Here is a 72,089-nt window from a genome sequence, read left to right as displayed (position 1 = left end):
ATCTATGGGCGATTTACTACCTGGTGAGTTGCCCCGGAAGTGTATCCGTGTGTACCCAACAGTCTGAGTGCGCGTATGTAGTGCTGTGTTTGATTTTTCTTAGTGCTGCCATCTATATTTCAGAAGTGAAGTGATGTGTTATGATTGAATTACATTTGTGCCGTTTGTGGGTCTGTTGCTCTCTGTGGCGAGACTTCTTTTAAAGGGGAGACCGGCTCACAAGTTGGGAAATCACTGAAAACCAATTTCAGCCGACCACCACTGCGGCGACGGTGGGGTTCGAACCAGGGACCTCGCGACGCGAGTCCGTCACTATGGCCACTCAACCCCCACAGTGGTAGCAGGCGGGTCTGGTGCTCCGGACCAGAGGGGCGCACACATTTCACTCCTTAACCACTCCTTCCACATTACACGGGGTAGCCAAAATGCGTGCTTACCCATCACCTCCTAGAGATAGAAGGCCTCTGCAGTGTCTGCCATAAACGTCATTCAGACTACCTAGCAAGTTCGTTTCTTCTTATTTTGGCGTCGAATCTTCCTGATTGCCTCACAAAAGCCGCATAGTGATTGGATGTGGGGCATAGAAATCGCCAATTCTGAGCTCGATCATTTCTTTTCCCTCACAACATTGATACTGGCGCGGGCAGGGAATTTTTTTCCCCTGAATATTCTGAGGGAAAATAGACTACTTACTGACGTCACAGGCGGAGTGCGGAGGCCTTCTATCTCTAGGAGGTGATGGCTTAGCCCGGCTGACCAAGCATCTAGTTGCGGCCCTGTTAAAAAAATTTCTATTTTTTACATTTTTTTTTTGAGATTTTGGAAAAGAAGATTCATTGAACAGTTCTTTATTTCTTGATTCCAGCCGCAACAACTACACTGAAGACCCAAAAAAACTGCTAAACCTGCCTAATATCGTGTAGGGCCCCACACCCCATACCATCACAGAGCCTCCACCAGCTTGAACAGTCCCCTGTTGACATGTAGGGTCCATGGATTCATGAGATTGTCTCCATACCCGTACACGTCCATCAGCTCGAAGCAATTGGAACCGAGACTCGTCAGACCAGGCAACGTGTTTCCAGTCCTCAACAGTCCAATGTCGGTGTTGTCGGGCCCAGGCGAGGCGTAAAGCTTTGTGTCGTGCAGTCATCAAGGGTACACGAGTGGGCCTTCGTCTCCGAAAGCCCATATCGATGATGTTTCGTTGAATGGTTCGCACGCTGACACTTGTTGATGGCCCAGCATTGAAATCTGCAGCAATTTGCGGAAGGGTTATGCCAGACACTTTTTGTGTTATATAGGCGTTGCCGACCGCAGCGCCGTACTCTGATCGGTTCCATATCTCTTTATTTGCATACGCATGCCTGTACCAGTTTTGTTTTGGCTCTTCAGTTTATAAATTAATGCTTCTTCGATACTTGACTGAATTTTCTGACGTTTTTCCCCGAGTCGTGTGTTCGTGTGTTCACGACAGTATCAAATCTAACAACACGAGGTACCAATGTAAGCAAACCACGAAACAGTTCAAGTAAATAATGGTATCTTTCCTCGGCCAAAATGGGAAACAGGTGCGATCGCTAATCGAAAAAGAAACTTTTACGACGCAAAATTCGCGTTTCTGCGAGCAGAAGTCACAAGATGAGGAGGCGTCAAAAAGATTGGTGTGATTCATATTTTTTTTCAGGAATTGGAAAATTACATTTTTCCTGAATAATCAGTCGACATTTTGTAATTTTTTTTTCCATCTCGGACCCCCCTCCAAGAATGCTCTCCCGCGCACCCCCGGCTGGGAACCACTGATTTAAACTATCAATTGAAAACAAAACTAATTGCTATAACAATGACGAACAAATGACCAATAGCTGTTCTTAAAGCTGGGCATAAGCTTAAAATTACCATCCAGGATAATTTCACACCCCCCCTGTTTTTCGATTAGTGGGTTATTTTCTAGAAACGTCAAATTCCTTGTCCAGGTATCCAGCACAACATTTGTTCTATACAATAAATACACTGTGATAGATACCTCGACTTCCGTCACCCTGCATTTATGTCATCTCGCCCATATTCTAGTGTCCGTGAATAAACGAACTGAAGAGTTGTAATGTATCTAGTTTTCCTTATTTTGACCTCTAAATATACCAGAATACATACTCTCTAGTTATATACCAGAAAGGGCTCCGCGAGTGAGTCAAAAAAGGTTGAGAACCGCTGCGATATACAGTCGACGCTCTCTCGTTATAATGACCGTTGCGTTATTGCGACCGTTCTATTATAACAAGAGGTATGTAATGCTCCCGAATTTTCTCCAATTCAGCCCTTGTTATGTTCCATCAAATATAACAGCCCGCTAAGACCATTCAATCCAATATAACGTCCGAACTAAGCTCTGCTCTACCTATTTTTTTGCAAAGGGATGCACAAAATCCGTGCTCTTTTTTACTTGCCAAAATTGGGTTTTACTTTGACCCTTGATATTAGAAAATTCGATACGTAAGTGTTTGCACGCATTAGTTATTACAATTTTATTATTATCACACCTAATCCCAGGGCTTGACAAGTTAAAAAAATATTTAGGCGCCAGCCCAAATTAGGAGCCAAGCATGGTATTTTGCTCGAGAAAAACGGTTCTATAAACAATGTTTTCTTTAACTTTTCCCATGCTAAAAGACCTAGCATAATGAAATCAGGAAATTCTTTGTCTCCCTTAGACTCCAATTTAGCAACCACATTTAGGATACTTAAGGTGCCAATGTGCCGATTTTCTATTCTACTTGCCATGACGACCTGGCGCCTGGGATTTGTCCCGCCCTGCCTACAGCATTTTCATCGTGCAACTGCTTATTATTATTATTTTTTTAATATACAGTAAAACCTCTCCTTTGCGGACTCCGGCGGAACAAAAAAAAATTCGTCCGTAAAAGAAGGGCGACCGTTAATTAGGGGTTTGAAATGCATAATTTTACTAAGAAAGAGGAAATTATTATTTGTCAGTAGAAGAGGGGGTAAAAGCTTAATTAATCAATATATTGATTGCTGAGTTTTAATTGATCAGCGAACCCCTGATGGAAAGCAATGTGGTTTTGAAAGGGGCTCTATATATTCTATTTACTAGGCTTTAAAAAATAACTAAATTATCATATTACCGCCTTTAGGAAAGCGATGTAAATTGTACGCACTGTAATAACTACGCTTATAACGTTCCCGCTTAGTACGACTAATTTTCATCAATTTTACTTTATATCCTATATTGATAATGTTAACACTTCTCCCGGATACAACGTTTAAATGTTTTGCTATTCCCGCTTACAAAGTTCGGAAAATTCACATCGGAATTCTTCTTCCCTTAAAATCAGCATTCATTTTTTGCCTTTTTTCGTGTAAAGAAACGAAAATGGTGATTATGTGTGTGTGTGTGTGTGTGTGTGTGTGTGTGCTAGCATTGAACATTTTTTTTTTCCTTGTTGTCTCACTTTGTCCAATAACAGTGTGCAGAGCATAATTACCCTTACCGCTGTTCAAATACACACAAGGCTGATCGATAGTTATGTCTCTGAAGAGGGAGACCAACAGATTCGATCTAGAAAAAGTTCTCAGAAAGAGGTTACTGTTACGAACTTTCGACGATAGATGGCGCGATTTGTTCGATAGAAATATCGATTCAGTAATATCGATGATACCGGTTTCGGTCTAAGCGCAGAGACATGCGATTGGCGGAGAATTGGCAGGGCGTGACGAGAAAAATCTAGAAAGTCCCGCCCCTCCATACCCCTCCAGCGCCGCCGACTAGGAAACTGTGAAATAGAATTTTGTGGAATGTTCTTTTTCTCGAAGTTTCTATCCGGGTTATAAATATCGTGGCGCTCACAAGATGGCAGACTCAGAGAGGCTAGACAGGCTAAAAGAGACGCGAATAGACAGACTCTATTGCTGAAGTCAGTTCCGTTTCAACTTTGTCAGAAAGTTGTTAGCTGCCTGATTAGCTTGTAAATACGTGTGAATTGCTGTTCTGTAAATAAATCTGTGTTTGTCCGTCGAACCGCTTCTTGTTTTGCAACATCGAAGTCTTGCGGAAAATTATCCGGAACAATTTGGTGTCAGAAATGGGATAATTCAAGACTTGCATGAAAACGAGGAGAATGGGCATGAATGAAATGCGAGAACAGCTGAACCAACTGATGGCTGTGATGGGCCAGATGAAAGCAGGCATGGAAGAGAAGTTCCAGTCAACGAGCTCAGCCATGAAAGATGTCTCCGTCTCCATTGCTGCCGTGAATGACAGGATAGAAGCTACGAGCGCTGCCGTCAAGGAAGATGTCACCGCCTCCATTTGCTGCCGTCAAAGACGATGTCACAAACTCCATTGCCGCTGTCAATGCCTCCATCGCTGACGTAAAAGAGGATGTCACCGCCGTGAAGCAAGATATCACCACCACCATCGCCGGTGTGAAGAGAGACATCGCTGTCGTTGAAAACAGAGTGGACGGAATAGTCGACACCGTGAAAGAGCTCTCCCACGAAGTGAATGCAGTTGACGAGAAGCTCTCAAAAAGGATATTGGAGCTCGAGAAGAAAATTCAAGCCCTACGCTTTTCCCGGACGCTCACCAGGTCCTGCCAGCCATAGCTGACGTCAATCGGCCTAACATCAAGCCCTGCACGCATGACGGGAGAACATCTTGGTCAATCTTCAGGACCCAGTTCGAGATGATCGCCTCAGCGAACGGATGGGACTGTGTACTCAAGGCATTCCACCTAGCTGCCGCTCTCCGAGGCGAAGCTGCCGAGGTGCTTCAGACGCTCGCCGCCGAGGGCCGATCCAGCTATGAAGCCCTGACAAGCGCACTCGAGCTGAGGTTTGGAGAAAATTACCTCAAGGACTTCCACCGACTTCAGCTCAAGACCAGGCAACAGAAGACTGGCGAAACGTTGCAACAATTGGCCATGGACATTGAAAGGCTCTCACAGTTGGCTTACCCGGACTGCCTGTCGGACATCAGGGACGGATTGGCCCTACAAGCCTTCGTCGACTCCGTCATGGACCCCGACATCCAGCAGGCGCTGCGTCTGGGCGAGTACAAGGACGTGAAAAGTGCTCTTGTCTACGCCATGAAGTACGAGGCAGCCCGTCAAGCTTCGAGGGGAGAGCACCGAGTGGCCCGAGGCTCTGTTGCGGAGGATACCAGGGCGGACATCATCGGAGAGCTGAAAGATCTCCTGAAGAGTGCCAAGAACGATCGTGGGACCCAGAAAGAGAAGTCGTTGGGAACCTGGAAACGCCACGGAAAAGGCCACCTACGGAGCGCATGCTCAGCCGCAGCACCGGTACGGAAGATGCGCCATGCCGAGTGTACCACGTCTCACAGCTGCACGGAGGAGACCACGGACTCCACGTAAGAGGCGAGATTGATGGACTGCCGTGCAGGATGGTCATCGACACCGGAGCCAACGTGAGCATCGTCAGGACGGACCTGGCACGGAAATTCCAGCAACGACTTCTCTATGTACCATCATCGTTGACGCTGCAGACAGTCACAGGACAGAAAATGACTGTGCGAGGAAAATTGAGAGTCTCACTGAGGTTCGCCACGGTCACCTACCGACACACCGTCTTCGTGGCAGACATAAGGGATCCGTGCGTCATCGGAGTGGACTTTTTGAGGAGATACGGATTTTCCTTGGACATGAGGAACGACCAGTTGCACACGCCGAAGGAACGAATCGCCTTGCTCGGATGTGTTCGTAATGAAGTACCTCCAAGGAAAGTGATGGACATTCCCGGGGCAGGAAAAGAGTGCATCGTTGATGCAAAGAAGACCAATGGCAGGACCGGAACTGTTCTTTTACGAGGGTCAGATGGCATGATGACGATCCAGCTTCGTAGAGAAAAAGCGCATGGAGATGCCGACGCCCTGACGAGAGGAAGAACCGTTGTCGTTGCCCCAAGGCAGAAGAGAAGTTCGGACCGGTGAGCTCTATAGTGAGACAGATAACATCTCAAGTGACGATCCTTGGAGCGACGAGAATACCAGGAAGGCCCAGCTAGACGATCCCGACATACCCCCGATCATGGAGTGGAAGGAATCCACCGGGCGTAAACCGACATGGCAAGACGTCGTCTCTTCCAGTCCGACGACCAAGAGATGCTAGGCGCTATGGGACTCTCTGGCGATGAGAGATGGCGTGCTGTACCGCAGATGGGAGTCGGAGGATGGAAAGACGTTCCGGTGGCAACTCGTCCTGCCAAGGAGCCGTGTGAAAGAAGTGCTGAAAGAATTGCACGAAAGCCCGACCGGTGGACATTTCGGCGTGATTAAGACTCTCCAGAAGATCCGCGAACGATTCTGTTGGGACAAATCCAGAATGGTTTTGTTGGATTCTGTAAGTGTATAGTCACTAATATAAAAGCATTATTTCTTCACACCTTAATTTTTCTTCTCAGCTCTCTGCAGTCCTCCAAACCACCTGTCATGGCCCCTTTCTAAATTTTCTTCCGTGGCCCTCTTGAAGTAACCCAGTACCACCACCGGGGGGGGGGGGCATTTGAGAACCACTGTTATAGACGACTGCATATACATAACAAGGGAATGAACAGCGGTCTTTCGCATCCACTTCTGAATTTATTGATGCAAAATCAAGCCGCAAAAGAGTGACATCGACACAAAATATAAACAACTTCACAAATTATCAGACGCCGCAACATCAAGTTGCATTTGAAAGCGGCTTCTTCAGATAAGAAAAATCGGATTTTTTTTCCCCTGCTTTGCTTCTTCGAAATTAATTCTTCACGGAACTGCCAATACGATGCTTTCATGCCCTTTGAAATGTTGGAAAATGAAGCAAGTAAAAGCGTTACGTTTTGGCAAATTCAGTACATGATAATCACCTCCAGTTGCAACGTTTGCAAAAGCAATTAAAGGACTAGAAACTTTTCGATAATTTGTGGAATGGCAAGAAAATGGTCCACGTGTGTGTGATGATAAAAAATCAAGATTTTATCCAGATTTTCACCCAGATTTTACGGAAACTTGACTGTTATAGTTTGTTATAACAAATACAGTGGATGCCGCTTATAACGTTTTCCATAAAATCGCCATGAGGGAGCGTTATAAGCGGGAAAACGCTTTAAATGGGAAATCTTAAGAATTACTTCGAGTTGAGCGGGCACGGCTCACCGGGCACACGCGGAACCCCCAACGAATCGGTACATGCGGGAATGTGCGTGTACGTGTAGTGAAACCTGACGTGAAGTTTTTTTGTTTCCCTGTAATGCTTGTTATGTGTAGTGCTGCCATCTGCCACCAGTTTTTCAAACTATGAATGATTTTTCGTTGTAGGACTGTTGCTCTCTGTGGCGAGACTTTTTAACGGGGAGATCGGCTCGCATTTGCGCCTTGAAGTTGGGAACCACAGAAAACCAACTTCAGCCGACCACCACTGTGGGGTTCGAACCCGGATCCTCGCATCGCGAGTCCGTCACTATAACCACTCGCCCACCACAGCGGCATCATCTTGTGCTAATTTGTATGAACATGCTGTAGGTGAATCAACAGTTTCGTGGATTTGCGAAATCCAGTAGTTTCAGTCTATATTAGTGGGCTTTCAAAAACGTTGTTCGCGAGGAGTTATTAAGGAGCCCGTGTTATGTATATCAGAACAGAAATCCGAGTGAAAATAAAGTTAGTAGTTATGACATAGATAAGGGTCCGTGGTCGAAAAGGGATCCCCGGATAAGTGCTAATTGACAAACACTGTTCTCAGATAAGAACCACACACACAGCACACACACCAGTGCCGTCTTAAGGCATGGGCCCACCCGGGCACGGCCCGGGGGCCTCAAGAGAAGAGGGGCCTCACAAAAATGAGAACCAGTTGAAATTTTCGAAAATTGGCCAGGCAGGGCCTCAGAAAAATCACTTGGCCCGGGGGCCCCATGATGTCCTTAAGACGGCCCTGGGAAAAGCTTAAAAAAAATATAAAGACTTTCCATTCATTTTTTCCAATAAAAAAGTGAAATTTCTTTATAAACTGTATATAAGTTATAATTGAATTAAAATCGCTACCCACAATATCATTCATTAAAATTTTCATGAAAATCTTTCAACTATACCTCGAAATATTCACGTTTGCTTTCCTTTCCTTCTTTTTCGTATTTTGTATATGAAAATTCACAACTAATTGAAGAAAAAAAATCGACGAAAATTCATTACTAAAATTGAAGAAATAATTTAAGAATTATAGAAAGCCTCCAAAATAATTTATCGTGAGTGTGGGGGGGGGGGGGGGCGGTACGATCGCACCTGTCTGTCGCGCACCCGTAAGGGCGGCTCTGAGGGATATTTTTTACAAGATAGAGCTGTTTTCGTGTTTCATACTACAGTAAAACCTCGTTAGGTCGTTACTCTAACAAGTCGTCACTACGGTTAAGTCGTCGTTTTTCTTCAGGCCTGTCCAGCTTTCATTGACAACAGTGTTATTAAACCCTCGTTTACTCTTCGCTGATTTCGGTTAACTCGAAAAAGTTTGACATAGAGGAACAGATCATTTCTATGGCTTCCTTTAAAAAAAATAGCTTGTTAACAACATTTCCATATGCTTGCAAAAGCCACCATAAAAGCCTTATGTTCCAAAACGGAACAGTTCGAGTAACAAAAGTTACGCAGGGGAAGTTCATTTGCCGACTAAAGTTTTTGAAACATTAGGGACTGTGCAAGCTAGACCTGATTTTGGCATGGGCTTCACTAATTTGTACAAATTTCAAATTTAAACAAATTATATTTGTTGAAAAACCAGACATTTTTTTGCAAAGTTGAGGTCTTCTAATGTGTGTTTTTCCCTACCCCGGGCTCTCCACACGTCCCTCAAAGTGTGAACCCTGTGTTCGAGATTACCTTGTAGTTAGCATGTGAAAGATTACCTTAATAAATTTTACCAAGATTACCTTGTAGTTGTTCCATGAACAACTGATAAAGAATTGAAACACTGAGATTAAATTTCATGTGTATGTAAAATTGATGTGCAGTAGTTTTGTTGTGAAGAAAAGCTAACTAATCTACAGTTGCTCTGATTAATCTAAATTAAAAATTACTAGTACAAACCACATTGTACCAGTGTGTTTTAACACAATAAGTTAAGTAATAAGCACTGTAGAAGGTGAAAGGTAAGGGCTCTTCAATTTTTTCTTTTGCAATCTATAAATTTTATTAATATTACAATTTCAATTAATATTTTAATAAATGTTATGTTACTTTAAATTTATGAGATTTTCACAATATTACGCATTCAAACTGACGGCGCTTAAGTCGTCACTCCGCTTAAGCCGTCATAATTTTTCGATAACATGAGCTTTCGAGGTTTTACTGTATTCGGCAATCTCCCCTCTTTAGCGTGCAAAAATTAGCGTGGCACTTATTTTTTTTTTAAATTTTCGAGAAAGCTAACTTCATGCCGACGCGTTTTTAATCAGGAATTTGTTATTTCATCGCAAATTGCACATCGATTAAATGTCTAACTTTTTCGGGAACAAAGTATTAACCAACATCGAGCGGTTAATTATTAAATAAAATATATTCCAATACTAATACAAAATTCTAGAGTAGGCAATTGCCACCACAATCTAGGTTTTACCCGCGATTACGATACTCAAAAGAGGCAAATATATCATAGAAATGATGGCAAGTATTAATTTTCCGAACGAGGATCCATTATTTCAAGTTTCTAAAATTCACAGAAATGAAATTTAAGGAATAATTTAGTTAAATACTAGCAGAAGTTTCGCCCACAATGGGGTTTTGTTTTTTTCCTTATCTCACGTTCAGCGTTCCCAAATATGGGCAACAGTCGAGCGACTGGGCTGGAAGTAGTTGTAGTAGTACACGCGTATCTATGAAGTGGTCCGGTTTTTACCGTCATCCGACCACCTCTTCATGGCCTTCAATGACCTAAATTGCAGCTATGGTCGGCACTTGACTCCTCCATTTTGTTCTTTTTTGTTGGTTCTTCTGTTACCGTTTCGACCATTGGCATCTCTAAATCTGACATTTTTTTTTTGTTTTGGTAATAGGGTCGCTGGGTCCAGTGATCCATCATCGCGACCCCCATTGTCCATTCCAATAAGCACCAGAGTCACCCTTCGCGTGGCCGGAGAATCGAAACTGCAGCTGTATTTTTAGTATAATTCCGATTATGAAGAGCGTTCTGCTGCAAAGGCTTTTTTTTTTTATTTCCGAATAATTTTTGATCGATTTCTTTATGGAAGTTATTGTTAATGTTTTAGAAAGTTGTGGTGTGAAAATGTCGCTCCCTGAAACGAGGCCAACCATCAGGATATTGGGCTGACGTGGATTTTCGATACAGGTCAAAAGCCGCCCCCTCCCTCCCTCCCTCCCGTGCTTCAAACTGATGAATGATTTTCTATCATTCAATATTTCACGTGATACCTAGGTATACAGCGTTGAAAAAATAATCAATGGTGTGTGTACGTGCGTGTGTGCCCCTCGGCGAGGAATGGATTTTAGAAGTGCTCGGTTCATTGTCTTGAATCTGATCGTGATCGGAGAAAGGATAACATAAGATTTTCGAGACGTTATGCAGGGAGGGCCACAACCAGGGCCGTATTTATGTTTTTTGTGCCTGTGGGCCTCACAAATTTTTCCGCCCCCCTCCCATGCCATTATTAATAAATCATAAACAAACAAAAGACAAAAAAATGGTACTAAATATATAGTTGCGCCTTAATTATACTCTCTCTCTCTCTCTTTTTTCTGTTCTGTATTCGTATCCTATTCCGTACTTTTCTGTTCTGTATTGGTATCCTATTCCGAACTCTTTTCTGTTCTGTATTCGTATCCTATTCCGTATATTTTCTGTTCTGTATTCGTATTCTATTCCGTACTTTTCTGTTCTGTATTGGTATCCTATTCCGAACTCTTTTCTGTTCTGTATTCGTATCCTATTCCGTACTTTTCTGTTCTGTATTGGTATCCTATTCCGAACTCTTTTCTGTTCTGTATTCGTATCCTATTCCGTATATTTTCTGTTCTGTATTCGTATTCTATTCCGTACTTTTCTGTTCTGTATTGGTATCCTATTCCGAACTCTTTTCTGTTCTGTATTCGTATCCTATTCCGAACTCTTTTCTGTTCTGTATTCGTATCCTATTCCGAACTCTTTTCTGTTCTGTATGCGTATCCTATTCCGTACTTTTCTGTTCTGTATTCGTATTCTATTCCGTACTTTTCTGTTCTGAATTCGTATCCTATTCCGAACTCTTTTCTGTTCTGTATTCGTATCCTATTCCGAACTCTTTTCTGTTCTGTATTAGTAACCTATTCCGAACTTTTCTGTTCTGTATTGGTATCCTATTCCGAACTCTTTTCTGTTCTGTATTCGTATCCTATTCCGAACTCTTTTCTGTTCTGTATTGGTATCCTATTCCGAACTCTTTTCTGTTCTGTATTCGTATCCTATTCCGTATATTTTCTGTTCTGTATTCGTATTCTATTCCGTACTTTTCTGTTCTGTATTGGTATCCTATTCCGAACTCTTTTCTGTTCTGTATTCGTATCCTATTCCGAACTCTTTTCTGTTCTGTATTCGTATCCTATTCCGTACTTTTCTGTTCTGTATTCGTATTCTATTCCGTACTTTTCTGTTCTGTATTGGTATCCTATTCCGAACTCTTTTCTGTTCTGTATTCGTATCCTATTCCGAACTCTTTTCTGTTCTGTATTCGTATCCTATTCCGAACTCTTTTCTGTTCTGTATGCGTATCCTATTCCGTACTTTTCTGTTCTGTATTCGTATTCTATTCCGTACTTTTCTGTTCTGAATTCGTATCCTATTCCGAACTCTTTTCTGTTCTGTATTCGTATCCTATTCCGAACTCTTTTCTGTTCTGTATTAGTAACCTATTCCGAACTTTTCTGTTCTGTATTGGTATCCTATTCCGAACTCTTTTCTGTTCTGTATTGGTATCCTATTCCGAACTCTTTTCTGTTCTGTATTCGTATCCTATTCCGTATATTTTCTGTTCTGTATTCGTATTCTATTCCGTACTTTTCTGTTCTGTATTGGTATCCTATTCCGAACTCTTTTCTGTTCTGTATTCGTATCCTATTCCGAACTCTTTTCTGTTCTGTATTCGTATCCTATTCCGTACTTTTCTGTTCTGTATTCGTATTCTATTCCGTACTTTTCTGTTCTGTATTGGTATCCTATTCCGAACTCTTTTCTGTTCTGTATTCGTATCCTATTCCGAACTCTTTTCTGTTCTGTATTCGTATCCTATTCCGTACTTTTCTGTTCTGTATTCGTATCCTATTCCGTACTTTTCTGTTCTGTATTCGTATCCTATTCCGTACTTTTCTGTTCTGTATTCGTATCCTATTCCGTACATTCCGTACTTTTCTGTTCTGTATTCGTATCCTATTCCGTACTTTTCTGTTCTGTATTCGTATCCTATTCCGTACTTTTCTTTTCTGTATTCGTATCCTATTCCGAACTCTTTTCTGTTCTGTATTCGTATCCTATTCCGTACTTTTCTGTTCTGTATTCGTATGCTATTCCGAACTTTTCTGTTCTGTATTCGTATCCTATTCCGATCTATATTGATTGCTATACAACGGGGGTGCTCAACCTCCGGCTTGCAGGCGTCTACACATTGATGGAAAACACTGATAAATTTAATTGGAATGTATGGTGCATGCATTCGAATGAGAAAGTGTCTCATCACCAATCAATGGTGCCGAGATACTTTGTGCGTACTTGGTTATAGTCTAGCAACAAAATCAATAATGCATTACATAATACATTACCTATACATATTATCTTTAACAGCACATCCTAAAGTGTATTTTGAAATAATGAAATACTTTTTCAAAATTGTTTCGTGGACCGCCTAAAATTCAAGACGGGGCCCGCCAGTGGTTTGTGCACTCGCGTGTGATTTAAATGCTTGCATTACTTGAATGTACAGTGTCTCCCACAACCGCCTGACGGTTTTCAAAACGGGAATAGAGCAAGAAAACGGTGACAGACATTAAAGTCATTCTTACGTCATTCATGTTCCAAGGGATTGTATAGTTATTAAAATAAAATAAAAAAATTAACTTTTTATATGGACAACCTGTACTCAAAAACCAAATTAAAAAAAGTTGTTGCACTATCTCTTCTGATGCGAAGAAATTTCCACGTTTCTAAGTGCAATATTCGCGTAGATACCTGAATTCGAAAATCGGAGAAAAGTTGTCCGTTAGTTTTTTTTTGCTGCTTTTTTTCCCATATTTTTCCTCCAATTTTCGAATTCAAATATCTCAGTAAATAGTTAGAAACAAGGAAAAAAATTTTTACATGGTGAGGGGTCATTCAAGTATTACGTCAGCATCGAGGGAGGGGGGGGGAGGATTCGTATTTGCTGACTTTTGATGACGGGGGGGGGGGTTTGAAGATGAAGATTGCTTACGTCATCAACCACCCTTTTTGAAGATATGAAATATTCCAAGCTGCTGACGAAAGACGAAATTTTGCTGACGAGGGGGGGGGGGGGGGGAATTGGCTAAAAATCTGCTTGCGTAATACTTGAACGGCCCCTAATTAAAAACTGAGCCACATTTAAAATCCAGTGACCAAAAATGCATCACAAAAAAACTTCACGGTTTCCAAAACTTCGTTCATCAGTTTCCAGACAGTTTTCCAAAATTTCAGTTCAACGGGGGTCTGGACGATCAAATTTATTAGATTAAATTGATTCTAAATACGAATTAATATGGGATTTAGGGGCCATTTAAGTATTACGTAAGCAGATTTTCAGCAATTTTTGATCCCCCTTCCTCCGCCCCGTCAGCAAAAGTCAGCAAAACATTGACACCCCCCCCCCCACCCCTGTCAGCGAAATTTCGTCAGCAGCTTAGAATATCTCATATCTTCAAAAAGAGGTGGCTGATGACGTAAGAAACCTTCAACCCCCCCCCCCCCATCCCCCCTTGTCATCAAAAGTCAGCGACCAGTTACTGAGTGGTAATTAATTTTTTTTTTATTGGAATTAAAAACGAAATGAGCAATAACCAATATACTATATTTTATTGTGGTCTTTTGTTTCTATATTTCATTGCATAAATATTTTTTGGTTGTGGTACAAGTAGTTCATTACAGTACTGTATTTACAAGATTCATTGAGAGACTGGTTATTTGTGGAGATGAAGATTTCTATATGCATGTGGCCATCTGGTTGGGTTGGCCTATGTCATTCACGAGCTATTAGTTGATTGTTGACGCCGTCCATGTACGGTGCCTTTCAACATATATATACGCTCCAAGGTTGAAACATTCTATCTGCTTCCATAGCTTACATGGTAGAGCACGCGAGAGACCGGGGTTCGAGTCCCCGTGGGGGCAGTGATGAATTTTCTTCCTTGTAATCTTCATCTCCACAAATTACCAGTCTCTCAATGAATCTTGTATTGACAAGTGGAGAGAGCATTTCTATAAGTACTGTATTTGTTGTACTTCTGTATTTTCAGTGCTGAATAATCACCACGTGAACGTATGCATCGCTGTATCGGAAAAGAAGAACCATCAATTAAGCCGGGTTTTCCTAGGAATAGGTTTGTTGCGCAGCGTGAACCGAATTAGACTATTTCGCGCCGACAGAAACGTGTTACATAATCACGCCACGCGTTTGTGTTTTCCTAGCGAGACGCATCAGATCAGGGCGTCTATATAAAGTATATGGCTTTGGCATCAGCTACTCTGTCGTCCGCATGCTCCGGTTTGAAGGGAATGGAAAGAAAACAACACAAGAGTGAAGAGAACATCGGCAAAACCGCGGCGCACGACGCATTTGACTCCTCCAGAAGCAGTCGGCCAATCACGCCCGACGTAAAGCGCTGTCGTCAGGCGTATTGCGCTCTGTCATGCTGCTTTTCTTACCGGTGAGTGGACGGCGTGTCGCGCTGGGCGAATCACGTTGCGCGCGGCACGGGAAACCTGCTACTAGGAAAACCCGGCTTTAGGGGCCGTTAAAGTATTACGTCATCATCGATGGGGGGGGGGGTTCCGATTTGCTGACTTTTGATGAGAGAGGGAGGGGTTGGATAATGCTTACGTCATCACACACCCTTTATGAAAATATGAAATATTCTTAATGCCATCTTACTCGATGCGCCAAAAACGAGAGAACCTTTCGATAGCTTGTGGGCACTTGAAGTGACATTCCCCCTATTGATAAGCGCCCTACACAGAGCCACTTTAGTGATCTCTAAATGTTTCGCGGATCCAAGTGATCTGGGAATGTGTCCGGGCCGCTTAAGTTCTCTGGAACTGTGGCACGCATCACTTAAATAATCTGAAAATGTGCCGCGGGTAACTTGAGTGATGTAGAACCACACTGGGGGAGGGCCACTTAAGTGCTCTAAAACTACGTCACATGTCACTCAAGGGTTCTCTAAATGTGTCACGCATCACTGAAGTGTTCTGAAACTGTGTCCCGGGTCATTTTCAAGTGATCTGAAAATATGCCACGGGCCGCTTAAATGTTTTGGAATTGTACCACGGGACACTTGAGCGATTTATAAATGTGACTCTTAGTTCATTTTTACAAAATTAGGTTTGAGGAGGGCAGGCCACATCAGATAACCCCCAGGGCCATATTTGGTCCGCGGGCCAAGGGCCTTTATGTGATTTATCATTGTATGGCTTAAAGGGTGGGTCGCATTGAATTTATTAAAGATAAATTTTGAGTTCATAGCCTTCATAAATAACATTTAAATTAACAGAAATTGATTGTAATAACATACCTAAATATAAAGGTATTTTCTTCCGAAATTTCAATTACAAAAAGTTATTTTTTTTTGCATTAAAAAAATAAATTTTCGATCATGGGGGGGGGGCCCTATTCCCCCGCCCCCTGTGTACGTTTCTGATCCCACCAATATGCGTTAGGATTCTCAGGGGCAGAGCTGATGACGAAATTTTGCTGACAAGGGGGGGGGGGTCAAAAATGAGTAAAAATTTGCTTACGTAATACTTGAACGGCCCCTTATATGAATGGCATTTTGTTTATGAACTTAACATAAGGCCCCGCATCCACCGCACATTTCTGATATAAAATTTATCAAATGCTTGTGATGCTTTTAAAAAAGACACAGCCCTGAGAGGGGGAACAAATTTCACCGCTTAATCCCTGCTTCAACATTACAAGAGGGTGCCAAAATGCTTGCTCGGCACAGTTGACCAAACCTCTAGGTGTGGCCCCCCGGGTCTACGATGGTCTTAAAGTGGCCTTGATGTACCAATGGGTAGGGGCAGATAAGAGAAAGAAATCTCTGCCCGGTGCGGGATCTATTTTCGGTGCCCCCGATGACGTTTCTCAGCTCAACAATTTTTTTTTAGCCTTCCAACTCGGATTTGGCACCCTTTCCTAGAGATGTGCCCCATGTGGTTGCACAGGTGGCGTGACCTCTGTTGGGGCTGAAAGGCTTCAGTCTAGTTTCTTATAATGTTTGTTTTTTTCCATGCTATAACTTCTTTAATCGAGGGACCAGTGAAAAATCTGGCCTCTAAGGCCCCACCAAAGATCCCAGCCTAGCGACTCCTGCTGCAGGAATTGGGTGCGATAAATGCATCCAGTCTTCCCGACTAGGCCAGTACATCCTATAGATATCTAGGAAGTAATGAGTCCCGTATATACCGGGTGACTCGAAAAGTTACGCCATCCGCCAATAGAAGTTTTTTTTTGGCCTTGTATCATTTGCCGCGAATTCACAATGGCACTAACCATTTTAAGGGAATTAAAATTAACTTAATACTCTAAACAATACTTTAAGACATTCATTTTTAAAAATATTGTAGGTGCTGCTACCTACTTTCAAAATCAGAAGCGCCTTATGTGGTGATTACGGAGCTCAGGTGTAAAAAACTAAATTCTTCATTCAGCTTTGCTCCTTATAAACTGACCTGAAAGATCAAACTTCCAGTTCAGTCGTTTTTTCAAGACCCAAGGAGACATCCAAAACAAAGGACCTCCACACAAGCAGACGACAGGTATGATCTTAAAAAGTGAATTTTTCCGCACTCCCACTCTATAGTAATGTGCTGTCATCTAATCTCAAATTTAAAAGTGACTCATGTGGTGATGATGAAGTTTAAAGTAAAAAAAACTATATTGTTCGTTCGGTTCAGTTCCTTATAAACAAAGCTCATAAACTGAACTGGAAATTTAAACTGAAAGTTCGGTTGTTTTATCTGAGCATAAGGAGACTTCCAAAACAAAGAACCTCTTAATGAGCAGACGACAGACGGTTTGTTTGGTTCCCTACAAGCTAAGCTCATAAACAGAACTGGAAGTTCGAACTTTCAGTTCAGTAATTTTTTCAGGACACAAGGAGACGTCCAAAACAAGGAACCTGCAGAGAAGCAGACGACAGGATTCTGAGGCTCGATTTATATACTGTTGGTGCTGCCATCTAATCCCGAAATTTCAAGTAACTCATGCGATGATGAAAAAAGAGAGAGAGAGAGAGAGAGAGAGAGAGAGAGAGAGAGAGAGAGAGTTTTGTTATATTTTTTTTAGCATAAAATTTTTTTATGAGATGAAAATTTCGGTAACAAAATTCGTACATTTGTAATAATCGATTTTATGTAGAAAAAATAATTATTTCTTTCCACAACAACATTCGGACAATATGGATGATCGAATAAATAAGTGAAAATACGGATCATGTGGTCTTCACATAGGGTTACCATATTCAAAACTAAAAAAGGAGGACGCCTGGTGTGAACCTTAAGAAATGCCGTCTTAACGCATGCCTCTCCCCCCGGGCCGTGCACGAAGGACCTCAAGAGAAGAGGTGCCTCAGAAAAACGAGACGTAGTTGAGTTTTCCGAGAATTTTTCAGGTAGGGCCTCCAAAAAATCCCTTGGCTTGGGGGGGGCTCCATGATCATGGCCCCTAGACTGGGATCTTTTGCGGGATAAAGATAAAAAAATATATAATTTTTCCCCTCTCAATGGATCTTGTTTGATTACGATCCAGACTATCAACGCGTTCCAGAAATAATGAAAAAAATGAGTGTAATAAAATGCGTTCTTTCTAAAAAAAATTCCCCTTTCAAGATTTATGTTCGTAACTCGAAAAGTTTGTAAGTCTGGAGCAACTACGTAAAAATTTTTTAGATGCGAAGCAGAATTTTTTGCTACCTCGGGGAATTACGCAGTTAAAAACATTTAATTTGTTTGTTGGGCTCAGAAGAGAAAGAGCAACAACTCCCTAATTGGAAATTAGAGGAGGGGGGACGTATAAAAATTTAAATTTTATGTTTTGTGTACACTGTATTTTCATCCTCAAAACTCGTACAGGGTGATTTCTGGTCACATTTTGAGAATTTTTAAAATTAGAACCATACACCACTACGACGAAAGGTTGATGAGATATGAGATAAAGGCTGTAACAACACTCCAAGGAGAAACCATTGAATCTTAGAGAGAGAATGGCCATAATATTACCAATAGGCAGGGCCGCAACTAGTTGTGGTGGGGAAGCAGGCGGGTAGGTGCCCCGGGTACATCACAAAAGAGGGCGCAAATTTACCATTTAACCTATCATTCAGCATCACGAGGGGGAGGGGGTGCCTAAATGAGGGGTTGCCCCGGCTAACCAAGTATCCAGTTGCGGCCCTGCCAATAGGTACCTTATTTCTGATGAATCATCGTTACATTGGGTATTTTTTCTTTTTGATACATTCTCAAGTTTGTAATTTACACCCGGTAGCATTTCTTTTACATTTATAAATCAAACTATACAGTTGATCCCCTAATGACCCACAAAAATCATTTCCTTATTCTGTAGAGCTTGGTTTACTGCATGGGCCCATCTGGGCACTTCTAAGGGTTGTCAAGTGACAATTAGATCTGGTTCCGATTTTCAAGAGTAAATATGCAAATAGGTAGGTAGGAATTTTTAGCTATGTAGTAGGCCCCTTTCTCAGAAAAATCGCTTTGTATGTGGGCGTATGATAATGTCAAGACAGCCCTGGCCGTACTTTATGAGAATTGTGAAAAGCTAATCGAAAAACTCAGCAAAAATAATGTGAAGTCTAGTTTGCAATATTATTAGTTTCTCATCTTTTGTGCCATCCCTTGTAATAATGATCTTCAACTATACAATCAAGTGTTCATTAAATTTTAGGATCTTTTATCGGATGATCGATGGTGAAAAAAAATTCTATATTAAAAAAAACCATTTGATATCTTTTTGTGGTGCCCCTTTTGTACTGATGCCCTAAGCACGTGCTTTTGCTTAATGGTTAATCCGGCCCTGGTGATGAGAGAGAAAAGAAAACAGATATACTTGTTTAAATATAGTCTACTGGCGTTTGGACGAAATATTACGTCCTTGATCGTAAAGTGGTTAAGTGGATGTCAAGTTAGCGAGGATTTGATCACTCATTGATCATGATCACAAATGATCTCATGATCTCTCATTGAGATTGCAACACAAGAAGCGGTTCGACGGACAAATACAGATTTATTTACAGAACAACAATTTACACGTATTTACAAGCTAATCAGAGAGCGAACAACTTTCTCGCAAAGTTCAATCACAACTGACTTTTCATATAGAGTATCTCTCTTATTCTTTCTTCTGTCGTACCAGTATCGCTTTTTATAAGCTCGGCGAAATTTCTCGAGAATTCTCGCTAGAAAGTGGCAACACTACACGGGGAAGAGGAAATTCGTCAAATCCATCGAACTTATATTACTGGAGGGAGCATCCAGCTGCCGCGACGGCGTAGACATCAAATGTAAGGAAACCACGTGACTCGGTGAAAACAAAGCTCGTTTGCACATAGAAATGCACAGTTCGGTTTCTAAATATTACGTTTTAAAGATTAAAAAAAAAGGGGTAGAGAACTCATCAAAAGATTAAATTATTTATTTCTTTAATACTGGAATAATTTCTTTCATCAATTCTGGAATTTTCCTTCATTAATTGTTGAATTTTCTTTCATTAATTCTGGAATTATTTCCTTTAAATATTATTACTTTCATTAATTCTGGAATTATTTCCTTTAAATATTATTACTTTCATTAATTCTGGAATTATTTCCTTTAAATATTATTACTTTCATTAATTCTGGAATTATTTCCTTTAAATATTATTACTTTCATTAATTCTGGAATTATTTCCTTTAAATATTATTACTTTCATTAATTCTGGAATTATTTCCTTTAAATATTATTACTTTCATTACTTCTGTAGTAATTGCTTTCATCAATTCTGGATTTGTTTCTTTCATCAATGCTAAAATTATTTCTTTCATCAATGCTGAAATTATTTCTTTCATTGATTCTGAAATAATATCTCATTGGTTCTGGAATTTTCCTTCATTAATTCTTGAATTTTCTTTCATTAATTCTGGAATTTTCTTTCATCAATTCTGGAATTTTATTTCATTAATTCTGGAATTTCCTTTCATTAATTCTGGAATTTTCTTTCATTAATTCTGGAATTATTTCCATTAAATATTATTTCTTTCATTAATTCTGGAATTATTTTCTTTAAATATTATTTCTTTCATTAATTTTGGAATTATTTCCTTTAAATATTATTTCTTTCATTACTTCTGTAATAATTGCTTTCAATTCTGGATTCGTTTCTTTCATTAATGCTGAAATTATTTCTTTCATTAATGCTGAAATTATTTCTTTCATTAATGCTGAAATTATTTCTTTCATTAATGCTGGAATTATTTCTTTCATTGATTATGAAATAATATCTCATTAATTCTGGAATTATCTCTTTCATTAATTTTGGAATTATCCCTTATTTCATTAATTTTGGAATTATCCCTTATTTCATCAATGCTGAAATTATCTCTTCCATTAATTCTATAATCTTTTCTTTCATTAATTTGGAATTATCTCTAATTAATTCTAGAATTTTTCTTTCATTAATTTTGGAATTATCCCTTTTTCTCAATTCTGGAATTATTTCTTCCATTAATGCTGAAATTCGCTTTCATTTATTTTGGAACTGAAATTATCTGTTTCATTAAAACTAGAATTTTTCTTTCATTTATTCTGGAATCATCTTTCATTTATTCTGGAATCATCTTTCATTAATTCTGGAATTATTTCCTTTAAATATTATTACTTTCATTACTTCTGTAGTAATTGCTTTCATCAATTCTGGATTTGTTTCTTTCATCAATGCTAAAATTATTTCTTTCATCAATGCTGAAATTATTTCTTTCATTGATTCTGAAATAATATCTCATTGGTTCTGGAATTTTCCTTCATTAATTCTTGAATTTTCTTTCATTAATTCTGGAATTTTCTTTCATCAATTCTGGAATTTTATTTCATTAATTCTGGAATTTCCTTTCATTAATTCTGGAATTTTCTTTCATTAATTCTGGAATTATTTCCATTAAATATTATTTCTTTCATTAATTCTGGAATTATTTTCTTTAAATATTATTTCTTTCATTAATTCTGGAATTATTTCCTTTAAATATTATTTCTTTCATTACTTCTGTAATAATTGCTTTCAATTCTGGATTCGTTTCTTTCATTAATGCTGAAATTATTTCTTTCATTAATGCTGAAATTATTTCTTTCATTAATGCTGAAATTATTTCTTTCATTAATGCTGGAATTATTTCTTTCATTGATTCTGAAATAATATCTCATTAATTCTGGAATTATCTCTTTCATTAATTTTGGAATTATCCCTTATTTCATTAATTTTGGAATTATCCCTTATTTCATCAATGTTGAAATTATCTCTTCCATTAATTCTATAATCTTTTCTTTCATTAATTTGGAATTATCTCTAATTAATTCTAGAATTTTTCTTTCATTAATTTTGGAATTATCCCTTTTTCTCAATTCTGGAATTATTTCTTCCATTAATGCTGAAATTCGCTTTCATTTATTTTGGAACTGAAATTATCTGTTTCATTAAAACTAGAATTTTTCTTTCATTTATTCTGGAATCATCTTTCATTTATTCTGGAATCATCTTTCATTAATTCTGGAATTATTTCCTTTAAATATTATTACTTTCATTACTTCTGTAGTAATTGCTTTCATCAATTCTGGATTTGTTTCTTTCATCAATGCTAAAATTATTTCTTTCATCAATGCTGAAATTATTTCTTTCATTGATTCTGAAATAATATCTCATTGGTTCTGGAATTTTCCTTCATTAATTCTGGAATTTTCTTTCATCAATTCTGGAATTTTATTTCATTAATTCTGGAATTTCCTTTCATTAATTCTGGAATTTTCTTTCATTAATTCTGGAATTATTTCCATTAAATATTATTTCTTTCATTAATTCTGGAATTATTTTCTTTAAATATTATTTCTTTCATTAATTCTGGAATTATTTCCTTTAAATATTATTTCTTTCATTACTTCTGTAATAATTGCTTTCAATTCTGGATTCGTTTCTTTCATTAATGCTGAAATTATTTCTTTCATTAATGCTGAAATTATTTCTTTCATTAATGCTGAAATTATTTCTTTCATTAATGCTGGAATTATTTCTTTCATTGATTCTGAAATAATATCTCATTAATTCTGGAATTATCTCTTTCATTAATTTTGGAATTATCCCTTATTTCATTAATTTTGGAATTATCCCTTATTTCATCAATGTTGAAATTATCTCTTCCATTAATTCTATAATCTTTTCTTTCATTAATTTGGAATTATCTCTAATTAATTCTAGAATTTTTCTTTCATTAATTTTGGAATTATCCCTTTTTCTCAATTCTGGAATTATTTCTTCCATTAATGCTGAAATTCGCTTTCATTTATTTTGGAACTGAAATTATCTGTTTCATTAAAACTAGAATTTTTCTTTCATTTATTCTGGAATCATCTTTCATTTATTCTGGAATCATCTTTCATTTATTCTGGAATCATCTTTCATTTATTCTGGAATCATCTTTCATTTATTCTGGAATCATCTTTCATTAATTCTGGAATTATTTCCTTTAAATATTATTACTTTCATTACTTCTGTAGTAATTGCTTTCATCAATTCTGGATTTGTTTCTTTCATCAATGCTAAAATTATTTCTTTCATCAATGCTGAAATTATTTCTTTCATTGATTCTGAAATAATATCTCATTGGTTCTGGAATTTTCCTTCATTAATTCTTGAATTTCCTTTCATTAATTCTGGAATTATTTCCATTAAATATTATTTCTTTCATTAATTCTGGAATTATTTTCTTTAAATATTATTTCTTTCATTAATTCTGGAATTATTTCCTTTAAATATTATTTCTTTCATTACTTCTGTAATAATTGCTTTCAATTCTGGATTCGTTTCTTTCATTAATGCTGAAATTATTTCTTTCATTAATGCTGAAATTATTTCTTTCATTGATTCTGAAATAATATCTCATTAATTCTGGAATTATCTCTTTCATTAATTTTGGAATTATCTCTTTCATTAATTTTGGAATTATCCCTTATTTCATTAATTTTGGAATTATCCCTTATTTCATCAATGCTGAAATTATCTCTTCCATTAATTCTATAATCTTTTCTTTCATTAATTTGGAATTATCTCTAATTAATTCTAGAATTTTTCTTTCATTAATTTTGGAATTATCCCTTTTTCTCAATTCTGGAATTATTTCTTCCATCAATGCTGAAATTCGCTTTCATTTATTTTGGAACTGAAATTATCTGTTTCATTAAAACTAGAATTTTTCTTTCATTTATTCTGGAATCATCTTTCATTTATTCTGGAATCATCTTTCATTTATTCTGGAATCATCTTTCATTAATCCGGAATTACCTTTCATTGTTGCTGGAGTTATCTTTCATCAATTCCGGAATTATCACTTTCATTCATTTTGAAATTATCAATTTCGTCAATATGCTGAAAGTATCTCTTTCATTTATTCTCGAATTATCTTTCGTTAATGCTGGAATTATCACTTTCATTTATTTTGGAACTGTGAAAAATTCTGTTTCATTAAATCTAGAATTTTCCTTTCATTTATTCTGGAATCATCTTTCATTAATTCCGAATTATCTTTCATTAACTCCGAATTATCTTTCATTAATTCCGGAATTATCACTTTCATTAATTTTGGCACATCGCTCATTTCCAAGTTCGTACGTCGGGTGTATTGTTGTATTTAGGCCATTTGGGGTCATTCAAGTATTACGTAAGCAGATTTTCAGCCATTTTTGACCCCCCCCCCCGTCAGCAAAAGTCAGCAAAACACTGACCCCCCTCTCCCCCCTGTCAGCAAAATTTCGTCAGCAGCTTAGAATATTTCATATCTTCAAAAAGGGGTGGTTGATGACATAAGCAACCTTCCAACACCCCCCCCCCCACCCCTGTCATCAAAAGTCAACAAATGAAAAACCCCCTCCCCCTCGATGCTGACGTAATACTTTAATGGCCCCTTTCTACTTTTAACTCAGCAGCCTCGATCTTTCAGACGTTCGTTTTCAGATTGAACAATCGGGTGATCTTGCTTCATAGTACTTATCTCACCTTTTAGTAGAGCAATCGATGCTGTCAGATCATTGACCACTTCGTTATGATATATTCCAGGTTTTTTTTTTTTTTTTGAGTATTCCTTAAACTGACTGGTGATGGATGATTTAAGCTCGGAGTTTTCTGCTTGTAGCTTCTGGAAAAGGTCACTAATACTTTCAGCCGGATTTGTTTTATCCAAATTTCGAGAGGTCGATTCATTCTTTGTACTAGTTGCCTCAGCGTTTCCCTCCTCCGTGTTACTCTCGGGTGATTTCACTGTCGTAGCTTCTTGATGTATACCAGGAGCAGGGACGGGCTTAAATATTTTGCGGCCCGGTGCAAAAAAAAAATTTTGTTTCCCTTCTGAACCGGGGTTTTTCAATACCCCAGGAGGTCCATGGGTACTCTGATGCCCGCCAAGTTGACATTGCCGTCCGAGAATGACTGTATAACTACTATTTCATGGTCATCAAAAAATTAACAGGCAATAAATATGGACAAAGGCTTCAGATGCCCAGTGAAAAAATTACGAGTGTGCCCCCCATGAATGAATGAACGCCAGGGTCTCTGCCACCGGACTTATCCCGTCGCCGAGATCTCTTTCAGCCCAGCTTCGTGGCAGAGTCTGGAACAAAGTGAGTGTGCACCTAACAGTCTGAGTGTGTATCCAGTGTTGTGTCTGATATTTCAGTGCTGCCGTCTATACTTCAAATTGTGAGTGAAGTGTAATGATTGAATATTTGTAACGTTGTAGGCCTGTTGCTCTCTGTGGCGAGACTTTTTTAACGGGGAGATCGGCTCGCATTCACGCCTTGAAGTTGGGAACCACAGGAAACCAACTTCAGCCTACCACCACTGTGGCGCCGGTGGGGTTCGAACCCGGAATTTTAGGGAAGCCTCCAAAAATTTGATGTGTTTCATTTTTTTTAACCTTCCTTTCCGTAGAATGTTGCCAAACGTGGAATTTATTTTGAGTAATTATGTAAACTTGTTACATAATTATACTCTATGACAGACACGAAAATGAATATTCAATCTGTTGCTCGCGAGCACCGTGGTGCTTCCTAAAGCCCCCAGAGTGCTCGACTCATGTCCGATTTCATGCTCGCTAGCACTTGATAAACGTCCCAATTCGAACACGTTGGGGAAGTTGTATTGAATGATTAAAATCATCCTGATTTCAAGAATTCACTTTCCAAACTTGCTGTACTGGTGCTTTCTTTCTGATGATGGGTACAGGCAGTGTGCTTGCAACTAGGAAAAAGTTGCCTCAAAGAAAATTTTTTGTTCTTTGTTATAATGAGGGATGGGAAGAGAAAAAATTCATTTCCACCTATATAGAGGGACCCAAATTCATGAAGAACAGGCTGTGCCTTTCAGCGTACTAATAATCTTCGCTATTTTCTCAAAAACTGTAGAGCCTCATGTAGATTTTATGATCAAGAATATTATTATTGATCATAATATAGCTGCAACCAGAGGCGTACGTGGAACCGACTTTTGGGGACGGCACACCGAATTTGAGAAAGAGCCCACAAGAAATCTCTTCTGGAGAAATTTCGTGCTACTAACTGCTGTCGAAAGTACGGTATTTTAAATTTACAAATTGATTAAAACAACATATAAAATAATTTTGATTTTATGATTTTTGTACTAAAATATTCAAAATTTTTAATCGTCTTGCGGGAAACACGGGTCACCAAATTCTGCTACTTTTTATTACTACGAAAAATAATTTCATTTGAAAATTAAAATTTTTTACTTTTATATTACCTTAAATTCAGTGCCCCCGTGTATCAATTAACACTTGCGAAAAATAATACCGCGCCAACTATAATTTTCAAGGAAAAAAAATTTAAATTCGCATGAGATTACGCTTTAACAAGTGAGTACAGAATAAAAGGATACAATGTTCATAATTTCTTTGACTTGACTACATTCGGGTAAAGCTAACGAACGACTTAATTTAATTTCAATTTATTCCGAAGTTAACCAATTTTGAATGATTTCATTTATATTTTCCGTCTTTTATAGCACAATTTTTTACATTAAAATGGGAAAATTTTATCCGCTACGACAGTGCATATGAATTGAAAGGTTTTTCCGTATAGGTTGTAGACAAAAAAAGACACCACTCGAGGCATGCGATAGAGTTCAGCGGTAAAGAAAAAAAACGAGACTGAAAATTGAAAGCTGTTGAAAGAAGGCGCACTAGTGAGGACAGCTATTGAATAATTTCAGAACGAATTATCTGAGTTTCCATTATTTCCACGGCACGGGCCATGGCCCCACATCCTAGAGCAGGCAGGACCGTCTTAAGAGCATCATGGGCCCCCGGGCCAAGTGATGTTTTTGAGGCCTTACTTGGAAAATTCTTGAAGATTTCAACCACTTCTCATTTTTGTGAGGCCCCTCTTCTTTCGAGGCCCCCGGGCCCATGCGTTAAGACGGCACTGAGAGCAGGGCCCCTAGGCTGGGATCTTTTTTTAGGGCCCCCCCCCCATCACACTTTCACGGGCCCCTTTGTGATGACTTTATAGCGAGATTGTTTTTCATCGGTCGTCCTCATCCAGAACCTTCAAACTTTCCCCACCAGGATTCATTTTAAAATGATAAACTAATAAATTAATAAATGCATGACTAAGGATTTTAATAATTTCACAAAAGGTAAAATAAAAGACACTTGATTCATTGAAAGTGCAAATTGATCAGTTTTACTTGAAAATTTTTAGTATTCAGTCACTCAGCCGAGTAGCGTTCATATTTCTCATCAACCAATCACAAACCTTGAAAGTTTGAACAATTTGTGGTTTTCAGTTACAACATCACTGTTGATTCGTCAACACTTGCCGAGGCAATGTTGTCTGCTGGTTTACCTTGAAAAAAATATCGAAATGGAAACCTCTCACATCGTTGATTGCAAGTCCTTCCACTGTATTGTTTGTTTTCTTTTCGAAGTGGGCTTTCTACAGCTGTTTATTCACTAAAATACGTTGTTTACTGGCTTGTTTTTTTTGTTTACAAAATTACGCATAAAGCTGCTTTTACGGGAAGAGTAAAAGACAGAGAGTAAAATAATCACCGCGATAATTATAATAATTATTATAATTACTCTTCACACACTCAAATTCACATGGCGTAAGTAGTTTTCACATTGTTATTTATTAAGTGAATGTCTTTCCTTTGCTTAGGAGTTATAGTTTCCTCATTTCCCTAAAGTATGGCTAGAAAGATTTTAAAAGTTACCCACACCGGGATTCGAACCCCAAGACCTTTAAGCGCAGTGTGTATTTCTCTAATACGAAATCCCTAACTGAATTTATCGTTTTACGTTTCACAATTCTTCTTCAATTGTTTTGATTACTTGGAATAGTGGAGAGTGGGAAATAGTATCTTTGTTATCTTAGACGATGATAATGTGGGGTACTTGAGGTCATATCTCATTTTACTGATAATGATCTATTTGTGAGCGACATTTCGTTATTGTCAAAACAAACAAAATGCGTTTTGATTGATGTTGTTTACATCTGTGGACATTAATTTCTATCTTACATTAAACATGTATTGGCTTGGCTTATTCGGGATATCAGTTAGATGCTGTGTTTAATACATCATGTTATCAATGTTGTTGAGTAAAAGTTGTACTGGGTCGTTTTCTATGAGACAGGTGAGATTTCATTTATTATTATGTGTTGGATTGAGGATTGATCAGATGTTTCCCAACAAAAAAAACCCAGGCAAAAAAAAAACGTGAAAAAAATCAGTGAGAAAACCCACCAAAAAATTTCTCCTACTAACAAACAGTATATGCTGAGGAAACATTTTATTTTCTGGATATTATGCTGAGGTGAACTCGGAAAGAAAAGTCATCTTGTCTCCGCCGGGACACGGCATACTCTCTTGCATACCGGGCAAGATGACTTTTCTTTCCGAGTTCACCGCAGCATAATATCCGGAAAATAAAATGTTTCCTTGATATCTTGGGCTGAGAAAAAAGCCATCTATCTCTCTAAACAGTATGATTTCTATTAATATTTCATTGTCTTACTCTATCTTAAGAGCAATAGGCCTGTATAAGTGAATCTATGTATTCAACATTATTTAGATATTCCCCCCCCCCCATTATATTTTAACACATCACAATTGTAGGACTGACTGAGATAGATCTCAGTCTAATCTCGTCTGACTGGAATTTAAAACTCATTCTTCAGCTGCAGCAAGTTGCGAGCGTGTAATCCTTTCTTGTATTTTTAAGACGGGGTGAAAAAAAAGGTGTTTAAATTAAGATCTTTTTTTTCCTGCTGATGAAAGAGGGGGGGGGGGAAAGAAGGGCAATCGCAGATTACAAATATATCACTGCAATGATGCACAAGGTGTTGCAATGAAACTGGGCTTGTAGAGATCTTGGCAACAGGATGAATCAGGTCCGTTCATTCAGCGCCCAAGAGATACAGTGGTAGAGATGCTGGACTTCGACCATGAAAATTACCACTAGGGTCCACAGTTTTGAACCGGGGGAAGAATGTAGACCCAAAGTTCTTCACCTACCGAGCCCAGGGCGACCACCGATATATTGTGCCTCCATTTCTCACCCAACTCCAATGGTAGTAAATTACTACTGGAGTTCATATGCGGTAAAGTAGTGATGTGCCTAAGTGTGGGCTCACACCTGTTTCAGATAATTAAAAAAAAAAATTCACCAACAAAATAGGAGATTAGGGGTTTGCCTTTATCCAGGACCATAGACGTAAAATTGGGCCCATGAATAGAGTACTCCTCCCTCCAATATTTGGTACCCATTTCCATACTAACTATGATAGAAATATTAGGTTTGATATTTCCCAATATTTCCAATGAATTTGTATCATGTTCAGGACCAGATTTAGGCATATGGGGCAGGGTTGGGTTTTTGACATGACAAGCGTCAAAAACTGGTTTAAATCGTCAAAAACCTAAATGGATGTTTTTGAATAATATTTTGAACACAATAGGTTGAAAACATGAGAAACTTACTTTTATTATATATATTTTTTTATGTATATATTTATTTTTAAACACTAATTTATTATAATAAATAAAACAAAATATTGATTAGAATTTGAAATTTTGAATTTTTCAACATACAAAAGAGTCTAGAACAGATTATATGTAATTTTTGTGGTCCATTTTACTAAGTGAATCAAGTGTGTTTAATTTACTAAGTGAAATAGAGCCGTTTATTCAAAATATGTGCAATAGGGCATCAGCATTAGGTTTTTGGCTTCAGCAACCGATAAAAGCTTATTTACTTACATATTAAAAGAGTCAAAAATTTGTTGTCAAATAGCTTTTTTTTTAACCTGATAGATATGCTAAATAACAAAAAATAACTCACTTTTATGCAGATTAAAGTGTTTTTTATATTTTTAATTACCGTATAGTTACTGAATAATAAAATATCTATTTCAATATTTTAAATTTTTTGATCTGCTTAAAATTTTATTCCATATCGAAAGTTCTCAAGTAGCATCTGTTAACGAACTAATTAAACTAATTTATTACCACCTATAGCTAAAAGTTTTATTGGCTTAGGTTGTATAAATACAGAGTTTTAAAGAGTATTTTCAATCAAAGCAGAGCTGGCTGCACTTGATATCCAAAGCACTGTTTTGCACATTTAGATGCATCTTCAGTTGGAAAACTATTGCATTATAAATCATAGTAAATATACCATATAATAGTCAAACTTAGTCATTCTTACTATTGTGCTTAGAATAAGTTATAGGAGTTTCTTAAACATGCATCATATGGTCCAAAAATTTTGTATTTTGATTACTAGATGCATTCTCATGTTACGCACAATAAAAGTTTTGTTTCAAGTATCAGTGATTATCTAGATAATTTAATAATAACAAAAATCAATGTTACATTTTTGGTGTAAAAGATATTTTAAACACCTATACATTATGAAAAGAGTATAGCAGATGGTTTATATCAATACACATATATAAGCAGTTGAAGAAATTTTGGAAGGTTGAGAATTGCATCTTGAATTGAAGAATATCAAATCATTCTATACTTTTCCCCTTCAGCATTTATACTATGCTCTATTCAAATTGTATATTTTGCAAGAAAAAATACACATATACACCTATATGTCCAAATACACAGGTGTATAATAATTATATACCGCCCCAATTTTGGACAATAGGTCTATTGTCCAAAATAATTCTGTAGAGAGCAGAAAATATTTTACAATCATATAAGTATTTATTCTTTGTATAACATAGTGACTTTAAACATTACATTCAATAAATGTGTGTATTTTCAATGGGAATTTTTAAATTTAAAAGCAATATTTGAGGTTTTTGACAAATGTTTTTGACGTGACAGTTTAAACCGTCAAAAACTACCATGTGCCAAAAACCTGCTAACCCTGATATGGGGGGAGGGGGCAAAGCAAAAATCAATAGGTCCCCTGCAATTAAGGTCAAAGATGTTTGTCAGTGAATATGGCCTTTATTGTTTAAATTTTAGGGCCCTAAAAATCATGAGGCCTTAGGCAAAATGCCATACTTGCCCATGAGTAAATTGGGCCATTGGATATATATGGATATAATTGGATTCATTCATGCAGTATTACTTATAGGGACCACCATCACCACTATAAAATCGGTATTGGTCATTAAAATTTTCTATATTTAGATTGCTAAATAAGAGTCTAAGAACAAGGCCTCAACATTCCCAGGCTCACCACACATCTAGTTGCTTCCCTGTCTAATAATGACGCAAAATTTTCTGATTTCACAGTGCTGTATCTTCCAACACAAAAAGGGGTTGCCAAGTCTTGAAGAAAAGAAAACATTATTTAAAACTCTATTTACTTGGGGAAAAACTATTATTGAGAGACTGCTGAGAGAAAAATTCTTGTTTTTATTTTTTTGATTTGTCAGACCTTGAATTTTACGAACAAAATGAATGATCTAAAAGCTTCATATTTGATTTCTTGCAGCCAGCTGTCAGGAATGGCATATCTGAGCCGAGCACTTTGAAGGCATGTGAAGTTGTCCATGTGACTATGGATGATGACGATGCTAGTAGGAGTGTAGAATCAACGTCAACTACTGAAGAATATGAATTTTTGGAGGATTCTGAGCCGAAGCTGGAAATAACTGGCAGCGGAGACGAAGAACAATTGAAGATGTCGATGCAACAGATTTTGAGTGATGAGATCGACAACGACGTGACAAACAAGAAATTATTCATGGAGAAGGTAGGCATGAGAGTTATGGTGTGGGAATGCTCAGCCATGTTTAAGTGCAAAACAAAATTGTTATGTCTAAGTATTTGATATTCAGATTTTTTTTTATATTCACATCTACATGCCATCCATAAATCATTGGAAATTTAATTTGTTTTTTATATTTATTTTGATTCTCCTGACAAAAAAAAGCTACAAATAACACACAGCTTTATAACAATCCACACTTTCTTTCAAACCAAACATAGCTCAGGCTCTATTGGCTTTAGCCAATTTTAGCCATTTCCCATGTCAAAGAAAACTTTAGTTGAACAGAATTAAATGTACATACATAGAATTTACATACAAAATAATATAACACAAAAAACGAAAAAAATTGAAAACAGTGAAGGAATACAAAAAGCACAAAATACAAAAACAGTGCAGAATACAAAAACAATGCAAAACTACAAAAAAGGATATTTAGATTAAATGTTTAAAACATCTAGCATAAATTGAGAGAACATAAAAGAGGGGAAAGGTGCAAAAAAAAAAATGATACAAAAAATATATAGCCAACATTGTGTATATACAATAGAATTTCATCAAAGAGGGAAGTAAAATTGACGACGGATTAGACAGCGCTGCAACCATGAATTCCTAAATTGGACCATTATTTGCTCAAGAGCCCCCCTTGTCTTCAGACTCTTTACCATATTAAAGAACCAGTCGTCTGATTCTTGAGGATCTTATGGGACTTATCGTGATGGTGCTCGGTTTGACTGTCATTGTCGACGGGTCTCTTCGTGAAAGATTTGGATTTGCTTCCATAAATTTCATCGAGTTTGTGATTAGAGTTTGCCTTCCTGGTATTAATTGCTGGAGCATGTTGGGGGGGGGAGGGATAATGCATTTGCTGGAAATTTGATGACGTACTGCAACTCATTCCCAATTTCTCCGCATCTACAGTCAGGGCTTTTGAGAATTTCGAAGCGAAGGAGGTTCTCTAGAAAAAAACCATGTCCTGTTAGGGCCATTATGACCTCATTTTTTTAGTTCAGGCTTTTTGTCTTTACCGTCTCAACTATGTGGTGAACTTTCCCACCTGATGCTTCATCATTCCATTCTGTTTGCCATCCAAGCAAAAGTTTTTCCAGATGGCTTGCTTTGACTGATGATTGTGGTAGGAGTATTGTTGTTTCTTTGTTTCCCATTTTAGTTGCTTGTTTGGCCAGTTTGTCAGATTTCTCATTACCCCCACAATGAGGAAGCTTCCCACTAAGAAATTTCAATTTTTAAAAACGCATAATTCCCACACGTGGATTATGTGAAGGAAAATAAGGTACTATATTATCTGATGGTATGAATATTCAATTTGTACTAAGCTGAAATTTCCATTAACAAATACAACGCCACATCAGGCAAAATGCCCAACGAGGTTACTGAGAAAAAGATGCCCATAACAAATATGGATGTCATATATTTCAAATACACAGCAACCCAATTAAAAATGCAATTACTAACAATATATATACATGATGAAATATTATACAATGCCCATAAAGAATACTTATGGTTGTCTAACCCTAAGCATGGACAACCTCTTGACTTACCCCAACACGTTTATCGTATTTCTTTTTGAACGTGTCAACTGTGTTAGAATTTACTACTTCCGGGGGTAAGCCACTCCATTTATCAACAACCCTATTAGAGAAAAATTCCCTGCAACACCACAACCTTGCATTGTCCCTTACCAAGCAATACTGGTGTCCCCCTGTAAACGCAATCGATTGCTGGTGTACTAATAATCCATGGTCCATCCCATTGAAAATTTTGAACACCCCAATCATATCTTCTGATACCTGCATTCATCCAATGCAAACAACCTTCCTAGTTCTTGAGTCGCTTGTGGGAGACGCTTTAAAAAAACATCTACTCACCTGAATGAAATGCTCACAGAGACCTTAAAACCAGTTCTAAATGTTGTAAACATTTGGTAATAACTCATTCATACTCATCTGTCAGCAGAAACTAATTTTAGGTGGTACCACAATTGAAAACCGTAAAAAACATAAAATTCATATTTTCTGACTAGGTTAATGAGGTTGCGCTGTAATTGAGTAATTCTTAAAAATGCTGTGCATTTTGTTTTTACTTAATAAGCTTTTTCTCACTTTTTTTTAGGAAAACACTCTCACTCCTAATGATGAGATATTAGAAAAGAGTCAGATGAGTGATTGTTTGACAGGGAGTGATATTTCAGTTCTGCCTGAATACAATCAGAATGCGAATACTGAAATAGATGCAGATATGAAGCTCTCGATGTATACAATATCGCCCAGTCCGACTGAAGAAGGTTGAGCCTTACATCAACTTATGTTCTTTTCTCTCTCAGAGTGATATGATTTTTTTGAGAATTAAAATTTTTTTCTTTTTTTGTTAAGGGGGGGGGGGGTTGTAATGGTGATGTAGGTTTTCAGCAATAATTATAAACAAAGCAAATACAGGGTGGACGAAATTTCATGACACATTTTAAAAATTAATTTAAAAAAACCATCAACAACCAATAGACATAAAGTGGTACTTATTTATCATGGCATAGGTTTTTTTTTGTTAAATTTAAAAGTTTAAAATTTCACTCACAGATGGCACTGTATCATAAAAAACTAGACATAGATGGGACACAATCAATGCTTAATTAAAGTTTATAACCATTTCCATTGTATAAAACAGTTGTAACCTACAGCAGGATTACATGCCAAGGTTTGAAATATTCATGTTAAGCAAACAACAAGGAAAACAAAGATTTCACCTCAATTACTTTATTTGCAATTTTTCAAATAGGCATTACGTTTCTCTAATCAGAATTACACTTAATTTTTCAGTTTCGTTAAAAAAACAGACTTTTGATTAACACATCTTTTTTAATCAAATTTACAAAATTAATTCAATAATGCAAGGTTGTCAAAATGGATGGTCCTCACCCGAAAACTGATATATAGTCCATACTCCGTCGAGTATCTCCTTTCCTCTTGTTAGTTAAGAAGTTCAATGTTCTAGTTGCGAACACGATGTGGAATCAACAATTTCTAGATGACGATTTGTAGAAATAGCAAGAAATGATCGATAACCACTATGACGTGTACCAGCTAAACTGATGTCGCTAAAGGAAGAAGACTTGATCAGTAATCATCGAATTTTGGTGATGTATCACTCGAGACACATATTGAACTGGTAGTTATTTTTCAGTCTCAATCTATAAGACTTGAAGATAAATTTAGAATTTCATTTAAAAAATTATATCTGGACCAACCTGAAACAGGAGGGTTAACCAACTGACTTAAGACATTATTTAAATTATTAAAACAGCAAAGCTGTTAACTAATCATGAGGTGAATCAATGACCGTAGTCGATAACAATGTAGAAATGCAATTGATTAGAGAAAGTGAGAGAAGAGTATTTATATGATTACAGCCAGTCTTTTTCTTGGACAAACCATCCAATAGAAGAACTTCATCTCTTGACAAAAACTCTGACATCACATTATCATCATTTACATATACAACAATACTTCAAAAGAAAAAATATTTCAGAATGGCAACCAAAACACAAGGTAATTGGACAAGCTGACCAGGCTGTCCCGATCACGCCAATCAAGATTATTATAGAGTAAATATTTCTCTCTATACATCAGTGAAAGTCCATTGCCAACCACCAATTTCTCTAGGTATTGAAAAATTAATTCATTAATTTAGAAATATAACATCAAAACCGATTGGGCGTGATCGCAGATCATGTGACTGATCATTAATGGAAGTAAACATAAAATTTTGATGCTGGACTGCTCCGCTGGGATTGGCTCAACATCATTCCGCTGAGATCTGAATAATGTTACACAATCCCATTTCAATATGAGAACCATTTGTAGCCTAGGCTACATCAAAAGAATATTCAATTTCAACCCTCCCCACGTATTTGCTAATATAGATTGCAGAAGAGTCTCAATCACTTCCATCACTCTTGTCTTCAGTTCGTAAATATTGGTTACACGTAAGGCAAGATTTTAAGATTGCATTCCATTGTCCTTAGACTAGCGGCAAAAAAAAAAAAGAAGAAGAAAAAGAAACATGCCAAAATGCAAAAATGAGGTTTATAAAGGTTCTTAATCTGTTACACCATCTGAAATATTTATGTTACATTTTGTTTTCTATGAAGTTTTTTTTTAATAATACGCAGCTATCTGTGTGTGAAGTTTTTCATCTGTGTAATTTTTCAGAAAAAACCTCTAAAATAAGTATTTTAGCGTGAACCTCTCCTTTTTTTATGTCGATTGGTAGAGTTTTAAATTAATTTTTAAAATGTGTTATCGATTTTTCGCTCACCCTGCAGATTTTATAAAACACTAAATCTTGTTTGAATATACAATAATAGAAAGCTAATTTTTGGCTTTTACACATAACATTGGACAAAAAAAACAAAAAACAAAAACGGTTCCAAATACAAATTTTTGAAAGATCACCAAATTTTACTTTTAGAAGAAAATGAAAATTTCCATCTTGGTGTTATTTTCTTTGCTACTTAAAATTTTAGTTAATTACAAAAAAAAAAGATCAATGTGTGAAATTAATTGTCATCTTTCATTGAATATAGATCTAATGTCCATATCTGCTAGTCTTGATTTCGGAGATTACACTGTATTTGATGGCCTGATGTACTTGGGCTGTGCAATAGTTTCTGACCCTACAACCGATGGAGAAATCAGGAAGGTCATGGCGATTTTGAATGAGCAGTCATCAGCTCAACTAATGCATGTGTCTCTGTCATTTCCTGCAAATTCTGAAGGCAATGTCATGTAAGTGTTTGATTTAAAAAAACACTTTAAAATTTATTGATCTTAAAAAAAGTTTTGTGATACCATTAGTTGCATGTTCTCAGTTAAATATGCAATGTATTTTGATAAGCTTGCAAAACTTTTATAAAAGGTGCAGAAATCATATGACGTTTTTCCTCTTGTCTGGTTGTAACATTGATTTTTAAATGATTATTTATTGATTTTTATGTATTTTAGAGGAATTACATTTTTATTTAATTTTGGAGGTATCTAGACTAGAACAGTGTTTCCCAACCCTTTTTGTCCCATCGCCCTTCGGAAATTTTTTTCTCCTATCGCCCCCCCCCCCAATTTCAATCTAACCCATAGGATCTTATGTTATACCCGTAGCTTCTATTGTCCCCCTGGAACATTCCATCGCAACCAGGGGGCATTAATGCCCACTTTGGGAATCACTGATGTAGAGTAAGGGTCTTCAATCTCTCAGGTATTTTGGGCCATATACCAAAATAATATATATAAATTTACCGAATAGTTACAGTTGTACAACAGCATCTTAATGGATGTACAATAACATATTAATGGATGGGCGCAAGAGACAATGTTACACCCCCTCCCCTCAAATTTCACCAATTGAATGTGACTTCATGGTTAATTCTGAAATAATTTCTTTCACCAATTTTAAAAAAAAGGTCAATTATTTCGATTATTAATTCTAAGAAATCAGTTTCACTAAAAATTATTAATAATAAATAAGTGTACTTTTAATGAAAGTTGTGTACTTCATTCAGGTATTTTTTAGCATTTATGCAATATCTGTAATGTATAAATATAATGTAGTGCTTCATATCATTCAATTTCCCCCCTCTCTTTTTTTTAGTTTATATGAACAATGCTCTTGTCACGAGCTTACAAGTTTTCCAATTCTCCAAATAAAGACTCATGTTGCTGGTGACCCAAACAGTAAAGTTTCCAGTTGTCTAGCGCTTGTACATGAGGCCAGTGAGAACAACATGCCAGAGAATACTATTTTTCAGTGCCATGTGTTCAGATGTGAGGTTCCTGAAGCTGTAAGTCTTAAAATATGAACTTTTATCTGTTATAATTGATATACAGTGGAGCTTTGATTAGCTGATTCTTGTTAATTCAGAAACTTTCTGTGAAATGATGCTGTACCCTTGGTGAAAAATTTTTCTTTTCCACAGTAGTGAGAAAATTATTGTAAAAGTCAGAATTTCTCTTGATGTGAAGGTAGGAACACTTTCACAACACTAAAATAATACTGCTACAAAAATTTTGCAATGCATCTGTGAAGCAAAAGCCGACCAAATTGCCCATGTATTTTGAATACACATTCAGTTATAATTAATAAATATGATATTTTACCTTTAATTTGATTCACACCTGATTGTCCATGAATTTCTATTTTACCATGCAGGCGTGTTTCAAATGTATCAGTTGATTGAGGTTCTACTGTATCTTGAAATTTCTGATTTTTGAAGTAATAAAACTTTTGCCATTCAAATATTTTGCTGAAATATTTCATGCTAATAATGCTGTGGCTTTACATTCTTAAAAATAACTTCTCTATTTCATTTATTTTGTGTTACACATAGTATTCATAAAAAGTGCAGTGAAATACCTGTATAACGATATCCAAACGACTGGATAGAGATATTTTAGTGTAGATAGAGTACATATATATACTATGAAAAGTGCCTTTTGCTAGGATCTATCCTATCATTATATGGGATATTATAATTTTACAGGATTTTCACTGTATACGTATCAAAAAGAGTTATTTCACCAGCCATTACTTTAAAATTGGAAAGGATTTACAAAAAGTGTTGTTTTCAGACCATAGATGTTTAACATGTAGTTTTTAGACCATAGATGTTTAACATGTAGTTTTTAGACCATAGATGTTTAACATGTAGTTTTTAGACCATAGATATTTAACCTTTCAAATTTTCTGGGCTACATTGGGAGGTAAAAAAACTTACTTTTGAGTTGCACTCAAATGAAAGCTAATGGTTTGTTTTGAAGCCATATTTACTGTTTTAAGTCGGAAAAATTGAGCATATGGGTGAATGATAAGTGTAGATGATTGTAATTAACAAAAATGAACTTTTTGCATGATAACATGTCAGAGCACATTTCTCATTGCCTATCAAAACAACTGTACAAAATGATAAGGAGCGTGATGTCACCACAAGGTGATGTCATAGTTCTTTTTGCACCATGATTATCTGATAGAGCTTTATGCTATCATCTTCATTGTAAAACTATGTAGGTTGGTTTTTTTTTCAATGATGTGTTGGTACCATTGCTTTGTTTTGTTCATTTATGCTGTAGTAAATAAATCAAGCAATAACTAAACATTGACAAACTATCCATAATATTTGCATATTTCTTGAATTGGTCTTTGATTCTTTGATATGGGGCTATAACACATTTCGTTCAAGTGAGAATTTGATTTATTTTTCTTAAGATGTCTTTCTTTTTTTTTATATTGTAATCATTTTTAAATAATGTAATCAGTCTTTATTTAACTTTATTTATGTGTTTCGCTTATTATGTTTTAGCAATGAAATTTCAATGCTGATCCTGTGTTTCTGAAAAAAAGAAATTCAATAAAATCTTGTGAATGATAAATTTAAAATAGTTCTGAGAATTTATATTGATTTATATAATTATTTTATTTTTGCTCTTTTCTCTATATATAACATTCATATCAGAGTGATATCTGAAATGAAAGCTTTCATTAATTCTAAAGGAACATTTTCCCCCTTGAGAAGCTCATTTAGATCTCTTGTATTAATGTCACGTGGGAAAAATATTCTGTTGCAAGAGCATGTGAGTGCAGAAAAAACTTTGAGCAGAAAGATACATACTCATGGATAAAGCAGTGTTGCATTGACACTCACACCTCTAGTTCTAAGATAATGGTTAAGCTATATAAGTAATCTACATTATCAGATTTATCTATCTCATCTAAAAACAGCAGAACCTCATTACATCGAGCCTCTATTAATAAAGGCATGTGTTCGGACCAAGGCCCATGAGTTACATATACATATCCTTCACTGGTGCAGTGCCCCATATAATGAGGTGTGGAAACCTATCAAACTGATGATTTCAAAATAATTTTTTTTCATAATTCTTACATTTACCTTTGTGTATCAAAGTTCCATTTTTATTTTTTTGTAAATAAATTTACTTATAATCTGCAGACTCGTTTTTCACACTTTTTTAGATCACTTCCATTAGCCATTCATCTGGTCAGTTTATTTCTCTTTTTGGAAGTTTGAAGCTAATGGAATATGTTTTTTGATTATAATTATTTATGAATACATTGAAACTTAGTTCACAGATCGTGTTTTTTTTGCTGTTTTTTAAAATCATTAAAAAATAAATAAAATAGTTGAAGTAGTTATTAATTAGTTTTCTAACTGAGAAAATGAGTACACAGAAAATCTGCATGATGTGTTATCCTGTCATAGCCAGATGACTGGTTAACCGAGGATCTTGTTATCCAAGGTAACTCTGAACCCATTACCTCCAGTTAAGATTTTACTATATTTCCAAATAATTCACTATGAAGTCCAAATTATTTTCAGTTGTAGTTGTGTGGTGAATTTGTGAAGAAAAAAAAAAACAAAACAATTTAAAGTAGTATATGAAAAATAATTAATGAATTAATTTAATTAATTTTGAAAAACAATTGGACAAAAAATCTGATGAACAAAAAATGCACAGCACAATTTCATGGTAATTAAAGCAATTTAAAAAATCATTTCTATTAATACAGTCGACACTCAATACAACGACCCTTTTTGTCCCATCGAAAATGGACGTTCTTTCGGGAAGGTTGTTGTATCAAAAGTAAAACACATATAACAGTCGTTCTATGAAAACATTTGTGACTTACCCTACTATATTGGTCGTTGTAATAGAATGGTCGCTATAATGTGGGGTCGTTATAACGAGTGTCAACTGTATTACTTGTATTCCTTTATTTTATATCCTATGTAGAAACATATGTGCATAAATCATTGTTGCAGTTTCATGTTTTTAGCCGTTCGTTCATTCTATTTCTGTAGGGAGTAAGTAAAGAGATTTTTGTATTTGGTTGGAGATATGCCATACTTTAAGAATGTCTTTCATTCCTTAGCTCTTCTCTATGAGTTTGAGATTCATGTGTTAAAATGGTTAAGCCTACTAGTATGAGGTTGAAATAATTTCTTCCCATGAATATTCTTCATCAAGAAGAAACAAATGTGATAATAAAGTGGTGGTTGATAAGTTAATTTTATATGGAATTTTATTGACTTTATATTAAGCCGCTAGATGTAAGAAGATTGGGCAGCGATTTAAATTTGTTGATCTGAGCCTTTTTTTATAACTAAAATTTATTCCTAGGTTACGAAAATAATTCAGTGTCTGATTAGTGCCTCTAAAAAAGTTCCAAAACTCTCTACTAGTAAATCAGATTCATCCATGTCTGATAGATGTGGCATCATTATGCATCATCCCAAGAGTAGCAACATGCAGACATATGTCTTTGAGGCACACTTGGAGTTCAAGGAAGAAGATTCAAAAGTGAGTTTCATGTCTTTGATCTTTATTTCTTTATGCAATACATGTCTAATACCTTGGTAGAAATAAAATATAAATTATATACAGGCAAGCTTTTAGTTGGAATTTAACCTAAATACAGTGAAACCTGTATGAAATTTGATATCAAGAGACTGAAATAGTACTTCACTTTAGACAGATTTCCGTTTCATAAAAGTGCAAATCAAAGCACTAATCATTGAACAGACTATATTTTGATTCTTTTTTACACAGGTTTCTATCTCATACAATGTCCGTCTTAGACAGGTTTCACTGTATGTACAAGTTGAGCTTTAAAAGTGAGGGCCAATCAGTGATAAGTTTGAAAGGAATAAGTTTATCAATGATTCAACCATCTTTCTATTAAGTAATTTTCTCCCTTAAATTTTTATTACATGGAGCAAACTTTTTAAATTTGATTACCTAACTAGCTATAATACCCCCGCCACTGCCCGAATTTTCTTCAATTACTGGGAAGATTGAAAAAGTGACAAACAATTATAAAGGCATAAACTGTTATACATGTACTAGCAGGATTAAAGAAGTGACAAACTATTGTAAAAGCGTATACGTGTCTTAAACTCATTGCTGGGGAACCACAGTAACTAAAAGTCATTGTTGAGACTCAAAAATCATTGTTGCCCGATAGGTTTTTGCCCACTTCAGGCATTTGCCCTGCTCTGACAAACTTTTAAAGTAGCTTATCATTTAAGTCGGGTTTTGTTAGATATGTATGAAAAATTTGTAGATATGTATAGAGAATACACACACACAGACAGAGACAGAAAATCAGTTGTATATATATATAGATTCTCTGCATATATAAAACCACCCACAAATTCAGCAGCAGTTTTGAATTGCAGACTACAATTTTGAGACAGTTTCACAATGTTCTTGTTGGAAGCCATGCAAAAATTATGCCATGTAAACTAAGGAATAAAAATATCTCTACAATTTGTATAAAAGATGTGCAGCAACATCTACTCGCTAAATACAAATTGATTCCCAAGATGAAGGATGTGGTCTAGAGGTCGGCTCTACATATCCACAAATAAGAGTGACAGTTGTTTTGAGCAACTCAAAGTTTACCAAAAGCCACCACTGTGAATTATTTTTGGCCCCAGAGTCCACATGATTTTTATTTGAGGTTGGTTTGATGTGATAGAACTTCATCCTTTTGCATTGAGACATCTGATTACTGAGCAAATTTACAGGCTTTTCGATTGACATTTTTGTCACCCATGAATTCCCCCATGAGTGCGCATGGGTGAATTTACCAAATTTGCCATTTATTATAGCCAAACAGCCCATACCTTTTAAATATCTCTTGTAACTCTGGCATTTAGTTATATAGAGTGAAATAAAATGGTTTATAGATTGCCTAATTCAAGATTGATACTTCTGTTTATGTTGCAGTTCATGCAAATTATGACATTTCTCCAATTTTTTTATGCCATTAAAATCTTCATATGTGTTTGCGTGTTCTGTAAAAATGTCATGTTTCTCACCAATAGAAAGACCAATAGACTGCTGTAAAAATGTCATATTTTTACGGAACAGGGAAACATGTGAAAAGCTTTTCGTGGCATAAAAAAATCTAGAATTTCGACATATGACATTTTGCATGAATGGGCAATGAATGATTGGCTTTGCTATTTATCATTACATTGTAATGACTTTAAAATTTATGTTTTTATTAGTTCATTGTATTCACATTGCTTAAAGTATTTTTTATGCATCACTTTACAGGGCAGCTATACATCCTGTCCTAAGGATAGGGATTATTTCAAACTGAGATGCAAGCTTGAAAAAACTGTGCTGGTCACAGTTAAGCAGGTATCAGAAAACAAAGAGCTATTAATTGAAAGGTCAGTTGAATCTGTGTTCTTGCTCACTTAAAGTTTATTTTAAATGTTCCATAAAATTAGAAAAAAAATGACCGCTGTTTTCATGCTTTTCAAGGAAAATAAAATAGCATTTTTAACTGTAAATCATTTTGTATTTAATATTAATATATAAATATGTATAAGTTTTTGTTCACAAAGTAATTTTAGAACTGCACAATGTAAAGCGTATAAGCATATTCCATAACATTTACATACATTTGAAATAAACCAGATTTAGGTTTTTTGAAAAACAAATTTATGAGTTTTTTTTTAATATATGACATGAATGTCGCTCTTCACTTGTTAATACAAGATATACGGAAGACTGGATGTTGTGAAGATATTTATTATTTGAGATGTTAATTTTTTTTTTTAAGGAAGGAAAAACTCACCTTTGCCTCTACCGGGAGTCAAACCCGGGCCCCTCAATTGCCGGACGAGTGCTCTGACCACTAAGCTGCAGAGGAGATAGAGATTTTCCTTCGCTAGAGCGTATATATTGGTACTCTACCAATTATTTTTTTAATAATTGGTAGAGTTTTTTAATGTGTTATTGAATTGTAATTTTTACCTCATTTTCAGATGTTTTGGTCTGTTGGTATCTCCTGGAAGGAATGTTCGTAACTGTGATATGCAATTAATTGAAATGGTAGGAGATATTATTTAAATAAATGTTTACAGAAATTATTTGAGGAAGTCAAATGAACTTGAATCACAATATTTTCATAAATGGATGAATAAACATAATTGTAATGCAGTTTTTATATTCTTTCTTTTCATGTAATTAAACACAATTTTTTTTTTTAATTTCTATAAAACAAATGTCTTTATGATAAACTTTGCCAAATGAATTGAGAAATAGGCATCATAGTATTATCTCAGGAAAAGTAACTATAGTCACATAAAAAAAATTGAATACAAATTCAAAGGCCAACAACTGGCAAAAAGCCTAATTAGGTGGCTAAAAAGAGATGTCCATAAAAAAATATGAGTGTTAAATATAACTAAAATGCAACCCAAAAAACAAAGCAATTATTATGAGAAAACAAATGCACATCCATTTAATGAAAATGTTGTGATTCAAGTTCATTTGACTCCCTCAAATACGGTAAAAAAATTTTAAACATAAAAGTGTTATATTTAATTTTTGTAGTTTGTGTATAATAATAAATCTGAATTGTAATTTAGTAAATACTGTAATTTATTTGTTGATGTGTTTTTCCAGAACTCATTCAATAAAACAACATCTGGAGATAGAACTTTATACACAGTGAGTGGCATCTGGGACCCAAATGAACCAGCATTTGAAATTTTAAACAAGGAGACTCCGAAAGGTAAGCAAAATTTAAAAAAAAGAATTTTCTACGGGGCGCGGTTCAAAATTAAGGGCCAATCACACAGAAATGAAATGAAAACAATTGAAAAAAATGGCAAATTTATTAATGGTTTCAAAAATTTACATGATTACTTTATTTTTCTACATAATCACTATGTTGTTTCATACACTTTTGATATTATGAAATAAGCTTCTTCAAACCTTGTGCATAAAACGCCACCGCGTGGGATTTCAGCCAGTTTTGCACTGCAATTTTCAATTCCTCACTTTTCTCAAAAGGTGTAGACGCAAGCCAGTTTTTGAGATGTCTGAAGAGATGGTAGTTACTGGGGGCGAGATCAGGACTATTAGGGGAGATGATCAAAAATCTATCTGAATTTTGGAATTGTTTCTGTAGTGCATGCAGCCGTGCATTATCGTGAAGTAGAACAATTCCTGAGCTTAGCATTCCCATCGTCTGGCACAGTGCAGTTTAGAAAGTGTTTCACAAAGTTCCAGGTTCCATAAAATCAATTAAAAGCACACCCTTTTGGTCCCAGAGTACAGTTGGTCACAGAAGACAGTGTGTTAAAATGAGTGCTGTAATAACAAATACCGCCAGTTGTGAAATTTGATCAGTGATTAGATTTCTAAACGCAAGAGGACATAATGAATTTGAGCCACATTATGTTCCCATATCATCACTGGTGATGAAAATTTGATTCCATATGTCAAACAGATCCAGTCTCAAAGGAAAATTATCTTTGAGACTGGATCTGTTTGAATTTTTTCGGTTTAGGTGAACTGGAATGACGCCACTTCATGGATTGTTGTTTTGTCTTAGAATTGACATATGGAATCCAATTTTCATCACCAGTGATGATATGGGAACATAATGTGGCTCAAATTCATTATGTCCTCTTGCGTTTAGAAATCTAATCACTGATCAAATTTCACAACTGACGGTATTTGTTATTACCGCACTCATTTTAACACATTGTCTTGCGAAGACAGATAACAATCAAAAGATGGCAATATGGCAGTTACATTCCCAACAAACCAAGTAATGCTGCTATGCAAGCGCAAACCAATTGATATTGACATTAATTTTTTATACGTGATCAGCCCTTAATTTTGAACTGCACCTTGTATCCTTTTTTCCTGACTTTTATATGCACAGTAGTTTTTTTTTATACATTTTAAAAATCAAATTTCTGATACTGATCAAATTTGTCATTATCTTCAGTCTGATATACACTGAAGGTGGCTACAAATGTAACATCAAGCTTAATGAGCATGCATGTTCAATCTTTTTGTACAAGCATGATTGAGCAAGATTGGAAAATTTTGTGCAAGCAGTTTGAACAAATTTTGATTATGAATCCTTGTACAAGCCACACTGAAGGTGTGTATCATGTAGGTAGTGCAAGCCCCCCCCCCCCAAATCAGTCTTCACACTTCAGTGTGCTATGTTTGGTGTCTATAATTTTTTTTTTGTCATTTCCCCCCCCCCCATACATAAGGACAAAAGCAGCTAAAGCAAGTGCATCATTGCTCGATCTTGGCATATTCCAAGTACAAATTGGCTTTTGTGCAAGCATACTTGTACCATGTGGTGTCGAAAGGGAAATTGTGCTTGCTTGTACAAAGATGTTGAACATGCATGCTTGTCAAGCTTGCAGTTACAACCTGAAGCCCATTCTTAATTGACTACAGAGATATACACATACGCTAATATCTGCCACACACTCAAATTTGTCAAACTGAATTTACTTAGCAGCTGTAGTTTTGGGTTATATCAAATTTGTGATTCATATAAACAGATTTTGAAATTGAATTAAAAAAATTATGTTGCAATAATTTTTGTTGTCAAATTTTCTATATCTTTGAAGTACCAGTTGTAGTATAGTTTTTTTTGGCAATGCCATGAAAAAAAGGTTTTATTTCAGGGTTATATAAGTACATTTTTTTATGTCTTGCAGATACAAGGGTATATATGACCATTGCTGTAGATCTGGTGATATATGGTATTCAGGAGCCTGTAAGATTCATAATTGAAACTAAGGCAAAACTGCTACCCCAAAATGACAGGTTCTGGTATGTTACAAAGAAAACATTGCACGAACATTTCTATCTTCGACTTCGAGAAGTGAGTTTATACGTTTTTTGTTGTAATAAATGTTATTTTGCTTTTTCATTCTGAGTGATGAAAAAAAAACAACAAATTTTCTTTGATTGATGAATAATCCAATTTCTTCAAAGCATTTCCATTATTCGATATTTTACAGGCAGACCAGAATGGAAATGGGGACCAATGCTTCCAAGTTGTGGCAGTAGACAGTGTGTCTACTATTCAACGCAAGAGAGAAAATTTGAAGCTCAGCTTGAGTAACTCTCAGTCTAAGTCCAGTCTACCTTCTACATCTAGTCCTGGTGATGTAGAGTCAGACAGTGGCAAGTTTTATTAAAATATAATTTTCTTAATCAGTGTTGCAGCAAAGATCATTGGAATTTGCATCCTCTTTTCATATCTATCTGAGTTGCATGTGACAGAAAGCAACTTGTGTTATCTAGAAAACATTTTGTGTATAACATTTATAGGTTATTTTCATGACATGCATTTTTATGATGCCGGGTTGAACTTTGCTGCAGATCGTGTTTAATGTCTTTCACCTTAGAGAAATTAAACACTTTTTTACGTATCCTGTCATTAACATTCACAGACCTGCCAACTCTCCCAATTTAGGCGGGACACTCCGGATTTTTCATCCTTCCTCCCTCTCTCCGGAATTGTTAAAATTGCTCTGGATTTTGACAGAAAATTAGATTTCACGCGAGCTTTCACGTTGTCGTGGCGTCAATGATTACCGTCATTGTTAGGGAAAACACCACTAGAGGACAGCCATAGTCATTTCCATCGAGCAGCCTTAAAAAAGTCTGTGACCGTATTTAAGCAACTGGCAAAGACGCGACTTCATTTTCGTAGCGGTTAACGACAATAATTTATCAGGGCCATGTCCCTGCTTGCCGAAATTCCTATATAATCGTTATTGTATTCCATTAACAGCCGTGCGATAAACATATTTTTTCATCGGCAGTTTTGTAATTTGAATTTTTTTTAATTGTTTCTTCCGAAAGGTTGTCGGATACCTTAAACGTCTTCAGAAAGAAAATATAAAACTTTAAGCTATATAAAGCTTTTAAGAGTTCATATACCCAAGATAGAATCACTGATAGCATCCACAGAAGGAAACACATTTGATGAAAAGTATGTAGATGTGATTTCTCTATTCTACATGGAAAGACTGGCATGGAATTATATTCTGCTCAGGGCAATGCAGAACCTGCCTTGGGGGGGGGGGGTGTAACTTTTTCTTAATTGATTTTTAAAAAAAAAATTCGAATTTTTTTTTTGTGAATTTTTTTTGATCGAGTCTATGAGTGCCCGGGGGGGGGGGGGAGAATCCTCCTCGGGAAAATCTCCGGATTTCTGTATTTCAAAAGTTGGCACATCTGCATTCATGAAATGTTCCTTTTTTTTGTTTGCATTAGCTGTATGTTAATATCATCAATTTCATTCCTGATTCAGTGGCTTTTCAAACTGAAATTACTCTCATTTAGAAAATATGAAGTAAGTTGCATTCTTCGGGGTGGGGGGGAAGAAAAATAATCATTTGATCATTTTTGTCGCACCACGGTCATTTTCTGCACACGAGGGCTAATTAGACCGGGACCTAAAATTTATTGCCGATTCCGAATGGCAGGCTTGTTTTTTATACTCATCGAGAGGTTGGTGCGCTAACCCCTTGATGGGGGACTCCCTGCGGTAGAAATTTTCTGCTGCGGTCAAGTCGCCGTTTTTTGTTGTACCCCTGTGTCAGGAAAGTTTTCTGACAAGAAGAAAAATAAGGAGGGGATTTTTTCAGAACAGAGTTATAAAGCCAATGCCACAAGCACCACCTGCATTCGGCCACCGTACATTTTGGAATAAACATTGGGGGAATGAAGAACTAGAGTTGCCAGATGATCATGGACAGCAAAAATTGTGAATCACTTCATGAATGGGAGGTTTTTTCTATTATAAAGCCAGTTTCTGCAGACAACAGTGCTTGTATGATAACTTCCTGCGCATTATGGGAATTTCTGCCTGGTAATCAGGCTTGTCTGGCATTGGCCTAAAAATTTTGGGTCTTCAACTAATGTGAAACCTTGATTTTTTAAGACCTTACTGTAATTTGTTTTTTTAGCACTTTTACAAATGATTATAAATTGTATTTAATAATGTGTGTAATATTGTAATAATCTGTAAGTTATTGCTTAATAACTTTATTCAATGAATTTATTTTACTGCTTATTCCCCTTCAATTCTGTCAGTATTGCTTTTTTATTTTCTCATATACCTCTTTAATCATTTGTAGATAATGATGAGCCTCTTCTCAGTGGGTCTGGTGAAGTGAGTAAGGACTGTACTATGACTGAGCTTGAAGGATGGTCAGATGTTCTAGCAAAATGGAGACAGAATCTCTCTCAGAGGCCCCGTAATTTGTCAACATTGGTCAAACGAGGTATACCAGAAGCACTTCGCGGTGAAGTGTGGCAGCTGCTGGCTGGCTGCTATGACCACCGGGATGTGGTTGAGAAATATAAGCATCTCATCAATGAAGTTAGTCCATTATTTTAATCTGAGAAACTGTTCATGTTAATTCTAATATCATGTATGGTGAACATAAAACTGCAATAAACAAAACAGTTTTCTATTATCTGATGCATTATAGCATGTGAAATACCCTAAATTTCGAAAAGGACTTCCGAAAATTTTATGCATGCACCATGCAGGACATATTTATTCTGTAATGATCCAGATTTTCCCACACCCATGCCTGGGGCATGTATTTCTTTTTAATTGTGTGCTCGACACTAGCATATAAAATATTGATTTGGTATGTATTATTTCAAGTCAGCCATTACATTTTTGGAGGTTTGTCCAGCCTGGTTCTAGGCCTGTATTCAATGGACCCAGGCAAATAAAAATAGAGTGACTTCACTGATTATGGTATATCCAATCTCTTTTATTGATTATTATAATAATTATTTTATTTCAGAATTCCTCTTCAGATAGCAACATACTCAGGGACATTAACAGGACATTCCCAGGTCATGACCTATTCAAAGAGAAAGGTGGTATAGGTCAAGAAGCTCTGTACAGAATATGCAAGGTCAGTTGTCATTTAGTGTTATGAGGCTTTCATAAAAATTTATTTTCGAGCCAACTTTTGAACCATAACTTGAACATTTATTAAGTTTGCAGCTTTTTCAGTATGGAGAAATTTAATTGAGATAAAACCAGACATAAAACTCAAAAGCCGTTTTTGTAAGTTGAAAATAAAAAATGGTACAGCTTTCATATTCAAAACATTGTTCTGAGACATTCACAGCAACAAACCAGAATGTTGCTCTAGCCCTTTCATACCCAGTTCTAACAAATGTGCCCGAGTGGTGTGGTGGTAAGCTGCTCGTCTACCACCGTGAAGGTTGCTTCATGGTCTCGGGTTTGAACCCAAGGGAGGATACAGATAAGATATTTTCCCTAATGAACTTGAGGTAACCACTGATAGACAGGGCCTTCATTTCCAACCCATCTCATTAATGGCAGTAAATTGCAATATAGCGATATGGCCAGAGTTGTTTGGTGAAGTGGTTGTTCTAACAAATGCAAAGGGTGCTATAGCTATTTTTTTTAACTTCAGGGTAGTTTCGTCTGGACTCCAACTATAACACACATATAATCTTTAAAGTCAGGGCTAAACTCCCTGAGTTTGAAAAAAAAGATATCTAAAGTCAGAAAGAGCAACTCTCCATTGGGTCTGAAAGGGCTAAACTTATGTGCAGGCACTCAACTTCTGACTCGAATCGATGTACTTTTTTCCATTGAGCAACTATGAGTTAAGATTTCTTAACCAACCTAAGTGGGATCACCGGTCAACACAATAATGGTTATATTTATACTCTGAAGACAGCACCCATTGCTTGTGTCAAACTGTGTGAGAGAGAATTTCATGTTTTTTCTCTTCATTTGTCTTTTTCATTGGCTTCTTCTGTGATTATATCAGTCAAAATTTATTAGTTCTCCACAGCTTTAACAGTAAGCTTCAAATTGAAAATGTGGATCATGAAGATTTCTCACATTATACGTATTCAGTTATATGCTTTCATGTTCATTCTGGTGGAAAATATGAATATGTTTTTTTTTAGGCATACTCGGTATATGACCCAGAAGTTGGTTATTGTCAGGGATTATCATTTTTAGTTGCAGCTCTCCTGTTACATGTGAGTTATTAAAGTTTAACATTCTTTAGAGCTCCATTAATTTTTTTTTTCAATTCAAAACTTTCAGAAACACAGTTATATTATAAATAGCTTTTAATAATGGTTCTTAATAAATAACTTGGAAAAAATTGGATTTTGTATATATCTAGTTTTCATTGAACTAAGTTATCAGTTAAACTAAAAACTTATTATTATACAAATGTTTTCTAAACTCTTGTAGATGCCTGAAGAACAAGCCTTTGGAGTTTTCGTGAACATAATGTACGATTATCAAATACGTGACATGTTCAGAAACAGCTTTGAGGAGTTACACATGAAGTTCTTTCAATTGCAAAGGTTAATTGAGGTGAGTGATGCTTTACTGGATTCCAGAAGTGATGCATCTAAATAGTTCTAATTCAGTTTAACAAGTTCTGTTTGCAACTTGTAACGCATGAAGAAAATTTATTTTTAAAAATGATTTCGCATAGGCTAAGCATGATCTTGCAGTATTTTTCGCTAAAAAAATTATATTGCAGCTGAAGCACACATTCTTCAGAGGATTTTTTTCAGCAACATTACTGTAGACTCTCGTTAATCCAGCACATGTCAGAGGGCAGTTATGCCGTATTATGGAAATTGCCAGATTACTGGAAGGAAGTTGAGAAAAACAAATTCTAAATTTCTGTGCATAAATATGCAGGGCCTTGTTTCCGTATGCGCAAGTGGGGCGTTTTCTCAGGGGCCCAAAAATTTAAGCAACATTTATTCATTGACTAATGAAACATCTTTGACTTCAGTCGCAGGGACCGCATTTTTTTCTGCTTTATCCAGGGCCCTGGATATGCAGTAATATGATTTCCTCTTTCAAACACAGAGGGAGCCAGCGTGCGAATGCCTAATTATTGGATGGGACAGAATACTGTACTGTAGCCAAATTATATAGAGTCTACTGTATTTTATTAATATCAAGTACCAATTTCAGTTCATGAATTAATGTATTATTCTCTTTGAATTTTTTCTTTCGATTCTGCATTCAAATCCGTGAAAGAGTTTGAAATCAATTAATTTTCTGTTGCATAAAACAAGAGGATATGAATCTCTGAGAGGTTTTGAGTTAGGGCCCATTTTTATACATTATACAGGGCGATTGAAAACTCAACATAACATACAAACAGAATCGCATAGAAATGTATGATCGGATAAACACAGATGTAAAAGTGACAAGCCAATAATGGGTGTAAAAACTCTTTATTTAGTGGCACTTTATACGAGGACAGTACGTGTACACGTTAAGTTTCTCACAATTAGTGTTCCAAGTTCTTACCATCTACAAGAATATCCGTCGCAGCTGCAAACATCTGCAAAATACCGGATATTTTTGGAAGGGTTTGACAATCAATTCGTCACCATTATGAAGCATGCGTAACTGTAGATAGCAAGAACTTTGAGCACTTGTTGTGAGAAACTTAAGGTATACACGTACTGCCCTTGTGTAAAGTATCGTTAAATAAAGAGTTTTTCCACCTATTATTGGCTTGTCATTTCTGCGTCTTCGTTTATTCTCCAGTTGATCAGGTTGAGGTTTCTGGCCGTACATTCCCATGTGATTCTGTTTTGAATCACCTTGTATATATGTATATATTTTTCATTGCATTAAATTTTTTATTTTACAGAATTATTAAATAGGAATTTTTTAAGAGTTCCATCACTCCATAAAAAAAGTAAATTTTTTTCCCCTTGAAAATTATAATGACTCCATTGAAAAAAAAGTATGATATTTTTAGAGTGTGTTTAAATTCACAAAATGTGTTTTTTCTTTCATTTGTACCAGGACCAGATGCCAGAGCTGTGGTCACATTTTGAAGATTTGGGTGTTGAAATCCACATGTTTGCATCACAGTGGTTTCTAACACTTTTTACGGCCAAATTTCCCCTCGTCATAGTATTTTTCATTATAGACCTTTTTCTCCTTGATGTAAGTACCATATGAAACTCCTGGTTACACAAATTAGCATTTTTGACTTGTTATTAGGAGGTTTCCTTTTATGTTTGATGTTTCACACATGTTATACAGTCAAGTCAAATCCTGTTATAGCAAACTCCAAGAGACCGGAGAAATCACTTCGTTAAATTGAAATTTCGTTATAAAGGAATTCCATGTTTTTGCATTGTTCTTATGTAAACTTATCTGAAGGATTAGAAAAGTGTTCGTTAAAATGAGAATTTCGCTATAAGGGTATTCGTTAAAACAGGATTCGACTGCATTTGCAGCAATATCTATAATATCTTGTGATGTTTTATTTTTAATCACTCAGTATTTTTAATAAATTTATTTTTAGAGCATGGATATGATATTCCAAGTGGCCATAGCATTGCTCATGGTATGTGCAATCAATTTTTGTTTTCAATGCTTTGTTCAGTTATGACTTTTATTGTTTCTTCTCCCCCATCTTGCACTATTATTCTAAGAGTTTTAATGATCTGTTTAGATGTAAAAATTATTTATCTTTAGCAATCAAAGAAAGATCTCTTAGCATTGGACTTTGAGGGAGTCTTGAAGCATTTCCGTGTTGCTCTTCCCAAAAAGTATCGTACTGAAGATGCTGCCAGACAGCTAATGCAAACAGCTGTCAAAGTTAAAGTAAGTGTTATGATTTTGTGATTGTACTTTGTTTATAAGTAATGCTGAAGCATGATTAAAAAAACCAGTTATTCACTTAGATCAGCGGTTCCCAATCTTTTTGGCTCTCAGAGCCATTTTTTGGAATTGGTGTGTATGGTGGAGCCCCTTGGGCCTCTTTTTTAATTTATTCACTAAATTTACTGATTTTTTATTTTTATTTTCCCTGTAGCAGCCATTGAAAGTCCACTCAGAGCACTAAGGACTCTGTAGAGCACAGGTTGGAAACCGCAGATTTAGATGGTTTTTGTTAAGTTCACTACAGTGAAACCTGTGTATGACGATACTATGATACTGTCTAAATGATAAACCTGCCTATAATGATATTTTCTTTGGTCCCTTTTCTATTTATTTGATGTATTTGGAACCGGCCTGCAATGGTAATAACTTTTTAGATGCACCTGTCTACAACGACAATTTTACTGTTTTAGAAAGGTGGTACTACATTATATCCCGATTTTTCTTTAAATCTGGGAAAACGACACCCCATGGTCGAGAATTTGAGGTAACAAAAGATTGTAACACATGAGTGATAAAAAATGATTGCAGAGGGATTGGGGGTGCATCTGTGTCTGGTTAGGCATTGTCAACACCTCCTATAGATATCTTATCTATGGGGGTGTGTTGGCACTGTCAAACTCAAAGCTGGTTGAAAAGTAAAGCATTGTCACTGTGTCTATGGAGAAAACTGATTGTATACTTGTGCGCCAAAGCGGTTGAAGCTGTAGTGGTTAGAACTACAATTGTCAAAAAAAAATTTTGTGGTTTCCGCCATTACTTTTTTTTACTTTTCCCAGTCACATGAGTATTGTTAGTTTTTTTTCTCGTCTCATTTCATCTTAAATTTTATTGGATTCTTCATTAATTTATTAAAATGTTTTAAGAGGTAAATTAATTTGTTTTCCTATGTCTATATCATTTCTTTCAAGTTTATTTTCTGTGTTGATGTGGTAAAGCCTTGAATCTATGATGACGTGGTGTAATACATTGGTATTTGAAGTATTATGGTACTAGCAAAATTTTGAACTAAAATTTCCACTTTGAAGTTCTTAAAAATAGTTTAAATAATTTAAAGTTTATGAAATACAATTTTATGTAAGTGAGTGTTTGTAAGATGAATAAAATTAGTTATTACTTGAAATGTTATATCACATGCGCACATTATATGTACATAAACATTGGATGCACAAATGCTCAAACTGTATACAACGATAACCTGTCTATAACAATATTTTTTCTAGGTCTCTACAGTATCATTATAGACAGGTTTCACACTTTATACTGTATTTATTACATTTGTTATAAAATTAATTGCCATTTTTGTACAGCCAAAGATTTCAGAATAATAATTTAAAAAAATTTTCTTGAAAGAATATGTTTTTATATATCAGGTTAAAAAGTTGAAAAAATACCAAAAGGAATATCTCAATCAGAAAGAGCAGGAGAAAGTGGATGATCCAGTTCAAAGGCTCCAGGTGAGAAGTAAAAAGAAAAAGTTATCGTCAAGCTTATGGAATGTTTTTTTACATTATGTAATTCTGTTAATATCGCCTCAAAAATATGCAAATAAATTTAAATCTTTGGTTATCTTTTGCAGAAAGAAAACAAAAGGCTTCTAGAAACAAACATTCACCTTGATCGAGAAAATGATGACTTGGCATTTGAGCTTATCAGTTTAAAACTAGAGTTGCGAGATGAAAGAATTGCAGTATGTGCTCGTTTTATTATCAAATTATTGTAAATAAGTTATACATTCAGAAATTAGCGATTACTGTGAGAATACGAATAGCAAATAATAACTTATAGCAAACCCAGTTATAGCAGACTTTAAGGGACTAAAAATTTAACTTGCTACATTTTACGGAAAGGGGCCAAAGTTTTTATTAGTTATATGCTGGGTTTGATATCATAAGGTTTGGCTTTACATTACTCATATTTTAGTTATCTTCCTGTTATCACTGAACCACATTAAACTCATAGAAATATAATTATCACCTTTTGACTGATTGATTCATATTGTTTAATCAATTTTTTTTTATATTACTTATTGTTTTATCTTTATAGACTAAGGATGACATGGATGTGCTGAATAAGGAATTGGCATCATCCAACCGGGAAACTTCAGCAGTGCGCGCTACATTGTCAGAAGTTGAAGAAGTGAAGAAACGATTGGAAATTGAAGTGGCTCAAGTAAAACTGTTATTAGTTTATGATTAAAGTGAAAAGTTCATGAAAAAACTGTATATGCTAATTTTATTACTCTGTTTATTGGTAGATATGTTTCATTAGAAATTATTTGTTTTTTGCATTCTTAAACATTGAAACCATATCTTGTGTTTTATCTCTATATATATATATATATATATATATGTGTGTGTAAATCCAGCTGAAAGAGATGTGCAGGAGAGAATTGCAGCGTGCAGAGAATGAAAATGTTCGTAACTCAACTATTATTGCTGAATACAAACAGGTTTGTTTTCATTATTTATTAATAACATTGTCCCAGAAACTTGAGAGAATGTATAGATATTTCATTTGCAATTTATTATCTGCATGCTTTTGACTGATGCAATCCACTGAACTAATCACTAATACAGTTAAACCCTAATTTAACGAATCAGTTAAAACCAACATTTTTATTTGTTAAATAGAGTAAAATTGTTATATCAAAACAAATATACGCACAGGCAATTAGCATATGCAAGATTGTAGTGTTATTTTGCAGGGGGGGAAATGTAAAACCCCTCTTTTCTCAAATGAAAAAAAAAAAATTTTTTTTCTTCCTTCTGAATTCATTCCTACCAGAAAATCCAGTATATACCTATGCATCACAGGGACCTCTAAAAAAGTTTGTTATATCAGGGTTTGACTGTATCCTAAATGTATTGCATAAGGATAATCCTTGGCCTTTTTCCCATAACTAATTCATTGTAATAGTGCCTTTGGACAAAGTTTTCAACAGCAGTGGAAAATTGAGTTCTCGTTGATATTAAATGAACTATTCTAATCAATTAGCTAAGCTAAGGTTGATATTACGAGCTTGAAAAGTTAACATAAAATGGTATTAGGATATTCAGTTTCACTAGTTGTAAGGTAGACACACAAGTCTTCAGTTTTAGATTTCAGCCCTTTAGTTTTTTTCATAATAAATGATTAAATATGTTCATTTTTAATTCAAGATATGCAGCCAACTTAGTATCAGATTGGAACAAGAGCAGACTGCAGCAAAGAAAAATCTTGAGAACATCAAGGTTTGTTAAATGTTTTGTTTTATCACACTATGTTATTGGATATTACTTGAATTTTACTCTTTCCTCTGGGGTTTAGACATATTGGAATATGGTTGTGTTCCCTACCCACATTCATGCTTCTGAAAGGACCAGAAGTAATAATTTGTAAATTTGAGTTCCAAAGCCAAAATGTTGATGCATATTTCTTCTCTTCATGCAGGGAATGAGTAAAGTATGAACTAAGCTTTCTGCTAAATTGATGCACAGCACCCACTTGTCCTCATTTGTAGCATGTGTGCAGGAGACTGATTTGCAGCGTTTCTGGATAGTTTATGCACGAACGAATGAACCAGAACTTTGCCACTGGACTTATCCCAGTGCAGAGATCTCTTCCAGCCCAGCTTCGTGGCAGAGTCTGGAACACTTTATTTTGTGTCAAAAAGAAAAAAAACATGCAAAAGTTTTACAACGTATTTTCCCCGAACAATTGGGTACTGTCGCGATTAACAAATTTTGTGTGATTACAGACGAGATGGGGTTGGGAGTTGGAGAAAAGTTTCAGGGTTTCATTAAGATGGATGGATGAATGTACGCATATTAGGATGGAGGTATATTTTAAAAGCAGTTGGGGGGGGGGGGCTCATGCCATCTCATCTGTTATCTTACACATGTCATATTATATACACAGGATACAAAAAAAACGAAATGAGAATCTTATTGTGAAATAAAAAATATCCATTAGAGTGAGTCATCTCGCTTAACACCTTATTGGTGAGCAAATGGGTTTGATAACTTGCGGACTAGAAGCCAGTGGATAGTTTATGCAAAGTGCATAGGTTTTCAGACGTCCTGGCAGTGAAAATATTGTAACAAGATTATTACACTTTCATAACATGTGGAAAGCATCTTTTAAAATGTAATACAGTGAAACTCCTATATAACTATACTTAGGGACTAAAGAAACGTATTGTTATAAAGGATTTATTTAATTTATATAGATAGAATATATATACAGTCAAACTCGATTAATTGATGTCCAAAGTCACTGGAAAAGAGTTTGAATTTTCCGATTAATCTGTCCTGGATCCGAGTATTACTGCTACATAACTGAACATGCACCTCTTACACATGCCTCTGAGGAATTTCTAATGAATCGGTGCATGTCGGAACGTGGGGGTTGTGTGAGTTAATGTATATGCATGGCCCTGATTTATTTCTATTGTTAGAGTTGTGCTTGTTTGGGGTTCTTGCTAGTGCTCCATATTTTGAAGTAAAGATGGTAAATGCTTGAATTTTCATGTTATGTAAGTATCATGTTGAAGGTCTGCCTGATCTTTGCGGAGAGACTTTTTTCAAACGGGACACTGGCTCGCATTTGCATCTTAAAGTTGGAAAACCACAGAGAACCAACTTCAGCTGACTACCACCGTGCATCAACAGGGTTCGAACCTGGATCCTCAGGATGAAAGTCCAACACAATGCTCCTATGACTGCTCCGTAAAATGATTACAAATTACACAACTTAATCATTAACATTCATGTATGTTAATACTAATTATCAATCATTTATAACATTCTCATCAGTTGAAACATTGTTTCTTAAACTTTAATGATTTATAATTACAATATATAATTAATTTTAGCTGCTACATGACACCACTGTTCTGAAATCAGCATCACTGCAGGATTTCTTGCCCATGCTCAAAGCCTGATTTACGGAAACAGTTCATGATCATCCATTATGAAACTGTTTTACTTATCTATATCTCTCTAAACCGTCCCACCCGGGGGCCATTTCCTGAAGTTAAGAGAGGCTACTAATGCCTCTACTTCAGCGCCTCACGACACAGTGCGTGAAATTAGGAAGGCAGATTCATGTGTCTCCAGTGGTGTAGATGGTAGCATGCTTGCCCGGTATGCAAGAGGCCTGGGTTCGAGTCCCGGCGGAGACGTGATGACTTTTCTTTCCGAGCTCACCTCAGCATAATATCCGGAAAATAACTGTTTCCTTGTTTTACTTATTGTTCTTATGCTATCAGGAAAATATACTCTCATTACCATATTGCAATTTGTACTTTCCGATAATTTCCATATTCTTGATGACAATAAAAAGTTTCAGATTTTCAATTACCTTGATCCATAGATTGAACAACATAATCGGTATTAATTGGTTACATTACAGCACTCCAGCTGAACAATGATAAAATAGCCATTAAATTATCAAAGAAAGAGTGAGGAAAACCCGAATTTTCAAACATTTGTCTTTAAAGATTTGTTCTTTGACAACTTGGTTAAATGAAAAAAAGTCTGACTTCCTGTAGAATTTTTGCAAACTGAATTTTGCTCGTACAAAAATCATAATTTTTTCCCTTTAACTTCGAATCATCCGAAACATTCGAATTAAACAAGAAATTTTAACATTAAATTGGATAGAAAACTCAAGGGGAGTTTGTAAAAGTTTGAATTATCAAAAATTTGAATTAACCAAGTTCTACTGTATTAACATGATAGAAAGTGCATTGGGAGCAGTGAGTTATTGCAATATAATTCTTTTGGATACCTGCAATTACCCATGTTTTAATTCTTCGAATTTGTCTAGTTAACTCCAATAACATTTACCGAGCAAATATCTTAAATTTACATTTTGTTCAGTTCAGTTATTTTTGCTGTGCAAGCATTTAGAAACTCTTAGTAGCATATATTTCACGTTCATAAGATATATGTCCTGTTTTTTGTTTTTTTTTTGCTTAGGCGAAAGTCAAAATGTGCATTGAATGTTCGAAATTCGTAGACAGCGTCCATTGTTCGAGTCCGGTTGATAGCAGCGGTTTTAAAGACCATACTCATGATAAAATGGCATCAGAGAGCAACAAGGAAGCAAGAGAACTAGAACTCGAGCTGGCTCGAACAAAGTTGGCTCTTGTAGAGGCAGAATGCAAAAATCAGGTATAGACTTTTCTTTTGGCTCATTTGTTTTTCCTCCCATTGAGTGAAATTTTTTGAGCAATTTTACTATTTATTTTAAACTGTAATTTTTTTGTATAATTAACTTTGTTCATTGTTCCGCTATATAGCTTGTAATTTTTTTGGTTTTTGTCAGGATCTCACTCATCAACTGAATTCAACCATATCAGAAATAAATGCCTCAAAAAACAGTTGGTTTCACAAAACCATCTCGACGATTCGAGAAGCTGGAAAAAAAGATACACAATCAAACAAAGACGGTAAAGACTGCAATTAGAAAGATGCATAGAATGATCCGTATCCAACGGTTTTATACATATATGTGTGTGTGCGTGTGTGTATTTATGTGTTTGTAAATAAGTGTTAAATGCACTTGTGAAAGAAAATTTAGTGCAATTTATAAAATTTACATAATTTTCTCCCTTCCATTAAAAATCCCCGATTTATTAAAAAAAAATGTATTTAGCAAAAGCCCATAAAATCCTAATTTCTTTTGAACAAGTGCCAATTTTTTTTTAGAAAAATCAATATAAATGATGGCATTTGAAACGACGGGCATTAGAATGAGCCGAGATGCTTTTAGTTGTAATGCATGTTTCGTATCGTTGAGTAAAGTGTTATTATATGCATCGTGTATATTCCAAAAACTATCATGAAATGCTTTTCAGTTGAAATTTCATTGAGAAGTGACAAAATGCATGAGAGAGAAGTCTATGCTGTTTTCTTTTGAACAGCACTCGCTGAATAAATTTTAAATATTTAGGCTAGGGGGTTTTCAATGCATGGCCAGCGGCCCACTTGTGACCTGCTGAACTCTTTGGTAACATGCATGTGGTATAGCTTAGTGGTCCTCCAGCCTCATTAAAATGTCAAATGTGGTAAATACTGTGTCAATGGTTGAAGGCGTTTGGTTTAAGCAGTAAAGTTGATTTTAAATCTGTGCTGCTTATCTCTTATTTGGTATATTTTAACATGTCCTTTAATAGAATTTTATTTTTTGATGGTTTCAAATGGAAAAAATATGTATATTATCGTGCTTGTGTAAATTGTGTTATGATGAAATGAAATTATTCAAAAGTATTATAAGTTTATAATTTTGTTAAATTCTTCCGGTGAGTTTTTCTCTCTAAATTTGCAAAGATTTTACTGTAAGTAAATTGAAAAATGTTAAATTGTTAAAGAATTTTATATTGAGTTAACATTCATTTGTTCTTGGAAATTTGGATCTTTTATTTGTCTTATGATTACGATCTTACTCTAAATTTACCTATCCCAAAACCACTGCATTTGCAATTAACGACCATAAATACTGCTGGAAATAGTAATTATCACAGAACTAATGTCAAATTGTTAAACTGTTGAAATGTGGTACAAAGTTTTCCATTTAGTATATTTTCTTACTCATAATCTGTGGCCTATAATCCTCATATGCCAATTTCACTCTTTTGTTGTTTGTCCCATTTTTGTCTAAAAAATATTGATTTTTCTATAAATTATAAAAAAATATTTTTCCAAAATACATTATGGATGTAAAACATCACAGAACTTTTCAGAATTGTTTCTTATGCCATTATTATTGTCATTCATTAATTATATGGCAGCTGTAAACTTTCAATAAATTTTTCAACTGTGTTATCGTGAAAAGGGGGCATTGTCATCACTACATGCATGCAATTTGTTTTTGGCCTGTTGGAAAAATAATGCAGGATAAAACCAAAATGTTCTTGTTATTTTTGATTGTCAGAATCAGAAAGATATACAGCGGAAGTCACATGCATTAAATTTTGCAGTATTTCTCATTTGCGTCCAGCATTTTTTGCCAGTTCGCTTCAAGATACGGTATGTACTGGTAGTGTGTGGGTACTTTACACGAGTCTGCCTCACTCGCAAAAAATTTTCTGCCAGGCTCTCACTTGTCCCCTCTTTTTGGTAAAATGTCCTTCTTTCTAGGTTTTATCCTACTTTTTTTTTCTAAATACTGTCAACAAAATTTGCGTAACTTTTTTGAAAGACGAGGGGAAATCATCTAAATATTGTAGATTGTTAGGGTGTGTTCAAAATGATAAACCCACATGCAAAATAATGTATAAATAGTAGAATTTATTTTCGACAGTTGAGATGATGTAGACTTTTTAGTTGTGGCCCTCCGATCATTGTAAGAAAATGGTAGAAAAACATGTGATTCTAAATTAATGAAAAAAATTGTTTTCGAATTCACGAAAGAAAGGAATTCAGAATTAATGAAAGGAATGAATTTGAAATTAATGAAAGAAATGAATTTGAAATTAATGAAAGAAGTAATTGTAGAAATTCAGTAATAAATTAGTAATTTCAGAAATAATGAAAAAAAAATTATCATAGAATAAATGAAAGTAGTAGTTCTCTGTGGAACAAATTGATGGAAATGAGAATATTAATGAAGGAAATAATTTAAAAATTTTTAAAACAAATAATTTCATAATTAGTGAAAAAAAATAACTCATAAATCAATTTCGTAATTTCTGATGAGAAATTTATTTTCACTATAAAATAATAATTGCATAATTATTGAAATAAGCTTCTTTTTCAATAATTATGCAGTTATGAAATCACTGGTGATTTCAAGGTATATTTTGAGAAGGAAAACAATTTCAGAATTACCGAATGAAATAAATAACCGCAGTATCATTTAAAGTGATTTCAGATTAAAATTAATTAATTTAATCAGTGATTGATCGAGAACTTTTTTAGAGCTAGTGAAGAAAATGATTTCAGAACAAATCAAAATAATTAATAAAAGAAATAACTTGAGAATAAATAAAATCCTTCGATATTATTTTCATCCCTATTTAACCCAGGGGCTCCCATTGGCCCCTTCTGTTAAGATATCACTAATGTACACGAGTTGGTGGCCTATGGGCTTCGTGGAAAGTTTAAATTCTTCCCTCTGTGTCTGAAAGGTTGAAGACTCCTTTTCTAGGACCATGCGCCAGCTTCACAATGATCTTCTTAGGAAATCTTTCACAAATGAGACAGACTTGCGGCAGGTACTCACTCACACACATTTTTTTTATGTCCAAGGTCCAGATTTTTCTGCCATCCACAGTTGTCGATGGGGATTACTTTGGAAACTAATACAGGCTGCGTAGCAAATGGGGAAGGGGATATGACATTTTACTGGCGAACCGTTGGTCCTAGAGGTATGCTTCCAATTAGAAAAAGTTTTCAAATAATGTGTTGTACTCAGCTACGTCATTTATGTTCAGGGGGTTGTATAGTAATTAAAAATAAATAAAAATTTAAATTTTTATACAGTTTCCTGTTTGCTTAACAGTTAGAAAGCTGTTTCCCTGTCTCTCCTGATGCCAACAAAAAAACTTCCATGTTTCTAAGTGCAATATTCACCGAGATATTCATAAAACAAGAAATTTGGGAAAGAACGGCGTTGAATGCGGAAAAACCATTTTACCCTTTATTTAATGCTGTTCTTTCTAACATTTCCTCCATTTATCAAATTCAAATATCTCACTCTGCACTTGGAAACATGGGATTTCTTCAGTTGGCATCAGGAGAGACAGGGCAACAACTTTCTCATGGGACACACAGAGACTGTATAAAAAGTTAACTTTTTTATTTTAGTAACTGTACAGCCCCTTGCAACATGAATGACATATCTGAATACTACACATTATTTGAAAACTTTTCCTGATTAGAAGTATACGTCTTGGATCTACAGTTCGCCAGTAAAATCTCATAACCCCCCATTTGCTATACACCCTGTATATATAGTGTCTGCTTTATACTTGCTTTTTCGACAATTGGAAATCGCATTAGATGCTTATGCAACTAACTATAACATGGTTCTTTTTACATTTCCAGAAAATTATTGATACTTTGTTTTGGATCTGAACATATAATACGCATAGGTCTGAATTTTTCCCAGAATCCTCTTCGAAATCAGCAAACATGGATTTTAGGCAGGCGAATCGGAGAATGCAAAGTATGGTTTGATACATATATATTGTAGAAAAAAATCTTTGTAATGTCATCATCATGTGCCATTCGCAAATACAAAGATTATTGAAATTTTAATGCTGTGGATATTTGAGAGAGAGTGTAGATATATATATATATGTGTATGAACGAAATTGTACTTAATTACGCATGTACATTATAAAATTCTATGAGTACGTGTTATATTCCTTTTTGTACAGTTCCCCGCCCCCCTTCCTTTGTAAAGCTTGTATATGTATTGTTGGTATTTCGTACATGTAAGTATCTGCATAGCATTAGCTTTTATACTCGAATAAAACTGCTGTAGCTCAATTGTAGGTGTGAGAAGCAAGTTTTTTTTTTTTCATTTTGTCTTCTATTGTATAATGGCACATATATTACATATATGGTTATACGGTTATATGGTAACCGGTTATTATGCATAATCGCTGAGCATTTTGGTAGGTTTGGTAAATTTCCCTAAATTAACCACTTTTACCATCAATTATGCATAGTACCCACAAGTGTTGCCAGTAAATTTAATAAGTGCTAAAAATAATTATCACTTTTACTGGGGCGATTATGCATAATACTTTAGTTTCATGTCATTGGTAAACATGATAAATCATACTATGTGGTATATGATAATGATACTATACATGATAATTCATACATGTATCATCACATTGGGGGGTACGGTCGTAAAATTTGTTATTATATCTGCATCCGACAATAATCATCACACATACTAGACTTATTTGGGATTATTTTTCATATTTATATCAAATTCACCAATTACGCTCTTCAGGATATTATGCATAATCATAGATGAAACCTTGAAGTATCTATCACGTGTATAGTATGCATAATCTCCAGTAAATTGATATTTTTTTATAGTGTATCAAATTTATCGACGACACTTGTGTGGGTATTATGCATATTTAGTTTTATGTTAGGACATTTCTACATACATGTCGCCATCTGGTGACCTGTGTCATTCACAAGCTATTAGTTGATTACTACCACCGTCCATGTATAGAGCACCTAGAGTGCTCGTGTCCGATTTCGTGCTCGCGAGCACTTGGTCAACGTCCCAAGCAAACACTTTGTACAAATTGCATTGAAGGATTCAAATAATCCTCATTTCATGCAATAGTATGTCAAACTTGACACAAGGGTGCTCTTCTTTTGATAATGGGTACAGGCAGTGCTCGCGACTAGAAAAAGGTTTAACACCTCTGCTTAGTTGGTAGAGCACTCGTCCAGCAAACGAAAGACTGGTGTTAGAGTCCCCTTGGGGGGGGGGGCAGAGATGAATTTTCTTCCATGTAATCATCTCCAAAAATATAACCAGTCTGTCGAGGAATCTTATATTATGCATGTTCACCAGTAAAAGTGGTAATTCTATCAACCTTACCAAGACGGTTGGTAACTATGCATGATAACTGATTTGTCACATTTACCGTAACATAGCCTACAATATTACTGCCAAAGCCACGTGAAATGGGTGGAGGACCCTGGTCAAAGTCTGATAACAAAAGATATGTTTCGCGGTCCAAAGCAGGGCGTAGTCAGAAATTTCGTTCGGGGGGGGGGGACCAAAGTGACTGAACAATGGATTTGATCATCTTTTTCCCTTTTTTTCGGTCATTTTCTCACATTTCGGGGGGGGGGACCAGACCCCCAAGTCCCCCCCCCCCTCCTCGCTACGCCCTTGGTCCAAAGATATGTTTCGGGGCCAAAGTGAAGCATTTTTTCGTGATAATTATGTCCATGTAGGTTTTGGTAACCCATCAAACCGCAGTCATCATGCGGTAATCATTTTTTATCCAAAATTTGGCAGAAAAACAATGCGTCTATATTATATGAATATTTTTTTTCTCACGTTTCTCATTCTCTCTGGCACATCGAACCTTGGCCATGGATCTTCGGCCACTTCGCGAATTGGCCAACCAAAGCCCGAATCATTTCTGAAAATCGGACTTTGGCCAAACATCTCGTCCATTCCGTGAATTGGCCGAGTTCTGGGCAAAGTTCGACGTGCTGATGTAAGACGGCCCGGTAGGAGCCAAATCTATTTTTTTTTAATCGCCAACGTGTGATACATGTCTATATATAGCAATTGTTGGATTGACTTCATGTGACGAGATGAAGAAAAAGTGAAATTTGAAAGGAAAAAGGTATATAAAACTAATTTAATTATATAAACATAGTTTTTTCTGCCAAATTTTTGGAGAAAAAAATTATTACCGCAGCATCGTGTCTGTGGTTTGATTGGTTGCCATATTAACGAAGACATAATTATCACAAAAAAATACGCCAACTTGACGATGATCCCGAACGTGTCTTGTTATCGGACTTTGGCCAGGGATCACCGCCCATTTCGCGAACAGGCCGAGTCAATATTTAACGACACTGCCAATTTCGGGCTTTGGCAGTAAGGGGCCATTCAAGTATTACGTTAGAAGATTTTCAGCCATTTTTGACCCCTCCCCCTTGTCAGCAAAACACTGACCCCCCGTTAGCAAAATTTCGTCAGCAGCTTAGAATATTTCATATCTTCAAAAAAGAGGTGGTTGATGACGTAAGCAACTTCAAACCCCCCCCCTCCCCCCTTGTCATCAAAAGTCAGCAAATCCGAAACCCCCCCCCTGACGTAATACTTGAATGGCCCCTAACATATGTACAGGGTGAAATTTTTTTAATAATTTGCCGAACGCAAGTGGGTGATAGGTAGGCTGATCATATTTCCTCGAGAGAAATACAGGAAATTGGGATTCAAAATACGGGACACTGCCAATTATCGACAAAATTGAAAAAAGTTGCCAAATATTGCTTAACTTACGGGGAAAAACAATATGGCGGGAAATGAAGCATTACTGCAAATTGCAGTGGATTAAAATGAATTCCACGAGATAAAACGTCCACCAAGACAAATGTGGGAGATTGATATTCTTATTTGTAGTTGTAATTATCATAATATTAAGAGTAATATAATATTAAATTATGAGTTGAAAAATTATTTCAATCTTTGACTTCAATAAAGAATAAAAATTTAAGTAGACTTCGTGTAAAAACCGGGACATTTTCGACAAAAAGTCGGGACGGCCAGAAAAATAGAAAATGCCGGGACTGTCCCGGGAAATACGGGACGTATGGCCGCCTTAGCGATAGATGAGCTCAAGTGGAGCATACACTCGTATCCATAAATTAAGGATAATTCAGAATCACGCGGAAATCGAAATCTAAAGTAAAAATTTCACCTGTAGAATTATCACACACATCTGCAAGAATGAAATGCAAATTTCAGGAAGCCACCAGATGATGCCGATAGTACGTACTTCCACCACCCCCCTGGAACTTTCCATCGCCCCCGTTGGGAATCACTCGTCTATATGCTCGCAGGCATGTCAGATGTGTTCCGCTCACGGCAACTCACTGTCGGCAGCGATTAGCCTGGAGTAGAGAACATGCAATGTGGACATCGTCACAGTGCGCTTGTGTGATGTTTCCCGACGAGTCCAGGGTCAGCTTGCAGTCTGATTCACGTCGGACTTCCATATGGAGAACGCCAGGTACCCGTTACCACCAAGACAACATCATTGAACGACACCGTTATGGTGGTGCAGCATTGCTCGTTTGGGGTGGAATTATACTGGGTTCCAGAACAGATCTGCATGTTCAAACCGGAACCATGAAAGCCCAAATTTATCGGGACATCATTCTGGAACAACATGTACGTTTGTTTAGGGGTGCCATGGGCGCAGTTGTCTCGCGTAAACGGGCCTTTACGGCAATAAACCAGTAGCCTGCTTGCGCTAGCAATATGCTTACTGCAGTGCAAGCCCAGCATTCTAAGATTAAGAGCGAAAGTGGCGAAGACCGCGAAAAAAAGAAGTGGCCGTCCACAGTGCCGTCAAGGCATGGGCCGGCCCGGGGGCCACAAGCGAAGAGGGGCCTCGCAAAAATGAGATCTGGTTGAAATTTTCGAGAAGTTGTTAGGCAGGGCCTCAGAAAAATCAGTTGGCCCGGGGACCATGATACTCTTGGACGACTTCTGGACGGCTCTGGCCGTCCAGGCAATTCGGGGTGCGACGTTCACAAATACGTTGAAAACGGGACGTTGTCGCAAATTATTGGTTACCGTGGGGATTCGTTTCTTTGAATTTAAAAGAATATACCCTAAAAAAAAAATTTTTTAGAAGACCCCCCCCCCCCTTCAAAATATTGATTTGAAATAAGGCTTCTCGCCAACTGAAAAGAGGGGCTGGGGGAGGGGGACGAGACACGCAATTGGAATGGATCATGATACGAACTTCAAACTAATTACAGGGGCCCCAGAGTCCCTGAAGAGGAGTGCGATAAAGCAATTGAGGTAGCGGTAAGCGATCTGAAAAGTGCGATCGCGGCACTTCTAAGGCCAAGAACGGAAGTGGCCGTTCAGGTCCACAAATTAGAGCGAAAGTGGACGACGATCGAAGTTGCTTGTTCTGGGCGCAGAACGAATGGTGGTCGTCCGGGCCCACAAACAAGAACGGGGGCTGCCTTCCCATGCCCGAGAACGAAAATGGTCGCCCAGACCGGAAAATAAAAACGAAAATGGCTGTCCAGGGGCATTTTAATTTTGAATGCGGTGTTCCGAAGGAAAGCACGAGATTGCGCCAAGCGATTTGAAATTTCCAGCATCGTGGCTAGTAGCCGCTATTAGACTTTTACGCTAACATGTGCGTACTGAACTTTCACTTCTTAAGAATCGGAACAGAAGTGGCCGTCCAGATCCGCAAACGAAACGAAGCGGAACCGAATGTTCAGGCCCTGCAAGAAAACCTGCAGTGATCCGAAATCGCAAGAACGTTCCCCCGATGCTGAAAATTGTTGGTTACCGTGGGGCTTCGTTTCTTTGAATTTAAACGAATGCGCCTTGTATTTTTGTTCAAAGAAGCCCCTTCCGAAATATTGATCTATAGTTGGCTTCTGGCCAACTAAGGGGGGGGGGGGTGAAGGAGAGCCACAATTAGAATGAATCATGATACGAACTTCGAAGCCAATAAGGGAGGAGAGGTGGCAGAATGTCACTGAAGAAGAGTTCAAAATAGCAGATGAGGTTGCGCTTAGCAGTTTGAAACTCTGGCTCTAAACCAGTAGCTATAACACCAAACATGGCCCCCGCTCTGTCCCTTGCGGGATATAAGAGGATTACCTTGCGGCTGGGACATGCTGGAATAAACCAGTAGCTGCTGTTAGGCTCTTTCACTAACAATGTGCGTGCTGAAGTACAAGCCCAGCGCTTCTCTAGATTCAGAACGCAATTGACTGTATGAACGGAATTGGCGAATGAAATTGGCCGTTCATGCCGGAAACGAAGCAAGCTGGGAAGTCCCGCAAACGTGACAAAAGTGGGCGTTCATACCCGGAAACAAGAACGAAAGTGGCTGCCCGAGCCCCTGAAACGTTGCATAGGTGTGCCGTTGCAAATTATTGGTTACCGTGGGGCTTCGTTTCTTTGAATTTAAACGAATACGCATTAAATTTGATTTGGAAAAGCCTCACCCCACTCAAAATGAAGATAGATCTGAAGTTGGCTTTTTGTCAACTAAGGAGGGTTGATGGTGGAGGAGAGAGAGAATCAGAATGGATGATGATGCGATCTTCGAAACTATTTACGGGGCAGAGGAGGGCAAGACACAGCACCTGAAATTGCGCTATGCGATTTGAAGTTTTCATGGCAGGACCAGTAGCCGCTGTTATACTTGTGCTAACAGTGTGCGTACCGAGCATGAAATGCAAGGGCGACACTTCTAAGATTCAGGGCGAAAAGGCCCATTCACGCCAAAAAATGAACGAAACTGGCCATGTAGGCCGGCGAACGAAATTGATTATCGTGGCCCGAGAGCGAAAATGGGTGTCCAGTCCCGCAATCATTAAGGGAGGAAACCGTCCAGGAGAACGGTAAGGGACATCCGGAATATTTAGGCTCTTTAAACTAAAATGCGTTGATCCAGAACAGCAAACGGATTTGCAATGCTGCGAATTATTGGTTACCGTGGGGGCTTCGTTACTTTCGAATCTAAATTCAAACGAACATGCCTTAAATTTCAGAGTTCCCACGTGAATCTGAAAAATGTTTCGAGCAACTAAAACACGCACCCATGTTGTTCGCTTGATTATATGCCAACTCCTAAGAAAACATTTAATCTTTGTTTCGAATAAAACAAAACCCAGCGGAAATCAGAATAATAGCTCGCTGTTGCTAAATATCATCTCGGTTGCTGTGGGATTTCGTATCATTGAGTTTCAGGATAAATTCAGTGTTTGGAAAAAATAAGAGGCGACTATACAAATACAACGCCACAACAGGCAAATTGCCCAACGAGGTGGCTAACTTAAGAACATCATGGATCCCCGAGCCATTTTTTGGAGGCCCTACCTACTACTGCTACACCACACATGCACTCCCCCCCCCCGCGGAACCCCCCAACGAACCCCCTAACGAATCGGTACATGCGGGAATGTGCGTGTACGTGTAGTGCAACCTGACGTAAAGTTTTGTTTCTGTGTAATGCTTGTTATGTGTAGTGCTGTCATCTGCCCCCAGTTTTTCTAACTATGAGTGAAGTGTTATGGTTGGATGATTTACCGTTGTAGGACTGTTGCTCTCTGTGGCGAGACTTTTTAACGGGGAGATCGGCTCGCATTTGCGCCTTGAAGTTGGGAACCACAGAAAACCAACTTCAGCCGACCACCACTGTGGGGTTCGAACCCGGATCCTCGCATCACGAGTCCGGCACTATAACATGTGTCTCACATAGACTATGTCTATGTGTGCGTTTTGTCGTCTCAACATGTTTTCTTTCACAATTAGCTTATCGCGAATCCTCTCACGAAATTCATCACCAAATCCCCTGATCAAAATACAAATTCTTAATCATTACGGGAAGGGCATATGCCATTTTAGTCCGAACTAAAATTCGAAAATTTTGGTTTCGCTTCCGGAGGGTAAAGACAAGTCGGTCAGTCGTCGCCAGCGCATTGAAACTATGCGAATGCAAATCAATAATAAACTTAAAATCAACGTGTATAGATCACTGTGATTTCTGATGATAATATAAATGCAATAAATGTAGTGGGGAAATAAATAAACGCTATTAACGGGGTAAAATTTCAACATGCGAGTGGTTTGAACCAAACACATCAATAAAGCTGCTGTATTTTGATTTCGATTCTGGCCGTCACACGTGTTGGAAAAAAGTGACGACTCCAATATTTCTCGATGGTGTGGCTAAAACATTGTACGGACATGTGCTCCAATATTCCTAAACTGCCACGCTTACCATTTACTTCATGCCGTATAAAAGCAACTGCTGACTGTGATGACGACGTATTAGGTTTAACCTAAAGCCGGGTTTTCCTAGGAGCAGGTTTTCTGTGCCGTGCGCGCGCGCGCAACGTGAGTCACCCAGCGCGACGCGCCTTCCACTCACCAATAACAAAATTAGTACGACTGTTTTCCTGCAGAGCGTAATACGCCTCACGACAGCGTTTTACGTCAGGCGTGATTGGCCGACTGCTTCTGTCGTAGCCTCTAATGCGCCGCGCGTTTCACCGATTTTCTCTGCGTTTTTGTTGTGTTTTCTTTCCCTTCTCTTCAAACTGGAGCATGCAGACGACAGAGTAACTGATGCAAGGGCCATATGCTATAATATAGCCATCCTGATCTGATGCGCCACGCTAGGAAAACACAAACGCGCAGCGTGATTGTGTAACACGTTGCTGCCGACGCGAAATTATACAGTTCGGTTCACGCTTTTCAAAACACCAATTCCTGGGAAAACCCTGGCTTTACGTACAATTCGGGCGCAAGTGAGATCTGCAACTAATGCCTTCCATTGTAAATATAGTTCACCAACTCAGTGTTTCTTAACCCTTTTCAGCTCATGGCCCCCTATGAATCACATTTTTTTCTCTTGTCCCCCCCCCCCCCCCACCCTCATCCAAGAGTGAGATACTTTCTATTTTTCTTTATTATTAATGGAACTTTAAAAATCAGATCAATATCTGGAATCCTGGCTAGGTACGGATTCAAATGGTGGATTAGGGGCCATTCAAGTATTACGTAAGCAGATTCTCAGCCATTTTTGACCTCCCCCCCCCCCGTCAGCAAAACACTGACCCCCTTCCCCCTCCTGTCAGCAGCTTAGAATATTTCATATCTTCAGAAAGGGGTTGTTGATGACGTAAGCAACCTTCAAACACCCCCCCCCCTCTTGTCATCAAAAGTCAGCAAATCCGAAACCTCTCCATGCTGACGTAATACTTGAATGACCCCTTATCATCTCTCCCAGGAGTCAAATTATATGGTAAAAAACGGGACGATCCAACGAACCTGCACGATAAATCGGCCCTCCTAACACATAAAACCGTTGCTCTGGCGGCCCTCCATACTTACACATGAAAATCATAGTACCAGATCCCATATAGTGCAGTCCCCCTTCCCTCCATTATAGATAGACATGATGAAGACCCAGGTCATGCACACGTAGATCCAAGGGTTG

At 36.6% G+C, this 72,089-nt stretch overlaps 1 protein-coding gene across 2 annotated transcripts; it reads left to right on the top strand.

The window, feature by feature from the left end:
* The first annotated feature begins 27,387 nt into the window (after positions 1-27,387).
* LOC149083740 (rab GTPase-activating protein 1-like) lies at positions 27,388-61,908 on the top strand. 2 transcript variants are annotated; one of them, XM_089234222.1, is made up of 25 exons: positions 27,388-27,651; positions 31,505-31,765; positions 33,917-34,088; positions 36,384-36,585; positions 37,445-37,634; positions 40,987-41,166; positions 42,931-43,049; positions 43,650-43,716; positions 44,293-44,401; positions 46,365-46,531; positions 46,671-46,836; positions 48,801-49,045; positions 49,485-49,598; positions 50,635-50,709; positions 50,930-51,055; positions 52,523-52,666; positions 53,031-53,072; positions 53,204-53,332; positions 54,763-54,846; positions 54,969-55,079; positions 55,436-55,561; positions 55,758-55,841; positions 56,551-56,622; positions 59,353-59,547; positions 59,702-61,908. In XM_089234222.1, the coding sequence occupies exons 2-25, from the start codon at positions 31,571-31,573 to the stop codon at positions 59,840-59,842; spliced, it is 3,255 nt and encodes a 1,084-aa protein (XP_089090348.1). In that variant the 5' UTR covers positions 27,388-27,651; positions 31,505-31,570; the 3' UTR covers positions 59,843-61,908. The 2 variants fall into 2 exon arrangements, with proteins under 2 accessions (XP_089090348.1, XP_089090347.1); XM_089234221.1 differs by lacking the exon at positions 27,388-27,651 and adding an exon at positions 28,091-28,180 and having other exon boundaries at positions 59,702-59,977.
* The last annotated feature ends 10,181 nt before the right edge of the window (positions 61,909-72,089 follow it).

This window comes from Pholcus phalangioides, unplaced genomic scaffold, assembly GCF_987345545.1.
Source record: "Pholcus phalangioides strain wild (caught in Gottingen) unplaced genomic scaffold, Ppha-v1.0 ptg000008l_1, whole genome shotgun sequence".
NCBI classification, from domain to species: Eukaryota; Metazoa; Arthropoda; class Arachnida; order Araneae; family Pholcidae; genus Pholcus; species Pholcus phalangioides.
The sequence above is the reverse complement of the archived record's forward strand: the minus strand, read 5'-3'. Positions and strand labels throughout refer to the sequence as shown.

What these genes read in the sequence shown, in the direction of transcription:
- LOC149083740 (XM_089234221.1), top strand. Translation starts at nt 28,127, where the DNA reads ATGTTATCAATGTTGTTGAGTAAAAGTTGTACTGGGTCGTTTTCTATG. An exon ending in AAAGAGCTATTAATTGAAAG is followed by an intron (nt 43,050 to 43,649) that starts GTCAGTTGAATC and finishes CCTCATTTTCAG; the next exon opens with ATGTTTTGGTCTGTTGGTAT. An exon ending in CTCTGTACAGAATATGCAAG is followed by an intron (nt 49,599 to 50,634) that starts GTCAGTTGTCAT and finishes GTTTTTTTTTAG; the next exon opens with GCATACTCGGTATATGACCC.